We start from the raw sequence: 61,658 nt of genomic DNA on the forward strand, positions 1-61,658 counted from the left end.
AGATGGCAGATTGGTTGTCCATGTACAGCACAGAGGGAGAAGAGAGTGGAGAAGCAATTTCAGAGAGTAAATTTCAAAGCCATTTGATCTCCCTGCCTGCCTGGACAGCTGCTATGTATTCTGCCTCAGTGGTAGATAGAGCAACGATGTTTTGAAGCTTGGAACACCAGAAGATTGCACCAGTACCCATCTTGACAACATATTGTTGAGATAACCACAAACTGAGGCCACTTGTGCCCAGTGTAAGAGACTGTTATTCAAGGGAATGCTACATAAGATATACCTTGTGCCCAGTGTAAGAGACTGAAGAAAATTTCACTGGGCACACAACAGTAAGTGCGCAAAAATGATAAACAAAGGTAAACAATAAACAAAAGCAAACCAAGGACACTTAGAGCGAAGCTAAGTGTCCACTACATGTCTGTAGGGTTAGATAGAAATGACACAGAGGATAAATGCAGTCCTGAGGTGCACAGGCACCTAATATGAACACATATCCACCTGTAGAGCGACCAGTATCCTTGCAGCCACCATGATCTGCATCAGAGAAGGTGGTGAAGGGCTCAGAGGTTGAAGGATCAGGAGAATAGGTCAGGGAATAGTCCAGAGTACCCTTGATATAGCGCATTAGGTGCTTCACAGCCTGCCAATGAGCCCAGCCAGGATTGGAGTTGAATCTGGCCAGAACTCCAACAGTATAGGCAATGTCTGGGCAGGTAGTGGTGGCAAGGTACATCAGAGCACCTACAGCAGAGAGATAGGGTACTTGGCACATTTGCTCGATTTCTGAGGCATCCTGGGGAGACTGGGAGTGAGAGAGGTGAAGATTTGGCTCCATGGGTGTTGATAGGTCGCATTTATTGCAACAGGTTATGAGCCCCGGGCGCTTGTGGGACTGTCCTGATAAGTCCTTTCTGCTTAAGGCAATGGATTCCCATGGCTGGGATTTCCCCATTAAGACCTACTTGTGCCTCAGTAATACATTTACCAGAGGCAACATGTGTAAGCCCTACCAATTAAGGCAATGGCCCCTGAGCCATCTAAGACCTTTGCAGGAGGCAGCATGCTGTAAGACCTACCACTTAAGGCAGTTGCCACTTTAGGCAGTGATTTCCCATGCTTTGCGCCTTGTTGCTGTGCACTGGATGAGGGGAGGCTGTTGCAAGTGTAATACTCCAGCACTCAGCAACACTAGTCCCTACTAGCACTTGGTGGTTAAACCACACCAAGTAAGCCAAGATACCTTGACCAAATAGCTCAGTGGTTAGAGCAGCCAGTCAAAACCTGGGAGGTCCAGGGTTCAATCCCCTGTCTGGTTGCATTTATTGCAACATTTGGCGCATTTTCTCCATTTCTGAGGCATCCTGGGGAGACTGGGAGTGAGAGAGGTGAAGATTTGGCTCCATGGGTGTAGGATAGTGGCTTGCAGTCAGCCATGCCAAACCTTTCCAGTAAATCCAGGCAGTATTGGCGCTGGGAGAGCGAAATTGAGCGATTGGGGCGATCTCTGTTGATTTTGATGCCCAAGAGTTGGGTAGTAGGTCCTAGATGTCGCAGTTTGAAGTGCTAGCTGAGTTGGGAGATGAAGGAGTCTATTGCAGCCTCAGAAGACGAAGCAAGCATCATATCATCCACAAAAACAGGCAAGATGATGGAGACACCATCCTTGGAGTAAATATAGATGCTGGCATCAGAATAGGTTTGTTTAAAGTGCAGGGACTCCGATACAAAGCACATTTTCTTGTTCCAGCAATTGCCACCTTGTTTGCTGCCATAGATGGCTTTCTGCAGCAGGCAGACATGAGATTTCGAGTTTCCTTCCACAAATCCTTCAGGTCATGCCATATAGACTTCACAGTCCATTTCCCCATTCAGGTAGGCATGGGAGATGTCCACAGAGCACAGATGGAGGTCCTGGAGAGCTGCAAGAACTAGAACCACTCTGACAGAGGCAAGGCACACTGTAGGAGCAAAGACCTCGAGGTAATCAAAGCCAGGGCACTGATTATAGCCTTTTGCAACAAGTCTGGCCTTGTAGCGATCTATGGAGCCATCAGCATTCCTCTTGACCTTGAATACCCACTTGGAGCCAATGACGTTGCATTCAGGGGGTCTAGGGACAAGTTGTTGATATTAGGTGCCTGTGCACCTCAGACTGCATTTTCCTTTTGTTTTATCTCTGTCTAACCCTACAGACATGTAGTGGACACTTGGCTTCGCTCTAAGTGTCCTTGGTGTGCTTTTATTTACTATTTACATTTGTTTGTCATTTTTGCGCACTTACTGCTCTGTGCCCAGTGAAACTTTCTTCAGTCTCTTACACTGGGCACCAGGTACAGTCCTGTATTACTTTACTCAATATTAGTCTCTTACACTGGGCACCAGTGACCTCAGTGTGTGGTTATCTCAACAGGTTATGAGCCCCGCACTCTAGGATTCTCAGCACTCGTTGGTCGCCATGTAATCCACCTCTGCGCACAACCTCGACCCAAAGGAACCACACACTTGCTCGCTACAGCTCAATCTTCGAGCTCCCAGCTTCCAGACTCACCCCATCCACCCCATCCTTCTCCTGTTGACTCAAAATTTGCCACCATGGCTGAGGACCATGCCAACTCGTCGCCCTCTGTCACTAAACTCACTGCCTCCAACTACTCGACCTGGAAAGGCAAAATGAAGGCTTTCCTGCGCACAAAAGGGCTCTGGACCATTGTTAGTGGTCTGGAAAAGCGCCCTGATGACTCCAAAGTCGAAGCTCAGGCCAAGTGGGACCTTAGAGCGGACAGGGCAGCTGGAGAGCTCTACCTGGCGCTTTCTAGTGAGCAGAGGACCATGTAGATGCTGTACAGGATGATCCTGTAAAGATCTGGAACATCCTAGCTTCCATCCACCTCCAACAGCGCCCTGGAGCTTGGTTTAATGCCTGGGATGACTTCTTTTCGATCAGGAAGGCCCCAGATGAGTCCCTGTCCTCCCTAATCGCTAGAATCGAAGATTCCATGTCCAAAATCCAGGAATTGCGCCCTAGGGATCCCTCTACCCCCTACTCCATCAAGGACTTGGACAATGAGCTGGTCTGCATGGCTATGATTCGCTCTCTAGGTGATGAATATGCTCATTTTGCGTCCTCCTTACTCCTATTCCACTCCCTGGACAAAGAGAAACTGAAGGAAGCATTCCTGGCTGAAGAATCGCAGCGCAGGCGTCGCCCTGATGCCAGTACATCAGCGACTGCGCTGTTAACCTCCTCTGGCGATTGCAAGTGCCTAGCTTCGTCGGTTTGCTCGTTCTGCAAATATTCAGGCCACTGCATCCACAAATGCCCCAACATTGCAAAATCTAAAGCCTACTATCGCTCTCAGAAGAACAGGAAGGAAAAGAAGACTCCAAAAACCGCAAATCAAGCATCTGCTTCATCACCTTCTGTTGCTATTAGTGCCTGTGCACCTCAGACTAATTGCCAGGTTCCCCACCTTCCATATTAATGATGTGTGCACTTATTTTCATCAGTTGTTCTTTGTTTGCTCAGTGTTCACATTTTTACTGTGCACAGAGTATCTTGTTCTTTAGTTACTGACTCTGTGCACATAGGTGTGTAAAACTACATAGACAACAATTTAGTTACTGACTCTGTGCACATAGAGTGCTGAGTATTGGGATATCTTAACACCTTCGCCCCAGACCTCTGGCTCATTGCCCTCTACCTCCATGCAAAACCAGAGCGCTTCCCAAGCTGTGGAATTCGCAGGAAATGCAAGTCTTCGCTTCCCTGACCCCTCTTCCCTCCTCTGTCCTCTGCAGCTCGATGCTGACATCCTTTGGATCGCAGACTCGGGGGCCACTGCTCATATGACACCCCATCGCCATTGGCTGCGAAATTACAGCCAAAAATGCGTTCCTATCAAGCTGGCAGACAATAAGTTGATCTACTCAGCTGGGGTTGGGTCTGTAGTGTTTGAGCCTGTGGTGGGAGGTAGAAAGCGTCGCCCTGTGGAGTTTAGCAAGGTCCTGCATGTGCCAGACCTTCGAAATAATCTGTTATCTGTGTTATATCTCTGTCACAACAAGGGCTTTACTGTGACCATCAATTCTTCGCAGATGGCATTTAGGCTGCGCTTGCAACATTCCCTCTTCATTGCACGAATTTCAGACAACGACTCGGCCTTCCTTGAGGGGGAGACTGTTCCCCTCACTGAGTATGCCTCTGCAGCAAGCACTCTGCCTCTGGATTTCGACCTATGGCACAGGAGACTTGCTCACCACAACCTGATTGGTGTCAAATCGCTGCTGGAGCGAAATCTGGTCACTGGGATGACCCTAGACTCCAAATCCTCCCCTGACCCCATCTGTGAACCATGCCTGGCTGGAAAGATGCATGCAAACCCCTTCCCCACTGCTTCCTGGCGCTTCTAGGCCTCTGGAACTCGTCCACAGCGATGTACACCATGTAGGGCATGCCTCCTTCTCAGGCTACAAGTATTGGGTCACATTCATCGATGATTTCACTCGCTATCACTTTGTTTTGCCTCTGAAAGCGAAATCTGAGGTCTTTGAGGCTTTCAAGACCTTCAAGGCCTTTGCTGAGAACCAGAGCGAACGAAAAATCAAGATTTTGCAGGATGACAAGGGAGGGGAGTATATGAGCAATGCCTTCATCAATTTTACCACCCAATGCGGAATTCTGCGCCAGCACACAGTCAGAAATCGACCACAGCAAAATGGAGTGGCAGAGCGAGCCAATAGACTACTCTCTGAGCGGCTTACTGCGATGCTGGACGAGTCTGGCCTTTCTAAGGCCTTCTGGAGCGAGTGCCTAGCCTCCTTGGTCCATGTTTGGAACAGATGCCCCACTGAAGCAGTCCAAAATGCGACCCCCTATGAACTATGGCATGGGAGAAAGCCAGATGTCTCCCACCTTCGAGTTTGGGGGTGTACTGCCTATGTGCACATCCAGAAGGACAAAAGGCGACCTCTGGAGTCCCACATGGAGAAATGTGTGTTTATAGGGTACCCTGAAGGCTACAAAGGCTGGAAATTCTACAATCCCACCACAAAGCGCACAATCATCTCAGAAAGGGCTGATTTTGATGAGAGGTACTTCCCTTTGTCCACTCGCCCTTCCACACCTTCCCTACCTGTGCCTCTCCCTCCAAAACCTACCCAAAATGCGCCAGTAGCTCCTATGCCCTCCATTCCACCCCCTACAGCGCAATACTACCATCCAAGCACAGATCTGGAGACAGATAGTGACACTGATGATGATCTGGATCAAGGTGTTGTTGTTAGTGCCTGTGCACCTCAGACTAATTCCCAGGTTCCCCACCTTCCATGTTAATGATGTGTGCACTTATTTTCTTCAGTTGTTCTTTGTTTGTTCAGTGTTCGCATTTTTACTGTGCACAGAGTATCTTGTTCTTTAGTTACTGACTCTGTGCACATAGGTGTGTAAAACTACATAGACAACAATTCAGTTACTGACTCTGTGCACATAGTGCTGAGCATTGGGATATCTTAACACAAGGGGGAGTGATTTGTTGCAAGTGTAGTACTCCAGCACTCAGCAATGCTAGTCCCTACTAGCACTGTTCATATCAGGTGCCTGTGCACCTCAGACTGCATTTTCCCTTTATTTTATCTCTGTCTAACCCTACAGACATGTAGTGGACACTTAGCTTCGCTCTAAGTGTCCTTGGTTTGCTTTTATTTACTATTTACATTTGTTTATCATTTTTGCGCACTTACTGCTCTGTGCCCAGTGATATTTTCTTCAGTCTCTTACACTGGGCACCAGGTACAGTCCTGTATTACTTTACTCAATAACAGTCTCTTACACTGGGCACCAGTGGCCTCAGTTTGTGGTTATCTCAACACTATGTGCACAGAGTCAGTAACTAAAGAACAAGAGACTCTGTGCACAGTAAAAATGCGAACACTGAACAAACAAAGAACAACTGAGTAAAATATGTGAACACATTATTAATATGGAAGGTGGGGAACCTGGGACTTAGTTTGAGGTGCACAGGCACTAATAGCAACAATACTTGTAGCCAGAGAAGGAGGGGTGGCCTACATGGTGTACATCGCTGTGGACAAGTTCCAGTGGCCGTGAGGCGTGCCAGGATGAGGTAGGAAAGGGATTTGAGTGCATCTTGCCAGTCAAGCAAGGTTCACAGATGGGGTCAGGCATAGCTTTGGAGTCTGGGGTCATCCCTGTCACTAGGTTTCACTCCAGAAGGGACTTCACACCAGTCAGATGATGGTGAGCACATCTCCTGTGCCATAGGTCGAAGTCCAGGGGTAGAGTCACAGCTGCAGATGCATACTCAGTGAGGGGAACTGTTTCACCCTCCAGCAAGGCCGAGTTGTTGTCTGAAATTCGCACAATGAAGAGGGGGTGTCGCAAGCGAAGCAAAAGGCCATCTGAGAAGAGTTGATGCTGACAGTGAAGCCCTTGGAGCGACAGAGAAATAACACAGATAATAGATCATTGCAAAGAGCAGGAACATGAAGAACATTGCTAAACTTGATAGGATGACGCTTTTGACCTCCCACCACAGGCTCAAAGTGTTGAGATAACCACAAACTGAGGCCACTTGTGCCCAGTGTAAGAGACTAATATTCAAGGGAATACTACATAAGACATACCTTGTGCCCAGTGTAAGGAGACTGAAGAAAATTTCACTGGGCACACAACAGTAAGTGCGCACAAATGATAAACAAATGTAAACAATAAACAAATGCCAACCAAGGACACTTAGAGCAAAGCTAAGTGTCCACTACATGTCTGTAGGGTTAGATAGAAATAACACAGAGGAGAAATGCAGTCCTGAGGTGCACAGGCACCTAATATGAACACAAAGAGCACAGACCCAATCCCAGCTGAATAGACAATTTTATTGTCTGCTAGCTTGATAGGAACACATTTTGGGCTGTAATTTCACAGCCAATGGCAATGGGGCATCATATGAGCAGTGGCAGCCAAGTCTGCGATCCAATGGATGTCAGCATCGACTTGTAGGGGGCAGAGAAGGGAGGAGGGATCAGGGAAGCAAAGACTTGCATTTCCAGCAAATCCTACCGCCTGTGCAGCGCTCTGGTTCGATGAGGGAGTTGTTGGCACTGTACCAATTGCAGGGCAGGAAGTAGATGATGTAGAGGCTTGATTTGCGGTGGTAGCAGTCTTCTTGTCCTTCTTATTCTTCCTAGAGCGATAGAAAGCCTTTGATCTCTCCATATTTACACACTTATGGGATGATGTGTCGTATGACGGGTCTGGGAATTTCTAGAGCGTGGGGCTCATAAACCTGTTAAAATATCCCACAAAGTAGGCCTTGTGCCCAGTGTCAGAGACTGAAGAGAAAATACACTGGGCACACACAACTGCTAAGTGCGCAAAAATGGTAATCAAGGGAAAACAAACAGTCACAACATACCACAACACTGTATAGTGTAGGAATGTGAACTTAGAGCATATTAGCAAAGCATATAACAGTAGAATAAATGAAAATGCAAACAGAGGTGCAGAGGCACCACTGTAACAATAAGACCATTCTAGTCTCTCTAATTCAAACTTTCATTGACACAGATGGTCTCAGATATGCTTCTTGATTGCCAATACATGCATATGCAGCTGAATGCTTTGAATTCAATCAACTTATAAATCTAGAAGACAAAGAACCACCAGCCTGAAGAAAGGAGCTATTCTGGAGCCTGGAAAGCTCTGCAAACCCATCTATTCCAAGGCTTGCCCTCTGTCTTTGTGAGGCTTGTTTGAAATGCATAATCTTTTTCTGACACTTGGCTATCTGTATATTTAAATTTGTCATATCAGCTCCCCCTTGGAGAAGACCCTTCTCCAGTTCATCTAGTCTGGCATCATATGTTTCCAGTGATTTCTGAGTTGCCATCTGTTCATATTAGGTGCCTGTGCACCTCAGGACTGCATTTATCCTCTGTGTTATTTCTATCTAACCCTACAGACATGTAGTGGACACTTAGCTTCGCTCTAAGTGTCCTTGGTTTGCTTTTGTTTATTGTTTACCTTTGTTTATCATTTTTGCGCACTTACTGTTGTGTGCCCAGTGAAATTTTCTTCAGTCTCTTACACTGGGCACAAGGTATGTCTTATGTAGTATTCCCTTGAATATCAGTCTCTTCTTACACTGGGCACAAGTGGCCTCAGTCTGTGGTTATCTCAACACCATCATGTGCATTATAAGATTTTCTGTGGCTTTTGCAGAGTACCCTTAATTTACTGTCAGCTCACAGCAAGAGGAATCACTTATACAGGAAGCTTACAAGATGCTGGCTTGGTTTGTACTGAACCCTGAGCCTCCCATTCAGCTTGAAGTGTCTGAATATTGATTCCAGATCTTCTTAGACCCTTTTTTGCAGAAGCCTTTTTTGCTTGACAGTGATTCCAGCACCGCAAAAGCCACTGGCCAAGACCAGTAAGACTCTTCATGTCAAGATAGTGCACCTGGGAGTCAATGACAAAGAGGCATTGATGATACTGAATAAAATATTAGCCTGCATTTTGTAACACAACTAACTGCATACCCCAGAAACTCACAGAGATGGTATTAGTGGCTTAATTGAACTCCAAAATTGCTCACAACCCTCTCCATCAGACAGTCCAAACCCTTCTCGTTTCCAAGGGTGATAGATGAGCTGGCAAGCCCATTGATGACCAAAGGCATGAAAGACTGATATAGCAAAAGAAATTCAGGGCAGAAATGGCCCAAGGTAGCCCCACTTTCTGCAGCTCTGTTCAAGCTGACAGCCTATGTCATATAACTGTTTATATCAGGTGCCTGTGCACCTCAGATCATGTTTTTCCTTTCTCCTATTTCTATCTCACCCTACAGGCATGTAGTGGACACTTAGCTTTGCTCTAAGTGTCCTTGGTTTGCATTTGTTTATTGTTTACCTTTGTTTATCATTTTTGTGCACTTACTGCTGTGTGCCCAGTGAAATTTTCTTCAGTCTCTTACACTGGGCACCAGGTACAGTCCTGTATTATTTTACTCAATGTTAGTCTCTTACACTGGGCACCAGTGGCCTCAGATTGTGGTTATATTAACAATAACAGCCCACTGTGAAAATCATCAGGGAGGTGACTGAATAATGATTTGATAAGGGCAAGTGCAAATGTTGCTTCTCCCCTGCTGAAGTCATGTTGGCAAGGTGAATAACACAATCATGACGACAGAGTAGGGCCATAACTCCAGTATCTGAAAAGAATTGGGTACTTGCCTATACCACCATCAGAATATTGCAGACAGGTTAAATGATTAAGCTCACTTTCTGACATCTTTCATCAGCTGCAGTGAAGGATTCATTACAACTCTTGAGGGCTGATGGTGGTATCCTCGTACTCTGCTCAAATCTATCCTCATCTCCACAACTCTTCTTAGAAGACTGACCACTCCTCTTTTGCATTGATGCCTTTGTCCTTCTCAAACTTTCAACCTCACATTCCATAGTATCAATGTCTTCTTGTGACAGAAAAACTGAACCTGTAGGGTTTACTGGATCATCCTGTTGACTTCTTCTACATTTCTGGGAAAAGCAAGCATTGATGCAAACAATTGCATCAGGATTAGAGGAGCTAGGACCCAAGACTACTTAGTAAGATTATGTATGTGCACCAAGAAACATACCTATTATTATTTTTCCAGTTGTGACTACCAAAGCACAATGGGCAATGCTTTCATAGGTATTCCGAAGGCCCTGTCCTTGAACTTGAGACATCTGGAGGGTGGTGAGAGGATGATGGAACTGCAGGGAGGATGTCAGCTGGTGGGGTTGCAGCACTTTCCAGGTGTTGTTGAACATATTCATCAACTGAGATTTCCAGGATGCAATACCAGTGGTATGCATTACTAAACCTTCGACATATACCTTCATGTAAGTATCATTAGCAAACATCATTAATAGATATGGATGGAAATAGTTAAAAGCATGCATTGACTTGATAAACACAGCACAAGATCAGATCTGCAGACATGTGCACATTCATACAGCCACAGTGCAATCATTCATTAGACACAAACAACAAAGTCCCAATAGGTTAGACATACACAAAACTGTAGTCTCATAATCACAACATAAATGAAAACAGTGGATACAGATAATATAATCATTGGGACAGAATTCAGACACAAACCTTTGTGTCTACCTTGTAGCCCATGCTAGCAAGATATGCTTCAAGGGACTCACACCATGCAGAAATGTTTGGGGGCATGCACATAAAGACCTGCCTGACCAGACTCAGAAGCTGTAAACTGACAGCAAGGGTTGGCCCCAGTGGCTGTTGCAATAAATGCGACCAGACAGGGGATTGAACCCTGGACCTCCCAGGTTTCGACCGGGTGCTCTAACCACTGAGCTATTTGGTCAAGGTATCTAGGCTTACTTGGTGTGGTTTAACCACCAAGTGCTAGTAGGGACTAGCATTGCTGAGTGCTGGAGTACTACACTTGCAACAGCCTCCCCTAATCCAGTGCACAGCAACAAGGCACAAGCATGGGAAATCACTGCCTAAAGTGGCAACTGCCTTAAGTGGTAGGTCTTACTATTTATTATTTACAGTTGTTTATCATTTTTGCGCACTTACTGTGCTGTGCCCAGTGAAATTTTCTTCAGTCTCTTACACTGGGCACCAGTGGCCTCAGTTTGTGGATATCTTAACAGAGCCCTGATCACATCCATGATGAGTATGATGCACATCTTGCCTTCTTATTGCAAGATACAGCAGAAGATGCCCCCCCTTTGTCCTCTCTTCCAATGGAGCCTCATTCATGAAGTTTTTATTTGCTTCACTAAGAGGGCAGTTAGGGGGGAAAAGTTGTGATCCCCTGTGCTCCTGTCACCCCACAGACACCCAAAGTTTGACCCCTGTTGACACCTGACTCACGCTGTCTGCTATTGGATGTACTATATTGGCATCAGATCAGCACTGCCTCTGTCATCCCACTTTGGCCTAGAAGCAATCTCTTCAAGATCATGCACAGCCTCCCCCTAATGCAATTCCAGTGCACTTTCCCAGTTTCTGATATTGCTTGACTCATACTTTGACATTCTGACTGTCCTTGATTCACCTATTGCCAATACTTACCAATCTTTTGACTTTGCTTACTGATTCTTCACTTTTTGTTGCAATAAATGCGACCAGACAGGGGATTGAACCCTGGACCTCCCAGGTTTCGACCGGGTGCTCTAACCACTGAGCTATTTGGTCAAGGTATCTAGGCTTACTTGGTGTGGTTTAACCACCAAGTGCTAGTAGGGACTAGCATTGCTGAGTGCTGGAGTACTACACTTGCAACACTTTTTGGCTTACTTATCCTTACCAATGCTCACCAATGCTTTCTAAGATGATTACCCACCACTTACATTCCTTACTTATCACTTACCAATCACTTACCAAGTATTTGCACCTTGTTTTCCATAGGCAACACCCCTGCACTGTATATAAATCACTGTACTTAGATAGCTGAATAGGACAAAGATGTCAGAGAGCCCCTCTTGCTTGCATTTCATCATCACTCAGTAATTCATTCATCAGCTTCAATAGTTGAGACTTTATTAAGAGTCTAACTATTGTCTACTTCGCTTATCATTGTCTATCATTGATATACTTTGCTCCAAGTGCTCCCTGAGCTCAATGCAGCTTAGGACATTGAATTAAGTTGTCATTCATCCTTCTGTAGGCTGACATCAGTCTACCCCTGTTGGAGTGAAATGACCCCTGTCCTTACTTGGACTTAGGTACATGATTGTGTCACTTACATAAGCTGTTAGAGCACACCCATACACTAGTAAAATTTACCTAGTCCCTCAGTAGCTTGACAGACTACTGAGGGTGAGCACACTTCTACATAGATAGATGATCCTTACTAACTTGTATAGTTCCCTACAGGTACTATACTCAATACAGTAGCTTGACAGACTACTGAGGTTCCCTACAGATTCCTTTCTGGGTTTCCCCTCTGCAACCCCACAAACTTCTTCAACCCCATCACAATCTCTCATATTCTTGCTCCCTCTTTGTCAGGAGCACTCCCAACCCTCAGCACTTGTCTTTGAGTGTTGCAGCTTGCAAAAACCCACCCAAATCAAAGGTTCTACCATCTAGGTACTGCACAGGCACACCACCACTCACTTTTGTTGTCTTTTGTGTTGGTTTTGGTTGGTTTCCACCACTGAACCACACTTTGACTCACACTGGGTGAGTCCTTTTCTCATTCCCTGTGTATTTGTGTCTAAGACACCTCTTAGCTGCACTCACTGTACCTGGGTGAAAGTTGTCTGTGAGTTCCTTGTGGATGGCAACAAGAAACAGGTTACCTGTGCCCAGTGCAACCAATTGAAGGGCAAGTGCCAGTGGCCCAGGGACAGGAAGGACACTGAGGCCAGTCCTAAGGCCACTTCCAAGGTCAACAAAGGGAAGAAGCAGAAAGCTGATGACAAGATTCATAAAATCACCCAGTCTTAAGGCCTTGTGCCCAGTGTAAGAGACTAATATTTAAGTAAATACTACAGGAAACATACCTTGTGCCCAGTGTAAGAGACTGAAGAAAATATCACTGGGCACAGAGCAGTAAGTGCGCAAAAATGATAAACAGATGTAACTAATAAACAAATGTAAACCAAGGACACTTAGAGCGAAGCTAAGTGCCCACTGCAAGTCTGTAGAGTGAGAACAGAACATAATAAAGGACAAACTGCGAAATGAGGTGCACAGGCACCACATATGAACACTTCCCCCTGATTGTGCAACTCTGAAGTCAAGTACTTCCCCCTGATGCACCAAGTCCTAGCATCTTGCAGAATTCAATGACCTTGGGACGAGGCAATGCTTTGGTGAGGAGATCTGCAGCCTGGGAGGTGGTAGGAATGAAAACAGGTGAGATAAGACTCTCCTGCACCGCATCTCTTAGCCAGTAGTGGCAGAGATCAAGTTGCTTCATCCTTCCATGGTGTTCAGGGTTCTTTGCAACAGAGATCGCAGATTGGTTGTCCATGAGGAGAACAGAAGGCTCAGGGAGTGAAAAACCAATTTCCTGGAGTAGGTTTCGCATCCACTTGATCTCCTTGCCAGCTTGGACAGCTGCCATGTACTCTGCCTCAGTGGTTGATAAGGCGACGACTCCCTGCAGCTTGGATGACCAGGAAACAGCTCCAGTACCCATCTTGACCACATAACCACCTGTGGAGCGACCAGAATCCCTGCACCCACCATGATCTGCATCAGAGAAGGTGGTAAATGGCTCAGCAGTCGAAGAATCTGGGGAATAAGTGATGGCATAATCCAGAGTACCCTTCAGATAGCGCAATAAGTGTTTAACAGCAAGCCAGTGAGCCCAGCCAGGGTTAGAATTGAACCTGGCTAGAACTCCAACAGTATATGCAATATCTGGGCGAGTTGTGGTTGCCAGATACATCAGGGCACCCACAGCAGAAAGATATGGGACTTTGCGCATGGTTTGAGCTTCCTCAGGGCTCTGGGGTGATTGCTGGCGAGATAGGCGAAGATTGGGCTCCATTGGAGTGGAGATGGGCTTACAGTTAGCCATTCCAAATCGCTCCAAGACATCGAGGCAGTACTGGCGCTGGGAGAGGGAAATCGAGCGATTGGGGCGGTCTCTGTCAATTTTAATGCCCAACAGCTGAGTGGTAGGTCCCAAATTGCGAATTTTGAAGTGTTGGCTCAGTTTTGAGACAAAGGAGTCAATGGCCTCTGCAGAGCGCAAGGCAAGGGTCATATCTTCGACAAAGACAGGTAAAATGATGGTGACATCATCTTGGGAGTAGATGTAGATGCTGGCATCAGAATAGGTCTGTCTGAAGCCAAGGGCCTCCAGTACAGAGCGCATCTTCTTGTTCCACCGGTTTCCACCCTGCTTGCTGCCATAAATCGCTTTTTGGAGAAGACACACCTCAGATCTGGCATCTCCCTCCACAAATCCCTCTGGTTGTGCCATATAAACTTCACAGTCCATCTCCCCATTCAGATATGCATGGGAGACATCAACAGAGCGAAGATGAAGATCCTGGAGGGCTGCAATGGCCAGGATAACTCTGATGGATGCAAGGCGAGCTGTAGGCGCAAATACTTCGAGATAGTCGAAACCAGGGCGCTGATTATAGCCCTTGGCAACCAATCGAGCCTTGTAGCGCTCTATGGATCCATCAGCATTGCGCTTCACCTTGAAGAATACCCACTTGGAGCCAATAATTTTGCTCCCAGGAGGCCTAGGGACAAGTTTCCATGTCCCATTGCTTTGGTGCGCAGCCAATTCCTCCAGAGCTGCTTCTCGCCATTTTTCAGCATCGGGACGTCGCATTGCCTCTGCAAATGTGAGTGGCTCATCAGGAAGGGATGCAGACATAGCCAGTTCATCATCACTGTCTTCCATGTCCTCCACATCATCCAATTGCGCAGGAGAGAGCTTCCACCACTCTCTAGGCTTCTGTCTGTGCCTCCTGGGAAGTCTGGCACCTATTCCAACAGGGCTAGGCACACGAGGGGGTGGTACAGGCGATGGAGTGCGAAGAGGAGGTGCAGGAGGTTCAGGGGGAGGAAGCTGAGGCTGAATGGGATTTGGATCAGCTCCTATTGGCTCAATATCACCCCCTTGATCCAGTGTGTCATCAGACTCGCTTTCAGAGTCCAGATCTGGAATGGAGTGGTAGTGGGTGCAATTTGGAGCTGGTGAGGCGGCTTGGGGCACCTTGGGTGGTTCTGGGGTGTCCAGGGATGGTGTAGAGGGGCGAGTGGATAGAGGGAAGTTCCTCTCATCGAAATCAGCCCTCTCAGAGATCAGGGTGCGCTTTGTGGTAGGGTTATAGAATTTCCACCCCTTGTAGCCCTCAGGATAACCAATAAACACGCATTTTTCCATGTGGGGATCTAGGGGTTGCCTCTTGTCCTTCTGGATGTGCACATAGGCTGTACAGCCCCAAACTCGAAGATGGGAGACATCTGGCTTCCTCCCATGCCATAGCTGATATGGGGTTGCATTCTGAACCGCTTCAGTAGGACACCTGTTCCACACATGCACCAGGGAGGCAAGGCACTCGCCCCAGAAGGCCTTGGGCAGCCCAGACTCGTCCAACATGGCTGTAATTCGCTCAGAAAGCAGTCTGTTGGCTCGCTCTGCAACTCCATTCTGCTGGGGTCGATTTCTGACTGTGTGCTGGCGCAGGATACCGCATTGGGTGGTAAAATCAGCAAAGGCCTTGCTCATATACTCCCCTCCTTTGTCATCGCGCAAAATCTTGATTTTTCGCTCTGTCTGGTTCTCAGCAAAGGCTTTGAAGGTTTTGAAGGCCTCAAAGACATCAGACTTCGCTTTTAGAGGCAAAACAAAGCGAAATCAAGAGAAATCATCGATGAAAGTGACCCAATACTTGTAGCCAGAGAAGGTTTGGTGGCCCACATGGTGTACATCGCTGTGGACAAGTTCTAGAGGCCGTGAAGCGCGCCAGGACGAGGTAGGGAAGGGATTGGCATGCATCTTGCCAGCCAGGCAAGGTTCACAGACAGGGTCAGGTGTAGACTTTGAGTCTATGGCCATTCCAGTCACCAGTTTTCGCTGTAGGAGCGATTTAACACCTGCTAGATGGTGGTGGGCAAGTCTCCTGTGCCATAGGTCAAGGTCCAGAGGTAGGGTAGTTGCTGCTGAGGCATACTGAGTGAGGGGAACAGTGTCACCCTCCAGGAGTGCAGAGTTGTTGTCCGAAATTCGCGCAATGAAGAGAGGATGTCGAGTGCGCAGCCTAAAGGCCATCTGTGAAGAGTTGATGCTCACAGTGAAGCCCCTGGTGCGGCAGAGAAATAAAACAGATAATAGATTATTGCGAAGAGCAGGGACATGCAGAACATTGCTAAACTCGACAGCACGACGCTTTTGACCTCCCACCACAGGCTCCAATAGCACAGACCCAATCCCAGCTGAATAGACGATTTTATTGTCTGCTAGCTTGATAGGAACGCATTTTGGGCTGTAATTTCGCAGCCAATGGCAATGGGGCGTCATATGAGCAGTGGCGCCCGAGTCTGCGATCCAATGGTTGTCAGCATCGAGTTGCAGAGGGCAGAGAAGGGAGGAGGGGTCAGGGAAGCGAAGACTTGCATTTCTGGCGAATTATACCGCTTGGGACGCGCTCTGCTTCAGTGAGGGAGTTGTTGGCGCTGTCCCAGTTGCCTGGGAAGAAGCAGAAGGTGAGGAAGCTTGATTTGCGGTGTTGGCAGGTTTCTTGTCCTTCTTATTCTTCCTAGAGCGGTAGAAAGCCTTAGATCTTTCCATCCTTTCGCACTTATGGATGCAGTGCCCTTGATAATCACAGAACGAGCAAGGGGATGAATTTGGGCACTTGCAATTTGCGGAGTAGGTGAATAACGCGTGGTCTGATCCCCCTGCATCAGGGCGCCGCTTCCTCTGCGATTCTTCGGCCAGAAAAGCTTCCTTTAGCTTATCCTTGTCCAGGGAGTGGAAGAGCAGTAGTGATGACGCAAAATGGGCATATTCCTCACCCAGAGAGCGCACCATAGCCATACACACAAGCTCATTATCCAGATCCTTGATGGAATAGGGATTAGAGCTGTCCCTAGGGCGAAGTTCTTGGATCCTGGACATAGAATCATCGATTCTAGCGATGAGGGAGCTCAGGGACTCTTCTGGCTGCTTCCTGATCGAAAAGAAGTCGTCCCAAGCATTAAAACGAGCTCCAGGACGTTGTTGAAGGTGGATGGAAGCTAGGGTGGACCAGATTTGTACAGGATCATCCTGTACAGTGTCTACATGGGTCCTTTGTTCACTAGAAAGCGCCAGATAGAGTTCTCCAGCTGCCTTGTCAGCTCTGAGGTCCCATTTGATCTGAGCTTCGAGTTTGGAGTCATCAGGGCGCTTCTCAGTGCCACTGACAATGGTCCAGAGGCCCTTGGTGCGAAGGAAAGCTTTCATCTCGCCCTTCCAGGTGTTATAGTTGGTGGAGGTGAGTTTTGACACAGTGGTCGATGGGTGGGAGTGTTCTGCGGCCATTAGGGCGAGTTTCGAGCAGACAGGGGGAGCAGGGAATGGATGGGATGAGTCTCGAAGTTTGGGTGCGAGGAAAATGCGGTAGAGGCCGAGGGAGTGGGTGTAGCGGGTCGAAATTTCGCGCAGAGACTGATGACGTGTCGTATGACGTGTCCAGAAAGTCCTAGAGCGCGGGGCTCATAACCTGATAAAATCACCCAGTCTTAAGGCCTTGTGCCCAGTGTAAGAGACTAATATTTAAGTAAATACTACAGGAAACATACCTTGTGCCCAGTGTAAGAGACTGAAGAAAATATCACTGGGCACAGAGCAGTAAGTGCGCAAAATGTTCATATTAGGTGCCTGTGCACCTCAGGACTGCATTTATCCTCTGTGTTATTTCTACCTAACCCTACAGACATGTAGTGGACACTTAGCTTCGCTCTAAGTGTCCTTGGTTTGCTTTTGTTTATTGTTTACCTTTGTTTATCATTTTTGCGCACTTACTGTTGTGTGCCCAGTGAAATTTTCTTCAGTCTCTTACACTGGGCACAAGGTATGTCTTATGTAGTATTCCCTTGAATATCAGTCTCTTACACTGGGCACAAGTGGCCTCAGTTTGTGGTTATCTCAACAGGTTATGAGCCCCGCGCTCTAGGATTCTCAGCACTCGTTGGTTGCCACGTAATCCACCTCTGCGCAAACCCTCGACCCAAAGGAACCACACACTCACTCGCTACAGCTCAATCTTCGAGCTCCCAGCTTCCAGACTCACCCCATCCACCCTATCCTTCTCCTCTCGACTCGAAATTCGCCACCATGGCTGAGGACCATGCCAACTCGTCGCCCTCCATCACTAAACTCACTGCCTCCAACTACTCGACTTGGAAAGGTGAAATGAAGGCTTTCCTGCGCACAAAAGGGCTCTGGACCATTGTTAGTGGTCTGGAAAAGCGCCCTGATGACTCCAAAGTCGAAGCTCAGGCGAAATGGGACCTCAGAGCGGACAGGGCAGCTGGAGAACTCTATCTGGCGCTTTCTAGTGAGCAGAGGACCCATGTAGATGCTGTGCAGGATGATCCTGTACAGATCTGGAACACCCTGGCCTCCATCCACCTCCAGCAGCTCCCTGGAGCTCGTTTTAATGCCTGGGATGACTTCTTTTCGATCAGGAAGGCCCCAGATGAGTCCCTGTCCTCCCTAATTGCTAGAATTGAAGATTCCATGTCCAAAATCCAGGAATTGCGCCCTAGGGATCCCTCTACCCCCTACTCCATCAAGGACTTGGACAATGAACTTGTCTGCATGGCTATGGTTCGCTCTCTAGGCGAAGAATATGCGCATTTTGCGTCCTCCTTACTCCTATTCCACTCTCTGGACAAAGAGAAACTAAAAGAGGCATTCTTGGCTGAAGAATCGCAGCGCAGGCGTCGCCCTGATGCCAGTACATCAGAGACCGCGCTTTTAACCTCCTCTGGCGATTGCAAGTGCCTAGCTTCGTCGGTTTGCTCGTTCTGCGAATATTCAGGGCACTGCATCCACAAATGCCCTAACATTGCGAGATCTAAAGCCTACTATCGCTCTCAGAAGAACAGGAAGGAAAAGAAGACTCCAAAATCCGCAAATCAAGCATCTGCTTCATCCCCTTCGCCCCAGGCCTCTGGCTCCTCGCCCTCTACCTCCTGGCAAAATCAGAGCGCTTCCCAAGCTGTGGAATTTGCAGGAAATGCAAGTCTTCGCTTCCCTGACCCCTCTTCCCTCCTCTGCCCTCTGCAGCTTGATGCTGACGTCCTTTGGATCGCAGACTCGGGGGCCACTGCTCATATGACGCCCCATCGCCATTGGCTGCGAAATTACAGCCAAAAATGCGTTCCTATCAAGCTGGCAGACAATACGTTGATCTACTCAGCTGGGGTTGGGTCTGTAGTGTTTGAGCCTGTGGTGGGAGGTAGAAAGCGTCGCCCTGTGGAGTTTAGCAAGGTCCTGCATGTGCCAGACCTTCGAAATAATCTGTTATCTGTGTTATATCTCTGTCACAACAAGGGCTTTACTGTGACCATCAATTCTTCGCAGATGGCATTTAGGCTGCGCTTGCAACATTCCCTCTTCATTGCACGAATTTCAGACAACGACTCGGCCTTCCTTGAGGGGGAGACTGTTCCCCTCACTGAGTATGCCTCTGCAGCAAGCACTCTGCCTCTGGATTTCGACCTATGGCACAGGAGACTTGCTCACCACAACCTGATTGGTGTGAAATCGCTGCTGGAGCGAAATCTGGTCACTGGGATGACCCTAGACTCCAAATCCTCCCCTGACCCCATCTGTGAACCATGCCTGGCTGGAAAGATGCATGCAAACCCCTTCCCCACTGCTTCCTGGCGCACTTCTAGGCCTCTGGAACTTGTCCACAGCGATGTACACCATGTAGGCCATGCCACCTTCTCAGGCTACAAGTATTGGGTCACATTCATCGATGATTTCACTCACTATCGCTTTGTTTTGCCTCTGAAAGCGAAATCTGAGGTCTTTGAGGCCTTCAAGACCTTCAAGGCCTTTGCTGAGAACCAGAGCGAACGAAAAATCAAGATTTTGCGAGATGACAAGGGAGGGGAGTATATGAGCAACTCCTTCATCGATTTTACCACCAAATGCGGAATCCTGCGCCAGCACACAGTCAGAAATCGACCCCAGCAAAATGGAGTGGCAGAGCGAGCCAATAGACTGCTCTCTGAGCAACTCACTGCAATGCTAGATGAGTCTGGCCTTCCTAAGGCCTTCTGGGGAGAGTGTCTAGCCTCCTTGGTCCATGTTTGGAACAGATGCCCCACTGAAGCAGTCCAAAATGCGACCCCCTATGAACTATGGCATGGGAGAAAGCCAGATGTCTCCCACCTTCGAGTTTGGGGGTGTACTGCCTATGTGCACATCCAGAAGGACAAGAGGCGACCCCTGGCGTCCCACATGGAGAAATGTGTCTTTATATGGTACCCTGAAGGCTACAAAGGCTGGAAATTCTACAATCCCACCACAAAGCACACAATCATCTCAGAGAGGGCTGATTTTGATGAGAGGTACTTCCCTCTGTCCACTCGCCCTTCCTCACCTTCCCTACCTGCGCCTCTTGCTTCCAAACCTACCCAAAATGCGCCAGTAGCTCCTATACCCTCCATTCCACCCCCTACAGCGCAATACTACCATCCAAGCACAGATCTGGACACAGATAGTGACACTGATGATGATCTGGATCAAGGGGGAGTGAATGAGCCTGTGGCAGCTGATCCAGACCCCATACAGCCTCCTGTCGCAATTCCAGAGGTCATACCTCCTCCCCCTCGCACTCCCTCGCCTCCACCACCTCCTAGACCTGCCAGTCCCATTGGAATTGGTGCCAGACTGCCTGCTAGGCGCAGACAGAAGCCCAGAGACTGGTGGAAGCTGTCTCCTGCGCAATTAGAGGATGTGGATGACCTTGATGACAGTGATGATGAACTGGCCATGTCTGCATCCATCCCTGATGAGCCACTCACATTTGCAGAGGCAATGCGTTGCCCTGATGCAGATAAGTGGAGAGAGGCAGCCCTGGAGGAGTTGGCTGCTCACCAGAGCAATGGGACTTGGAAACTCGTCCCTAGACCTGCTGCGAGCAAGGTGATAGGCTCCAAATGGGTATTCAAGGTGAAGAGGAATGCAGATGGCTCTATAGATCGCTACAAAGCGAGATTGGTGGCCAAAGGGTATAACCAGCGCCCTGGATTTGATTATCTCGAGGTTTTCGCTCCAACAGCTTGCCTTTCATCAATTAGAGTCATCCTGGCTCTTGCAGCTCTCCAGGACCTTCATCTTCGCTCTGTGGATGTCTCTCATGCCTATCTCAATGGGGAGATGGACTGTGAGGTCTACATGACCCAACCAGAAGGATTTGTGCAGGGAGACCCAAAATCTCAGGTGTGCCTGCTCCAGAAAGCAATCTATGGCAGCAAACAGGGCGGAAATCGCTGGAACAAGAAGATGCGCTCTGTACTCGAGTCCCTTGGCTTCAGACAGACCTACTCTGATGCTAGCATCTATATCTACTCCAAGGATGGAGTAACCATCATTCTGCCTGTCTTTGTGGATGATATGACTCTAGCTTCGAAATCTGAGACTGCCATCGACTCCTTTGTCTCACAACTGAGCCAGCACTTCAAAATCCGCGATCTGGGCCCTACAACTCAACTCCTGGGCATCAAAATCGACAGAGACCGCCCCAATCGCTCCATATCCATCTCCCAGCGACAATACTGCCTGGATGTCTTGACCAGATTTGGAATGGCAGACTGTAAACCCATTTCCACACCTATGGAACCCAATCTTCGCCTATCTCGCCAGCAATCGCCTCAGAACCCTCAGGAAGTCGAACAAATGCGCCAGGTGCCCTATCTCTCTGCTGTGGGTGCTCTGATGTACTTGGCCACCACAACTCGACCAGATATAGCCTATACTGTCGGAGTACTGGCCAGATTCAACTCTAACCCTGGCTGGGCTCACTGGCAAGCTGTAAAACACCTGATGCGCTACCTGAAGGGCACTCTGGACCATTCCATCACCTATGCTCCTGATCCTTCGACCTCTGAGCTATTTACAACCTTTTCTGATGCTGATCATGGTGGTTGCAAGGATTCTGGTCGCTCCACTGGTGGATATGTGGCCAAGATGGGTACTGGTGCAGTTTCCTGGTCCTCCAAGCTACAGGGAGTGGTCGCTTTGTCCACCACTGAAGCAGAGTATATTGCTGCAGTCCAAGCAGGCAAGGAGATCAAGTGGATGCGAAATCTGTTGCAGGAAATTGGCCTCCCTCTCCCAGATGCTTCTACCCTTCGCATTGACAACCAATCTGCGATTTCTGTGGCCAAGAACCCAGAACATCATGGGAGGATGAAACAACTTGACCTCTGCTACTACTGGCTAAGAGATGCAGTTCAGCAGAACCTGATTTCGCCTATGTTTGTCCCTACAGTCGACCAGGCTGCAGATCTTCTCACCAAACCGCTACATCGCACCAAGGTCATCGGTTTCTGCAAGATGCTAGGACTTGGTGCATCAGGGGGGAGCACTTGAGTGCAGAGGTGCACATTCAGGGGGGAGTGTTCATATTAGGTGCCTGTGCACCTCAGGACTGCATTTATCCTCTGTGTTATTTCTACCTAACCCTACAGACATGTAGTGGACACTTAGCTTCGCTCTAAGTGTCCTTGGTTTGCTTTTGTTTATTGTTTACCTTTGTTTATCATTTTTGCGCACTTACTGTTGTGTGCCCAGTGAAATTTTCTTCAGTCTCTTACACTGGGCACAAGGTATGTCTTATGTAGTATTCCCTTGAATATCAGTCTCTTACACTGGGCACAAGTGGCCTCAGTTTGTGGTTATCTCAACACAAAAATGATAAACAGATGTAAATAATAAACAAATGTAAACCAAGGACACTTAGAGCGAAGCTAAGTGCCCACTGCAAGTCTGTAGAGTGAGAACAGAACATAATAAAGGACAAACTGCGAAATGAGGTGCACAGGCACCACATATGAACAAAGATGCCTGAGTCTGGGCCAAGCCAGAAGAAGCAGGCAAAGTTGAAGCCAATTGAGGTACTGGAAATCAATGAGCCCAAGGCCAGTGGGAGCAGGGTGAGGAAGGCCAGTGCAGGGGGGTTCTTGGGCTTAGAGGACAAGCTTGAGTGGCTTATCAACATCATGGGGCTCATTTCCAACAACCTGGCAGGCCTCTTTGAGCTTCATGAGACTGTGGTTGAAAACTCAGGCCACATTGCCAATGCACTTGGTCAATACTCAACAAGTCCTATGGCTTTGGGGTGGCAGTCACCCCCTTGGACTTGGGCTTATCTGAGCTCAACTTAGATGAGTTGTGCAAGGAGGCTGACTGGCTGCAGGCCAAGGCTGAGGGTGATGAGGAAGAGGAAGAGGAGGCCAAAGGGGAGGATGAAGCCATGGCTGAGGCTGAGTAGTAACTTAGCATAGGGGCTTGTTACTTTTTCCTTTTGCCAATGTCTGGTCTGGTGTCTGATTTTTGGTCTCATGTAGTAAAGTAAGAGAAACAAGAAAAAGGAAAACAAGGTAGGTAAGAGATCAAGGGAAACTAGATACCAGTAGGGAAACAGAAAAGAAAGCTGAAGCTGGCTGAAGCCAGTCCTCATTGGTATGGGCTGGGTTTACCAGGATAGCAGGAGTGGAACTCTTGTGCAAGTTCAGACACATTGTCCAGCTCTGTAGCTAGTACCCAAGTAGTTTCTTCATCAGTCCCCTCATAGCTGGTCCACCAGACTAAGTATTGAAGCCAACATTGGCAATGCTGGTTGACCTTGGAGTTGAGGATTTCAGCCACCTCAAACTCTAGTTCACCATCAACTTCAACTGGTGGGGGTGGTGGCTGAATCCAGTTTGGGATGGTATTAGGAATGGCTGGCTGAGTTGGGAAACATGGAAGACTGGGTGTACTGCATGCATTGAGTCCAGTAGGTGCAGAGTGAATGAGTGGGTACTGGCTTGGGCTATGACCAGATATGGCCCAAGGTTTTTCTCCAAGAGCTTCTTGGAAGGCCAGGTTGACCAGAAGTACTTGGCTTTGACATACACCTGGTCACCAACCTTGAAGTCTGGAGCCAGCATGTGTTTAACATCAGCCAGGCCTTGGTAGTGTTGTTGGGTGAGGGTCATCTCCTCATGTAGGTATTGGTGCAGTGAGTCTAAGTCAACTGCATAATCATGAGCCCAAGCAGAGGTGAGGTCACACTCTGGGTATACCAAGATGTTAGGGTGGTAGCCCTTATTAGTGAAGAAAGGAGAGAGACTGGTAGTGGCACTAGGGGCATTGATGTATGTGAACTTGGCCAGAGGTAGTAGGTTGGCCCAGTTATCCTGTTGGTAGTTACAATAGACTCAGAGGTACTGTTCAAGAGCTTGGTTGGTCTTCTCAGTCTGGCCATCACCTTCAGGGTGGTAGCCTGAGGTGAAGTGTAGGTGCATATCCAAGGCCTTGCCAAGTGACCAGAAGAAGTGTGACACAAACTCCAAGCCTTGGTCTGAGGTTACATGGGCTGGCACTCCATGCTTGGTGAAGACATGGAGTAGGAACAGTTTGGCAAGTTCTGGGGCCATGATGGTGCCATGGGTGGGAATGAAGATGGCCTGCTTGGAAAGCTGGTCAACTACTATGAGGATGGCCATGAAGCTGGATGAGGCTGGAAGCTGCTTGATGAATCCATTGATATGGAATTCCATGGCTTCTCCAGCACTGGAAGTTGTTGAGGAGGCCATAAAGCTGGTGGTGGGGAACCTTAGCCCAAGCACAGGCTGTGCAAGACTGGACATAGTCCTTGACAAAGGTCCTGAGGCTGGGCCAGGTATACTCACACCATATGAGTTCTAAAGTACAGTTTTGGCCAAAGTGGCCAGACAGGGGGTGGTCATGCTTAAGCTGCAAGACCCTAAGGCAGAGATCATTTGAGTCTGCCACATAGATCCTTCCATCAAGCTGAAGGAAACTGGTGTCATCTACTGACCACCAGGGATCAGACATGTTGGACAGGCAGATTTGTGAGACCAGTTGTCTGGCAGTGTGGTCAGGATATCACTGTGTAGCTTCTCAACATCCATTAGGGCAACTGCACATAAGACCAGGTACTCAAGGTAAGTGGCATGAAGGGAGACTGCTAGCTGCTCCTGGGTGAAGACTGGTCTCAGCTTTTGTGGGTACACTCAGGCATAGCCACTATCCCCCTCTTTGGGGTAGACATCCCATTGTCTAGTTAGGGCATCAGGCTTAGCCCCAAGCTTACTGGGCCTGAAAAAGATGATCATATTGAACTGGGATAGGAATTCTGACCAGCAAGCTTGGTGGCAGTGACAGCATCAACTGGTGAGGCTGAGCCCTCTAGGTAGTGGCACCAGGTCTAGAATGGTTTGAAAATAGCAAGCAACTCCTTATCATGAGTATCATAACTCAACTCTGGGGGAGTCAGTGTTGCAATAAATGCGACCAGACAGGGGATTGAACCCTGGACCTCCCAGGTTTCGACCAGGTGCTCTAACCACTGAGCTATTTGGTCAAGGTATCTAGGCTTACTTGGTGTGGTTTAACCACCAAGTGCTAGTAGGGACTAGCGTTGCTGAGTGCTGGAGTACTACACCTGCAACAGTCAGAGTCCAGGAGTAGAAGGCTACCAGATGTATCTGGCCATCATTGCAGGTGATAGAGAGGATGCTGGTGATAGCATAGTCTGATGTATCAGTTTTGATGGTGATGGGAACCCTGGGGATGAAATGGGTTAAGACTGGTGTGGTAGTGAAGGTGGCCTTGAGGTTGTTGAATGACCAGCAGCACTCCTCAGAGAAGTTCCAAGGGGCACCTTTGTGAGTAAGCCAGGTTAATAGTACAACAATGTCCAAGTAGTTAAAGATGAACCTGCAGTAAAAATTAGTGAAGCTGAGGAAAGATTGTATGTCCTTGAACTTGTGAGGCTCAGGCCAATCACAGATGGTCTGGACCTTTTCCTTCAACATTGTGAGGCCAGCAGGGGAAAGATGGAAGCTGAGATATTCAACTGAGTCTGAGTGGAACTCACATTTCTCTGACTTTGGATAAAGGCCATGAAGTCAAAGCCAGCAGAGCACTTCTCAGACATGCTGCTTGTGGGACTCCTTATCTCCAGAGTAGATTAGGATGTCATCTAGGTAGATGACCACACATACATCCAACATATCAACAAAGATCATGTTGATGAAGTGTTGGAAGGCAGCTGGGGCATTGGTGAGGCTGAAGGGCATTACTAACCACTTGTAAGACCCATACCAAGTCTGAAATGTGGTCTTCCATTCATCACCTGGGGCAATGCAGATGAGATGGTAGGCATGCTGGAGATCAATCTTTGTATGGATCTTGGCTCAGCTTGGTGAGTCCAAGAGGTCAGAGATGAGCAGTAGTGGTCCTTCTTAGTTATTTTGTTCAAGCCCCAGAAGTCAACACAAAGCCAGAGGGAGCCATCCTTCTTCTTGATGAAGAGGACCAGTGCAGCATAGGGGGAAGAGGTTGGTTGAATGAATCTGGTGGTGAGGTTTTCATTGATGAAGGTCCAGAGAGCTTGTAGCTTGACTGGGGACAGCAAGTAGATGGTGCTGAGAGGTGGGTTGTTCCTTCTTCAAGCACTATCTTCAGGTCATACTCCTGGTGTGGCAGGAGTGTCAAGGCCTTGGCCTTGCTGAAAACATCAGTGAAGTCCTGGTACTCTTCTGAGACATTTGGTAAGGCCAGAAGAGGGGAAGCCAAGGCTGATCAGGCTTGAGCTGAGTCTGAAGGGTGGAGTTGAAGTTAAAACTGGACAGACCCTTCAAGCCTGCAGGTGCATACAAAGGTGGCTGCATTGATAAGGGAGACATGAGGGGCCTTCAGGGGGTGTGAGTTGGGGAGTCAGTGACTGGTACATATGGTGCAGGGCCAGGTTGATCACTAGGACTGGGGTCAGGGAGACCAGTAGAGACTGGGCTTACAGGGGGTGTTGACAGGGTTAACATTCCTTGTGTATGAGTCCAGAAAGTAATACTGCACAATACCCAGCCAATCAACAGATTGTATTGGGTGAGCCAGTTATGCCCAAGAACTACTTTACACTCAGAATCCAATGGGGCAAGATACAGGGTTACTGGTGTGACATTGCCAGATGTGAAGCAGTGTCACACACCAAAGGTGTTGTGGACATGCTTACAGCTGACTCTGCCTAACTCATCAATGAGTTGCACACAATGTCCACATCATGCAGATGAAGACTAAAGCCCTCATGCATAGAAAGACCACTGGACATTAGCAGTCATCCTTCACACAAGAATGAGTCATCAGTGCTAAAGAGAAAAGAGGAAGTGAGTTAAGTGCACATTAAAGGTTTTTAGTGCCCATGTATGGCATTCCAGTTTTTGTCGTATCTCCACCATTTCCAAAGATATCCACTTTGTTCTCACACTCACTTAAAGTGCTCAGCCACATGATTCTGCCTTCCAAATCTGGAGAGGATCCTCACACCCTACACATTTCTACAGCACTCCATCCATCAGATGCTCATTTCATCAAGTCCATCAGAAATGGCTGCCTCTTCATCAATCATCTTGCTTGTCTCATTTGCCAGAGACAGTGGCCACATATATCTGCCAGGCATTCCCACCAGCTTCCATCCTGAAGCCCCCTGGTTCATCCTGTTGTTGTCAGCCCCATCTCATCCCATGCAGTTTGGTCAGCATGTTCTCCTTGTCAGTATGACTTCCAGAAGGACATTCTTTGGTTGCCTCAGGTCTGTCACTTGGTTAGGAAGGTCATATGTGGTCATTTCAGTCTCCCTAGTTGATGAAGCATATGGATTGTTCCTCCCTGCTCCATGCACCATCATTATTCCAATCTCATGCATCACTCTCCCCACATCGTGACAGCTGCAGCATAATCTGCTGTTCTCTGCCCTCCCCAATTGCATTCATGATGAGTATGACATGCATCTTGCCTTTTTACTGCAAGATCCAGCAGAAGACATCCCCCCTTCTCCTCCTCCTCCATCAGAGCCCCATTCATGAAGTTTTTTGTTAACTTTGCTGAGAGGATGAATGGGTGGGAGATGTGATCACTTATGCTCCCATTGCCCCACAGACCCCCAATGCCCTAGCCCCTTTGACACCTGACTCATGTCCTTCAATTCTGGAATTAATACTTCCCTATCTGGAAACACCATCCATCTGTCATGCCATCTTTGGATCTAGTGATGTCTCCACCAAGTTCTGACTTGCATTGCCACCCCCTAATGTGATATCAGTGTGCTTACTCAGTTTCTGACATTATTTGACTCATTCTGTGATATTTTGACTGTCCTTGACTCATTCATTGCCAATACTTACCAATCCTCTTTGCTTGCTTACTTTTCATTTCTTGCTTACTCATCATGATTACTCAGTCCTTACTCATTACTTACCAAGCATTTGTGCCTTGTTTGTCATAGGCTGTGCTCCCCCCAAAGTATATAAACCCCCATGTACTTAGCTACAGAAAGAAGCAATCCAGTCAGTCAGTTCAGCTCTCTCAGCCATAACTTGTTGTCAACAGTTGAGGCTCATTCAGAAGAGTCTATCTGTCACCATTCATCATACTTGGTAGTTGAGGCTCCATGAAGGGGTCTATCTGCCTTCATCAGTATCATCAGTGCTTAGTCAGCAAGTCTTGCTTAGTCATCCTTTCACTCCTGCATAACTTGTCAACAACTTGTGCAAGGAGTCCTTTCAGCTGCATACCTTCACTCTATTCAGCATCCCCCATCAAGTCTTTATTCATTCATTCATTCATCTACTCCTGTGTAACTCATCAACAACTTGTGCTGTGAGTCAAAGTGTGGTTCAGTGGTGAAAACCAACCAAAACCAACACAAAAGACAATAAGAGTGAGTGGTGGTGTGCCTACACAGCACCTAGATTGTAGAACCATTGATTTGGGAGGGTTTTTGCAAGCTACAACACTCAAAGATGAGTGCTGAGGGTTGGGGGTGCTCCTGACAAAGAGGAAGCAAGAATGCAAGAGATTGTGATGGGGTAGCTGCTGTCAACCTACAGAAGGATGAATAAAGACTTAATTTGATGCTCTGAGCTGCACTGAGCTCAGGGAGGACTTGGAGTGAAGGATATTGATAATAGATGATGATAAGTGAAGTAGATGATAGTTAGACTCTTAATAAAGTCTTAACTATCAAAGCTGATGAATGGTTTACTGAGAGATGATAAAATGTGAGCAAGAGGGGCTCTCTGACATCTTCTCCCAAGTGTTTGCACCTTGTTTTCCATAGGCAATGCCCCTGTACTGTATATACAGTGGCTCAAAGAACTGTCCACATGTTTGCATGTTTTACACTAGTTATGACTAAATGCAATAACCCCTAACCCTAACCCTATACCATGAGTGTATGAAATAAAGTACTTACTCTTGGCTTTCTATGGGTCCAAGAATTAAGTGATTTGGATAGAATAGTAACCATTTGAATATGACATGTCATGCAGACAGTTTTTTGGCTTTATAAAAATCCTATCTAGTACTTGGTATGAGCTCCTTTGGCCTTGATAACTGCTTCAACCCTTCTAGGCATGCTTTCTATCCATTTTTGACACTCTTCCACAGAAATCTTCCCCCACTCCACTACCACCCTTTCCCATAATTGATGAACTCCTGTAGGAGCACTCTCATAACCTGAGAGAGATCTTTTGAGGTGATTCCAAGTGTGTTCAATTGGGTTGAGGTCTGGAGATTGTGCAGGCCAGTATAGAAGCTTGATATCCTGCTCTTCAAACCATTTCTGCACTCTTCTAGAGGTATGCTTGGGGTCATTATCTTGTTGAAAGATAATGTCATCTTCTGTAATTCCAGATTCCTCCATGTTTTGAAGCAACCCTTCCTGCAAAATGGTCACATACTGTTCAGCATCCATCCTTCCCTCAACCTCACTCAAGACCCCCACACCATTCCACCCTATACATCCCCAAACCATGAGTGAACCTCCTCCAAACTTGACTGTACCTTTGACCTCTCTGGAAATAAGCCCTTCACCCTTCTTTTTCCACACATACTCTTGTCCATCTGACCCAATCCTGTTGATTTTGGTCTCATCTGACCATATAACTCTCTGTCAGTTCTCCACAGTCCAATGCTGATACTTAAGAGCAAAGGCTAACCTGTTCTTCTTATGACCAGTAGAAAGCAATGGCTTTTTCTTCCTCACCACAGCCTTCAATGAGGCATCTTTGAGGGTATTTCTCACTGCCTGAGAAGAAACAGGACTATCAACAATAGAGTTGATGAAATGAGTGGCTTGAACAGCATTTTTGGCCTTGCCAGTAAGGATTTGCTGAACAGTAGCTCTCTTGTTGGTAGAGGAAAGCTTGGAAGGGTGACCACCATGAAGCCTAGACCTCTCTGGTTGGATTTCCTGAAGAACCTGGGATACTGTAGACTTCCCTAGACCAGTCTGTGAGGCAATCTTCCTAGTGGACAGGCCAAGAGAGGCAAGAGAGATGATGTTTTGTCTTTGAGAGGTGGAAATGGACTTCATGGTGATGATGAGAAAATGAGCAGAGGGTGGTGGGGTTTATATATGTTGGATCATACTCATTACATAAAGGTAACATAATAGAACCCTTGATGGATGTATGTAACAATATAACTGCATGCCAGGGTCAATATATATAATCAAAACTTTAAGTCACAAAACTGTCTGCATGACATGTCATTTTCAAATGGCTGCTATTCTATCCATTCCTATCCAAATCACTTGATTCATGGACCAATAGAAAGCCAAGAGTAAGTACCTTATTTCATACACTCATGGTTTTGGGCTAGGTTAGGGGTTATTGCATTTAGTCATAACTAATGTGAAACATACAAACATGCTGACAGTTTTTTGCACCACTGTAAATCACTGTACTTAGATAGCTGAATAAGAAGAAGATGTCAGAGAGCCCCCTTGCTCGCATTTCATCATCACTCAGTAAATCATTCATCAGTTTCAATAATTGAGACTTTATTAAGGGTCTAATTATCATCTACTTCACTTATCATTGCCTATCATCAATCAAGCTTCACTCCAAGTCCTCCCTGAACTCAATGCAGCTTAGGACACTGAATTAAGTCATCAGTCATCCTTCTGTAGGCTGACAGCAGTCTACCCCATCACATTCTATTGCATTCTTGCTCCCTCTTCATCAGGAGCACCCCCAACCCTCAGCACTCATCTTTGAGTGTTGTAGCTTGAAAAACCCCACCCTAATAGAAGGTTCCACCATCTAGGTACCACATAGGCACACCACCACTCACTCTTATTGTCTTTTTTGTTGGTTTTGGTTGGTTTTCACCACTGAACCACACTTTGACTCACATTGGGTGAGTGTGGACAAGCAAAACCAAGGCCAGGCAGGCTCGTAACAGACAGACTGGAGGCCAAAAAGGGGGTCCAGGGCTCCAAGGCCAGTGTAGCAAAGGCCAAGGGTGCTGTACAAACCTGTGTCTGACTCCAGTTATGCCAGTCACCCAGACTTTGGCTATTAGCCTTGGCATAGCCACTGTGGCTATCCTCACTTTGCTAATCATCTCACTAATAGCTTATTAACAAGTCTGGCTTTATGTTCATTACTCTGGACTGGCCTTGTGTATTTAACCCCTGTACATACTTCATAGCACCTCAGTCAGAATATCAACTTAGTATTACCCTCAAGTCTGTAATACCCCTCAAGTCTACCCTATAGCTAAGGCCAAGCCTTAAGCTATCCCTGGCTCCTGTCCCAGACCTCTCCCTGCATTGCCTAAGGGTACAGCACATAAGCTGAGACCAAGGGAGGTAGATCCAACCCCAGACCAGCTTCCCCCTGTGCACACTCCAAGACTGGCTGGTTTCCCATGGTCCTGGTTTATTCCCATGGTCCCAGTCTTAAGTCCAGTCCTCTGGACTTAACCCCTGACCTCTGACCTTAACTCCAGTCCAACTGGACTTGACCCCTGTCTCCCAGCCTTGACTTTGGTCACCCAGACTTAGCCCCTGTCACCCAGTCTTGAAGCCTGGTCACCTGAGGGTAAACCTGTACTTAACAGTATATTCTGACTCACACTTGTGCAAGTCATTTCATCATGTCTAGGTCCTGCTCTAAAGCCCCTACCCATGACCTTGCCCCTCAGCACTCTGCACACCCCTGGCCCTATGTTCCTAGTGGTTGAAACTTAATGCATCCATTCCCTCACTCCTGACCCCTGTCTTCCACTCATTTTTGCCTGACTCTGGACTGGCCATGTCAAGCCCTGAGTTGGACTCACCATCCAGACTCACCACCAACCTGGGTTCATGCCTGAGCCCACTTCCAAGTCGGAATTACCCTCTGGACTTGCCCCTGAGCTGGCCTCAACAACCAGACTCACTTCTGTTAGTTCCCCTGAGCTACCTCTGACCCCTGGCTGGTCACCCTGGTCTTCACCTTGGTCTTTACCTCAGTCATCCCAGCACTCCAGCCCATGGACACTGGGATCACATCACTCATTTGACCTCCTGGCCCCCTGATATTGGTCTCTGGACCTCTGCACACCTTTGGTGCAGCCCTCAGGCCTGGACTTGGCCAGTCCCAGCCCTCAACACCTTCCCTGTTCCCCATCAGCACTCAGCTTCAGCAGTTTTTGGTCCAGTCTCCACCCTCAGCCTTTGCTTCACTGGCCTTGGCATCCTGGACCCCCAGCCTCCAGTCTGTCTGCTACCAGCCTTCCTGGCATTGGTTTGGCTTGTCCACACTCACCTGGACTTGTCTAAAGCCAGTCTGCCACTTCTTTCAGCCTTCTGCCCCTCACTACTGGCCATTCTGGCCTTGGTCAGATTTGGCCACCTCACCCAGACCTGTCTAGACTGGTTACTGGCTCTTAGACCAGTCCTGGCTTTCCTTGAACCCTCCTATTTCTCACAGACCCCTCCTGGGTCCCCAGTCCCTTGTCACATGTCATAGCCATGCCTTGACCCTGGCCAGACTTGGCCTCACACTTGTTCAGTCCAGCCTTGGCCTTGCCAAACTCTACCTCCAGTTGGTCTAGCACAGTTAGCACTGCTTTTTAGTGCTGTTACTAAGTGTCATCTCAGTTGAGCCTGCCTCAGCCTTGTTCCCAGCCCACCTTTTCTCTGTCCTGGTCTCCTGTCACCTTTGTCATGTCTTACTAATACTTTTCTTACCAATTGTCTTAGCAGTCCTTGTGAGACTGGCATTACCAGTCTCTGTACTGTAGCTTGTCATCTGAAATCAAATAAGTCCTCTCTGAATTCTCTGCCTCTGCCTCAGACTCAGACTGCAACCCATGCAAGGGAATAGCACTGCTTCCTCAGTTGCTAAGTCCAATCAGTCCACCCCCTGTACTTCTGCTCCCCTCCTGCTCCCAACCCTTTGGCCTTGCATACCTGCATCAGTCTCTGGTCTGGTCTTGAACCTGGACTTCACAGACTTGACATCCCAGCCTTGGGAAGAGCAGTTGTCCATCAGACTTGCTCCTGGCCCTTGGTTTGGGTGGTCCCAGCTTGTGTATGACACCTCCATTTCAGTCTAAGACTGGTCTGCTGGCCCTCTGGCCCTTAGCCTGGTCCCTGACCTCTTTTCTGGCCTCTCTTCTCACTTGGAGGTGCCCCTGGGCATACCAGCCCTTCTCCTTTCCTGTACCTGCCTCTCCAGCCTCAGCATGGTGCTAGTCCTTTGGACTTGCTCCTGGCCCCTGATTGTCAGTCTAGGACTGGTCTGCCAGTCCTCCAGCCCCTATCCCTGTCCCTGACCTCATGTCTGGACCCTTCCCTGTCCTCTGTCTACCCTGGGATCCTAACTGGGTTAACAAGTTTGTAACTCTGCACTCCAGAAGCCAAAACCAGTGGTCTCAGTTGAGACAAAACAATTAGAGTCAACCCCAGGATCCTAACTGGGTCAACAAGTTGGTACTCTGTTACACCAGAAGCCAAACTGGTGGTCTTGGTAGAGATGAATCAATTAGTGCAACACTCTGGTTTCCTTAGCAGTCCTCCTGGCTTGTCCTGCCAGACCCCAGCATTCCCTCAGCCTCAACCTGGTTTGTAGCCCTGGACTGGACTTGCCAACTCCAGTCCTCCTCCTGTTTGTGTCCAGTTTTGTCACCTCTGGACTCCCTTATGACTGGTCTTCCCTCCCTCACTAGGCCTTGTCAGCCTTTGTCTGGCCTGTCACCTCTGGCATGTCACCTCCAGACTCCCCACTTCCAGTCTTTCCTCCCTTGTCTGGCCTGTCATTTCCAGACTCCCTCATAGCCCCTGACCAGTCTTGCTCACTCTGGACTTCCTTCTTTTGGCCAGCCTCCCATCTCCAGCCTCCTTCAGTCTCTGATACCCTTTTGATAGCTCTGTGCTACTCCCTTGTCACTCCCTCAGCCTTTGGGCTTGTCACTCATCCTGGAACTACCCCTGTCCTCTACCCTGGTGCTATGGCCTTGACCTAGCATCTCTTTCTGGTCCTTGGCGGACCCAGCCTTGGTTCTCTCTCGGTCTCCAACCCCCTGTGTAACTGGTCTTGTCAACCCATTAGGAACTGAAGTACCTAGGTTGTAGAGAAGTGACTAGCCCACTCAATAGGCACCTGTTGGTGGCTGAGTGTAGTGCAGTCACCTATCCCTGCCTAATGCTAAAGTTTGCTAACCCCCCTGATGTCAACCCCACCTTGGAGCATGAATTTGCTTGCAAAGCACCCCAGGCTTTGGCCCATCTGACAAACCCCTGACTCTGCTGGTCTGCTTCCCAGCTCACCCACTCACCCCAGAACTTGTATGTTTGTGAGGCCCCTTCAGGTGCTAGCTAACCCCTCACCTTCCCCCTAACCATCACCACTGTCACCCCACCATTAACTCTGGAACTCTGGTCCTACCCATTCTCCTGACTCTGGTCTTACTGGTTGTCTTTGACCTGCCAGCCTTCACTTGCCTTCTTGTTTCCTCTTGGGCTCTGGTTCCAGCCTTCATACCCTTATTTTCAACTCCAACACTCCTTACTATCCCTGTACCAGTCTGGCCTGCTCTGCCAGTCTTGTATTTCCAGTTTTAAAGCTTTTCCTGGCCTTGAAAAAACTTCCTGAAACTGGTCTTGACACCTGTTAAGCCAGTCTCAGCATTCTCAGTACTCAGACTTACAACTCTGGTGGTAGTACTCCTACTACCCACCTGGTACTCCTCTTGATGGTCCTGGCCCACACCTTGTACCCCTGTAGACTTGGGAAGTCTACCCTAAGAGGGGGATAAGGGACCTCACTAGTATCCTACTCTTTCCCAAACCCCTGTCCATTACCTCTCCAGTACCCTCAGCACAACCCCACTCAGTCCCTGCACACCAGTCCCCAGTTTCCTTGGCCTGGTCCTTGCGTACTGAAACACTCCTGAACCACCCACCCCTGGGTTGCTCCCAGCCCTTGACATTAGTATTGGTACTCTGGTCTCACTACCTCAGTAGTCCTCAGCATCCTGTTGTCAGCCCTTTGGCTGGATAACCCCTAGGCCTCACCTGGTCCCCAGACCCCCTGAACCAGTCCTCCAGTGACTCTTGGCCCTTGAGCTTCCTTCCACTGGACAACCCATCTCTGACCAACTTCAGACACCCCTAAACTGGACTCAACACCCAGACTCACCTTTGGCTGACACTCCTAGGCTTCATTGCACTGGTCTCATGACCTGCCAGTCCCCAGTTCATGCCTAGCTGTGTCAAGTCCTCCAATCCTTGTCCAAACCAAACTCTAGCTGTCCTAGACAGTCCCCAATCCCTTGCTAGAAGCTTGTCTGGCCCTTTCCATGGTGCTTGGCACTCAGCCTTTCTGCTCCCAACCTTGGGTTCACACCTTGTTACCCCTGGTTACCCCAGTCTCAGTGTTAGCCTGCCAGCCTACACTGTTTTGGCCTCTGGTTATCAGCCGTGATGGTGTCATGGGTAGGAGTAAAGATGGCCTGCTTGGAAAGCTGGTCAACTACTACAAGGATGGCCATGAAGCCCAATGAGGCCAGAAGCTGCTCAATGAAATCCATAGATATGGAATTCCACAGTTTCTCTGGCCCCAGAAGTTGTTTGAGGAGGCCATAAGGCTGGTGGCAGGGAACCTTAGCCTGAGCACAGGCTGTGCAACACCAGATGTAGTCCTTGATGAAGGTCCTGAGGCCAGGCCAGGTATACTCACACCAGATGAGTTCTAAAGTGCAGTTTTGGCCAAAGTGGCCAGACAGGGGGTGGTCATGCTTAAGCCACAAGACTCTAAGGTGGAGATCATTTGAGTCTGGCACATAGATCCTTCCATCAGGCCAAAGGAAACCAGTGTCATCTACTGACCACCAGGGATCAGACATGTCAGACAGGTGTCAAGTCTGGGCCTACTCTGACCAACTCTGACACTAAACAAGGTCTGGGGAGAGGTTCAGAAACAAGTCTAACACAGAAGAACAGAACTCCAACTGGCAAAGTGTCAGCAGGGACAAAGTCTGCCAAGACAGAGGTAGAGTGGATTGAGGGCATCAGGTTTAGCTTGTGCACTACCCCCTTGCATAATCTCAGCCCTTGTATTTCAGAGGTAGAGACCAGATGGATAGTTGGAGGTAACTCTGACAGACAGAAGACAGAGAGGGAGTAGGAACTAAGTCAATATTCATACTGGAGAACAGCAGAGTACAATACATGCTTTTAAACTACTATGGAGGTACAGTAATCAGAATTGAAACTGACATACAGAGACTTGTAAAATTTCAAGTAAAAACTTCCTAGACAACAAATGAAGGGCAGACAGAAAACATATGACAGGTAACATAGAACAAACAAAAAAGGCAACAGTCCAGATGCTGGACCATGCAGTGCATGTGCTGTGGAGTACCTGACTGCATGCTGTCAGGGAGAAGTCCAAAGGAAGGTCACATGACTGCTCAGAGAATGGTCTGCTTGGTCCAATGGTAGACCAGCACAAGTCTGACAGCAGTTGGAGCAGAGAAGGTTTGTAACTGACAGAGGGCAGGCAGAGTTGATGTGGAATGAGTGAATGACTGGTAGGGAGGGGTGCAGAGTGAGTGAGGACTTAGGATAAACACATGGTTGTGACAACAGATGGATTTGTGAGACTGGGTCATCTGGCAGTGCAGTTGGGATATCACTGTGTAGCTTCTTGACATCCATTAGTGCAACTGTGTGTAAGACCAGGTACTCAAGGTAAGTGGCATGAAGGGGGACCACTAGCTGCTCCTGGGTGAAGACCAGTCTCAGGCTTTGTGGGTTCACTCAGGCATAGCCACTATCCCCCTCTTTGGGGTAGATGTCCCATCATCTAGTTAGGGTGTCAGGCTTAGCCCTGAGCTTACCAGGCCTGAAATGGATGATCATATTGAACTGGGATAGGAATTCTGACCAGTGAGCTTGGTGGCAGGTGAGTACTTTAGAGGTAGAAAAGTACTCCAGGTTCTTGTGATTGGTGAGGCCAAGCCCTCTGGGTAATGGTGCCAGGTCTGGAATGCTTTGAAAATAGCAAGCAATTCCTTATCATGAGTATCATAATTCAACTCCAGGGCAATCAGAGTCCAGGAGTAGAAGGCTACCTGATGTATCTGGCCACCATTGCAGGTGATAGAGAGGATACCAGCAATGGCATAGTCTGATGCATTGGTCTTGACAGTGATGGGAACCCCAGTGATGAAATGGGTTAAGACCAGCACAGTAGTGAAGGTGGCCTTGAGGTTAATTGAATGACTGGCAGCACTCCTCAGAGAAGTTCCAAGGGGCACCTTTGTGAGTACATCAGTAAATCACTTTGAGCTGTGGAGCTCTCCACAGTGCTCCATAATACACAGAGTCCCCTAGCTAGGTCCAGGCTGGACAGATGCACCCAACAACACTTTTTGCTATGGCTAGTTGCCTGTTACTATGGAATGGTCACATTGTCATGGAACTTTGTCCAGTATCTTACTTACTATGGATTGCTATGGAACTTTCATGCTTAGATATCACTGTACAAAACTGGCCAGACTGTATTCTCCTTGGGGTGTTGTCCAGTACTCCCCATCTCAATGTTTACTTTGCAAACATGTGATCACTCCACAACTAGGAGCAGTTCACAGCAGGTATGACAGGAACAGGAGCATTGGCATCAATTGTGTACTACATGTAATGACAGGTATGACAGGACTAGGTATTATGAAATCAATCAAGGACTGCCTGAATGTGCTGGTACCTCTCTACATTTGAATCAACCTCTTGCAGTGCAGCCCTGATATGAGGATTCAGCACAAGCACATCGGCTGCCCCAGTACTTACCATCCTTCCTTCACCCACTGAGAAAGCTGATCACACAACCTTGCACCATGATAGGGATTATGAGGGATGTCATTCAGCACCTTCATCATGCCATGGAAAATGGAATTGTAAGCCTTGCCAGAGAATTGAGGCATTGTCTTTCCTGTGCCATTCTTTGCAAATCCATCCAATACACAATGATACTGCAAGAAAAGTTTGAGTTGCAGCAACTCAGGGTGTAAAATAACTCACCATGGCTGCGATGAGAGCCAGACAGGAAAGGGGAACTGAATTGTTGAAGGACTCAGGATGCTTATCTGCAATTCAATAGGTCCCAGTATAGTAGAATTGTATGACAGCTTCCTTGAGGGTGGGGTGAGCAAAATTCCTGGTTTTCCCCTGATAAACCAATCTGTTAGTAGTGCAGACAACAAACTGTGTGAACATACATTCTCATTGAAACTGTCTCGCAGGAAAAAATGTCCCTCCAAAATGGGTCACTAACTCCACTGAGGCAAAAGTGCTGTGCTTCGCAAAAGAAAACTGGGATGTTTGTAGGGTGGACCTTCAATTTCACTGCTGCAAGCTGAGCCAAAGTGGTGGATGCAGTTCATGTCTCATGTTGGAATGGGTCTCTGAACTGTTTGTACATTGCCATGGTGATCAGGGAAGTCTTTCCCCCAACAGCTGCAAGCATGGCAGCCTCAGGAGTGTCAGCAATATAACCCACAATTGGCATGAAACAGTACTGCATGTGCCCCAGAGAATCCAGTAACATAATGCTGAGTTTGGAAGCTTGCTTGATGGGTTCAAGTACAATATCCAGGCATTCATGAATGAGCCTATCTTCGAGGAGGCCATGCATATGCTTGTTCTTGTGCATGAACTTGGGGACAGGGAGGAGAGTGGTGAGCATAAATGAGTTGGATGACAATTTTAGGCATGTGGACATCTTGATATTTGCTAGGCTGACAAGAAGTGGATGAGCGACTCTGCCACCACATAAAGTAGTAATATTTGTCTTGTCTGAAGAAAGTATCATTCCAAGAAGAGTTGCTCCACTCAGAAGCTGTGACTGGGATACACCAATTGAATAAAAGGATCTATAACTTGCAGTGGAAACATACCTGCATACACCAAGCATCATCAGCAGTCATCCACTCTGTATACACCCTACAAAGCTTCTTGGGCATTTTGTATACATGCCTCAGAATGAAATCAAGCTGGTCAGAGAACAAAGGGTGGTTGAGGAGCCATGCAATGCATTCCAGGGGATCACACCAGTACAAGTGCACGGGGTGTTTGGTTGGCTGCAAAGGAGTAATCTCCATCAAGCGCCAGTGTGGCCTGCCAGGGAGTAACTCAGCCAGCCCACAAAGTGCTCTGGCTGTATGAAAGGAAATATTTAGTAGCTGTATCTGGCACACATCAATAATGATCTTTGGAGAGAATAGGGACAGGCTTACAATTGACAATGACAAGAAAGAGTCTATAGCTCTCATGCTCAGGCCTGAACGAAGTAACCATGATGCCAGCTCCCATTCATTGTGGGAGTTGAAGGGGTAGTACAGATTTGATGCCTGTAGGTTGCTGAACTGGTTGCCATTAAATTTGTCCATAAATGTTGGGCCAAGTCCAAACATTTTAGCTGCACCCTCGAAGTCATCTGTGGTTGGCCCCCACATGTCAAATGCCATATGAACAAAATCCGGGTAATTGTGAGTTGCATAGTCATCAGGGTTGGTGCTCATCAGGACATCTTCTAAGTGTGTTGGGTGTTGAGAGTTACAAATGTTCAAGCTCAAAGGTTGGAGAGACTTGTGAAGGTGGACTAAGTTATTGACCCAGGTATTGCACCCAAGGATGGCTGGCTCATGTGCATTGCAACAGTGCTGTGACTCTGGAAGCCACCTTTACTGCAACTTGGACAGCAGGGCATACTCTAGATGGTCAGGCAGGCCAATTCCATGTTACATGATTATCACTTCAGTGTAAATCAGGACATTGTTCGGATCACTATGGAGTGTATTTCTCATATACTACCCAATCACATCCCATTCACAAACATAGTCACTCATGTCTGTTTATAACCTCAATCACACACACCTTCATGCTGGATCGACCATGCCCATGGTCAAGCATCACCCAGGTGGCAAAGGACTGCCCCATAAGCCTCATGATGGCAGGTTCTCTTCCTGCAACAGTCCCTCTAGCAGTGCCAAGGTCAAAGCAGAGACAGCTGGTGTCTTAGCTGAGATGTATGGAATATTGGAGTCATCCACTCACACAGTAAGTTCTTTTTTTCCTTCCTAATAACTGCTCATTGATAGGTTTTCAATCTGCAGCATGAATCAAAGAGTCAGCTGAATCATGAGGCACTTCTCCTTCTCAATGTAGCACACACACAACATGAAGTCTTTCGTGTGGAACAAGCTCTGGCTGCATGCATCACCCACAAATATGAATCAATGGCCAAGTTGTACAAGTACAAGGCAGGCAGCAGTGAGGTGAGAGTCCACAAAAAAGATATGGAGGTCAGCTCATTATGTGTAGCAATGAAAAAATGCAGACTGGGGGAGCCTATTTTTGATGTTAGTGTTCTGGCTGGTGAGCTGCAGCCATCTCTCAAGTCTGATGGTATGCTATGCTTGCTCTTTTCTTTTGGGCCACTATTTTACTTATGCCAGGTCTTGATAGGCACAGTTATTGAGCATGCTGGTAGTCAAATACTCACCATTCATCTAGACTAGTACTATCCATTACTTTCCTGTACTTATTGAAAAATGCTGTATGTTATGTCTGTGTGTTGTTGCCTTCATGCATAGGAACAAAGTTAGATCTACCAAGTTCTCTACTACAGTGGGAATCTAGGTTGCTGTATTAGCTAGGTGTGTCTGTTCCCTTGTATGCTAGGTAGCTATTGGTCTTTGGATTGCTGGTATCACTGGTGTGGCTTACTCAGGTGCTATGAGTTGCTTGGATGCTGGCCACTACTTTGGGCAAGTCTGGTGTAGTCTACTCTGGCACTATGAGTTGCTAGGATGCTTGACATTGCTTTGGACTAATATGGAATTGTGCAAATACTATGGGCAGCTATGAGTTACTAACACATTTTTGTGTTTTGGTGATGTAAGCCAGGTTAATGGTATGACAATGTCTGAGTAGTTAAAGATGAACTGGCAGTAAAAATTAGCAAAGCCAAGGAAAGATTGTATGTCCTTGACCTTGCAAGGCTTGGGCCAATCACAGATGGTCTGGACCTTTTCCTTCAACATCCTGAGGCCAGCAGGGGAAAGATGGAAGCCAAGATATTCAACTGAGTCCAAGTGGAACTCACATTTCTCTGGCTTTGCATAAAGGCCATGAAGCTGAAGCCAGTGGAGCACTTCTCAGACATGCTGCTTGTGGGACTCCTTATCTCTGGAGTAGATTAGGATGTCATCTAGGTAGATGACCATGCATACATCCAACATATCAGCAAAGATCATGTTGACAAAGCATTGGAAGGTGGCCAGGGCATTGGTGAGGCTGAAAGACATTACTAACCACTCATAAGACCCATACCAAGTCTGAAATGTGGTCTTCCATTCATGGCCCAGGGCAATCTGGATGAGATGGTAGGCATGCTGGAGATCGATCTTTGTATAGACCTTGGCTTGGCTTGGTGAGTCCAAGAGGCCAGAGATGAGCAGTAGTGGGTAGTGGTCCTTCTTAGTTATTTTGTTCAAGCCCCAGAAGTCAACACAAAGCTGGAGGGAGCTGTCCTTCTTCTTGATGAAGAGGACCAGTGCAGCATAGGGGGAAGAGGTTGGGCAAATGAAACCAGTGGTGAGATTCTCATCAATGAAAGTCTGGAGAGCTTGCAGTTTGACCAGGGACAGCAAATAGATGGTGCCTAATGGCAGGGCTGTTCCTTCTTCAAGCTCTATTTTCAGGTCATACTCCCAGTGAGGTGGGAGTGCTGAGGCTTGGCTTTGCTGAAGACATCAGCAAAATCATGATACTCCCCTGGGACATTGGGTAAGGCTGGGGGAGGTGAGGCCAAGGCTGATTGGGCTTGGGCTGAGTCTGAGGGGCAGAGCTGAAGTTGGAATTGGACAGACCCTTCAAGTTTGCAGGCATGCATGAAGGTGGCTGCATTGATTAGGGAAACATGAGGGGCCTCCAGGGAGTGTGATCTGGGGAGTTGGAGACTGGCACAGATGGTGCAAGGCTGGGTTGGCTGCTAGGACTGGGGTCAGGAAGACTGGTGGAAACTGGGCTTACAGGGGGTGTTGATGGGGTTGGCATTCCTTGTGCAGGAGTCCAGAATATTAGACTGCTCAGTACCCAATCAATCAATGGATTGTAGTGGGTGAGCCAGTCATGTCTGAGGACTATCTTACACTCAGAATCCAATGGGGCTAAAAACAGGGTTACCAGTGTGACATCTCCAGATGTGAAGCAGATTGAGACATCTATTGCTTGGGTAATGGTGAATGCAGACATTCCATTGAAGAGCCAGAGTCAGATTGGTGAGACCAAGTAAGGGGTAAATGAATGTTGATTAGCAAAGTGATTATCTATGAAACAATGAGTGGAACTAGAGTCCACTAGAGTATGAAGCCAATCATGACTTTCTATAGTGATGTATGGAGTTAATGAATTCAGGCTGGAAAGAACAGATGCATTGAGTTGAGCCTCCAAGTTTGCACAACCAGAGTCAACACAGCTCCCAGATTGTGTGGAGTCCTGGGGGCTGCTACCTATTTTTTTGTCTTGGGGGTAGAACCTGAGCCCAAGGCTGGTGTGGCCTCAGTGGCAGCCACAGTGCAAGCCTTGGCCTTACCAGCTTTCTTGGGGAATTTGTCAGCAAAATGACCAGACCCTCCACAGAACATGCAGAGGTTTCCATCTATGTGATGCTTGTGTTCTTCCAGGGTGAGCTTCCCATCCTTGCTGAGCTTGCTAGGCTCAGGCTTGGACAAGTTACTGTTGTTGTTGCCCAGCTTGGGCTGGGTAGAGCTGGTGTTGTTAGTGCCAGTCTTGGGCTTGTCTTGAGTGGGCTTGGGCTGACTGCTGTTATTACTGGAGCCAGACTTGTTGTTGGGCAAGGATAAGCCCTGGTGCTTGCTGGCTTGCTGGATCTCTTCCTTGCACTCCCAATACCACACATCTATCTCCTGCACTAAGTGTCAGAGTTCATGGAGAGTCCAGGGTTTTCCAACCCAGCAGACCTTGTCCTTGATTCAGTCTGGGAGTCTGGCATAGAAGTGGTGGCACAGCACACCATCACCATATCCCTGGACTTGCAAAGCAAGTCAGTTGAAGTCATCAACATACCTGTTAATGCACTGGTTGTCTTTCATGTGCAGATGGTTGAGCTGACTTTCAGCATCAGCAACTGGGTCATGAGGACCAAAGGTGGTTTGTAATTCTAGGATGAACTCCCTCCAGGAGTCCATCCAGAGAGGCCAGTCATCAGGGCCCTCTGCCCCAAGTAAGTCTGGCTCAAACCATCCAAGAGCCATGCCCTTGAGGCAAGACTGCATGAAGATGATTTAGCATGGTCAGTCCTGAAGGCCTGAGGCTGGTCTTGGAAGTTAAGCTCATACTGAATTAGGAATGCATGAAGCTGCTTGGGGTCAGTACCATTGAAGGTCTCTGGCTTGCACTGCTTAGTCCTGCTTGAGGACTCAGGACTGGTGTGGGTGTTGCAGGCCAACAACTTAATGGCTTCTGCAAGGTTGTCAAGGACCATAATCATGGGCTCAACATCCAGATCTGGGAAGTCCAGTTTGTCCTCCAGATCATCCTCATCCAGATTGTCATCACCAGGCCCATCATCACTGGGGCCATTGCCAGGGTCATCATCATCATGGTTGTTGTTATCATTGTTGTCCAGCCCTTCATCCCTGGGATCATCATCAGGGATGGGGGCAGCAGGGTGATGTTTGGTGGGAGTATTGGAAGTTCAGGCTGAAAAGCCCCTGAAAGGACTAACAGGGTTGGGAGAGCACCTAGTAGTACCCAAGGCAGCTAGTGCTGCCTCACAGCAAGTACCATTGGCTGAGGCAGATTCAGGGTTGGTGGCAGAGTGGCCATGGGAAGGTTGGAAGCAAGTCTTTGTTGCCATGATATGTTACTGGACCCACACAAGTGGTGAGTCTGAAATGCTGTCAAGTCTGTGAAGTCCAGGTTCAAGACTGGACTGGAGACTGAAGGGGGGCACAAGGCTAAAGGGTTGGAAACAGGTGGAGAGCAGAGGTACAGAGGTGGACTGGTTGGACTTAGCAACTGGAGATGCAGCACTATTCCCTTGCATGGGTTGCAGTCTGAGTCCAAGGCCAAGGTGGGGATATCAGATGAGACTTATTTGATTTCCAACTGGAGACTACAGGCTGAGTAACTATGGGGTTATATACCAGAGACAGAACTATAGTACAGAGGCTGGTAATACCAGTCTCGCAAGGATTGCTAAGGTGATTGGTAAGAATGGTATTAGTAATGTATGACTAAGGTGATGGAGACCAGGCAAGGCTCAACCAAAATGACATGCACTGCAAAGCAATGCCTACCATGCTAGACCTACTGTGGTTAAGGGATTGGTGAGGCTGAGGCTGGACTGGATGAGTGCAAGGCCAAGTCCAGTCAGGGTTAAGGCACAGTCATGACAGGTATCAACAGCTGGGTTTTGGATAAGGGGTCTTGCTTGTAGAACCTCCTCTCCTTTTCTCAATGGTACAGGTGGTTTGAACAAGGAGGCTGCTGATGGAGGCCTCCAACTCTCTTCTCCTTGGCATGAAGACATGTTGACAGAGGGAGAGTTAGTGTGTTGAGTTGAGGGCTAGCTTACCAATGGTTATCACTGGTATTTCCTGATGTAGTGACAGGAGGTACTCATTTGGAAGGCTATTTTGCCTGTCAAGGTTTCTAGAGTGCAGTTAACTGTAATAAGGAGTCTGGACTTTGATGTGTCCAGGTGATTCAAAATCTTCTGTTATGCCAACAACTTGTAACATGCCATGAATCAAGCACATGGCTGTGTGACAAGGGGTGCATAATTTAACTTCACTAGTGATGGGATGCTTAGTCTTGGCCACCCAAGTCGTACAGGGAAGTCCTCTGAGGTACAACTGAAAAGACAAGGGAGGTTGCAAAGTAGATTTTGAATGGAGAGTCTGTACAATACATCATGGATAAGTATACTGTATCATTCTACTCTAGGGCATACACTAAAAAGGATTAAATTGAGCCACAATGGGCAATGCAAAAACACCTTGCCTGTGGCTGGTAACATTCTTCTGCCCACACTTGATCTTAGCTTCATCTGTGGGGCTTCAGCTAGTAGATCAGATAGGGATAGTTGTAGTGACTTACATAACTTCTGTGAGATCATCAGAGGTAAGATATGCCAATTTTGATCACATCTGACTTGCTGGGATTGTAATGCAAGAGCATGGTCATATGACTTTTGCAATAACAGGGCAAAGTTGGGTAGTGGGATGGAAGCAGCAGAGTCAAGGATTTTATATCTAGAGTAAACTGTCAGTGTAAACCTGACCCACAATGATTGTACTCACTTGATAATTGTAGAGAGAAAATCCAATAATTTTGCAACATCTGTCTGCCTCTTGCTTGCAAGTTGCATGCAGAGTGAAGAGCCAGCAAAGACACCTTGAGCTTGGTGTGCAGCTTTGACATTTCCACTATAAATGACACATCTGAAAACATGGATGCCCTCCACATTACTCCATGTTTGTGCCTGCACAAAGATATAATTATGCCATGAATCAGAAAAAAAAAACAGGGGGAGGGAAGGGGAACATCACAAACTGATTGTGTGAAGGAATCCCTGCACATCATTACCCAGCTGACCATTGCCTTCAAACTCATGTCCTTGGTACTGTTGATACTCTCATTCCAGAACTTCTGAATTTTCACCCACAGCTCAGGATGTTCTCCCTCATCTTTATGACTCTCATAATGTTTCATCTGGTGGCTGCAGTAATTATTCATGGATTCTATGACCAAGTCAGGATTGAGGAGGGAAATGAACACAAAGGTACTCACCATTGGACAATTTAGGGTTGGTACTTGCATACCAAGCCTGATGTATGTTCCAAACTGATTCAGCCCAGGTAGCCTTAGTAGTGAGCCCAGCAGTGGCCATAATCAACACAAGTGTTTTTCCATATTCATTGGCAATGGCTTGGGCTTCTTGAGTGGTGCACACACTGAGTGCCTGTGCCTTCTGTAAGGCATTGATGGGGAGCCTACCATGCCTTAAAGTCAGGGGCCCATTCTCTGCAGCAAGCCCATCCTTGTTGGATTCAGAGCATCTACCAACCTTGGGCAGAATACAAGTAGATTTCCCTTTGCATTTTCTAAGTTCACCAGTATCTTCAGTGTCTGCAGTATCTTCAGAAGAAGGAAAGTCAGGAGGAGGGGTGGATAGATGAGTGTTGAGGTCATAATTCCCAGCTCAAATTTCTCTTGCCATCTGCTGATATTTAAGGTTGTACCTCACAGTAGTGGACCAGTCACTGTCACTATGTTCATCATCACTGTTGTCTGTTTGGAGTATAAGCACTATGTAAATAAAAGTAGTGCCATTAAATACAATACCTGAGGGTTGGTGGTTGACATTGCTTGCATGGTAAACTTCTCTGAAGTCAGCAGGGTCTTCACTATGCATAACAACTGCCACCACTTGCTCATCTTCTTCACTCTCTGTGGACTGGTCATAAACCTTCTACAATCTAAACCTAAGCAGTCAGGTAAAAACCCTCACTGCAGGTACAAACCCAAAGGAGGGATGGACAGGGGAACATGAACATGTGTGAGTATGTGAAATAGACTTTCTGGTGATCCAGAAAGGTCATGTGGCAGCACAGATCAAGGTCCACCAGCAATCATGGGAAGAAAGGCATCTGGGCATTAAGTCCAGCTATAGTACAGCATGTGAGTAAAGAAAGCCAGATGGGAAACATACTGAGCATGAGTTGAATCACAACAGGAGTACAGGTGGGGACAACATGTCAAGCATCAAGGACAGCAACAGTATAGCATACAAAGCAAAGCCTATAAAAGGGAACAAATGTGAGCACAGCATAACAGTCATATGCCTTCATGTTGCTGTAGTTACTGTGGGACTGTCCCAAAAGAAGGGTTTTGCTGATTCAGCAAGACAGCAGATCAACTCCCAAGTACAGTAGCTGTTCTCATAATGCATGATCTCACCATGCATATTTCTAATGTTGCATCAGATTTGGCCAGGTCCCAAGTTGGGCAGCCTGGGGGTTCACATTTTGCATAATGCATCAAGATATGCCCCCAATGATGCATTATTAGATTGACACTTGGGGGACATGTTCACTGGTTACCCAAGCAATGCAAGTGAAAAAAAAATCAGAAGATGCTGCTGCTTCTTAGAAGTTTCCCCCAGTGGACTCAATGTGTTCACTCTCAGGATTTTCAGCTGCCATCTTGCTCAGCCAACATTGGGGAGATGGTTTAGCAGTAGTGTAGTGGAATGTGACTAGTCACTGTCACATAGTTACTTGATGTCACACCATGTCACACATATCCATGCCTGCATATTTCTAATGATGCATCCAGGCATGACCTGTCCCAACATTATGCATTATGAGAACATCTACTGTAGGTCCCCCTTTGTTGGCCTTCAGCAGTGCCTCCCTAGTTGGCTCTGCCTTCTGGCAGTCAGCCAAGCCCCTAAACCATTGGCCTGCATCAGACAGCCTTGGTGCAGCCCCTATCTCATCAGCCTGCATCAGCCACCCTTCAGTAGTGACCCCTATATGCCAGCCAACTCTCACAGCCTTCACTATACATCAGTTGTCCCCCCTTACAACCCTTTGACCCCTGAGTAAGACCAAGGAGAACAAGTCTTGACAAGGACCAGGAGCACCAAGGTGGCATTTGGTACATATATGACACATACTCATCTTCTGTTATCACCAACTACAATGCTTCACACCATGATTACCTTAAGAGCCTCTAAGTGATCAATAGATGGGTCATCACTCCATACCACCTGCCAAACCTGCTGCTGCTGCCTCTCCACCAAGTCCAACAGCAACAGCTTCACCAATGCGAAGCTCACCACTAGCAGCATGCTCAGCCAGTGCGCGCTGAGTTCGTTCGACTTCTTCCTGTACACGCTCAATTGATTTGAAGTATTTCACAGTTTTGACATGGAGCTCTGTACATTTTGCCGATGTCAGCACGCCAAGAAATTGGTCAAACGGCGACGGGAGCAGGTAGGCAACCTGTCCAGTGGGCGTAAGGGGAAAGAAAAGGGGTAGCGTACCTGCAGTGGCATCTTCATCAACGACGATCAGTGCCCAGGGGTGTAGTTGGAGCGCAGAAAGTGTCCACTAGTGTAGCAAGTCATCAACAAATGCACAAGTGTATCCTCAATTTTTCCAGAATATTCCACTCACCAAATGGTTCACTCCGCCTTCAATAGCTTGACTGAGCGCTAGTGACTTGCGGAGGCCAGTGACAACAACTACGACCTCGCGAGCCTCAAGAACGGTGGCGACACCGACAGTGAGAGCCATACGAGGCACGGCGGAGACGTCACCATTGAAAAAGCGAGCATTTGCGAGGATAGTATCATAGGCGAGGGTCTTGATACGCGTACGAGAGGCGAGAGAGGAGCCTACGATGAATCCCAGACATGTAAAAAATCAATAAAACAAAGAGGTCAAGACAGAATGAGAAGTACCTGGTTCATTGAAGGCGATGTGCCCATCTTCCCCAATACCTGCCAGGAAAAGTTCGATACCCCCATATTGTTTTATGCGCGACTCGTACGCATTGCACTCTCCGATCAGGTCAGGTGCATTGCCGTCGAGGATGTTAACCTGTGATGGAGGAATGTCGACTATTCGACGAGAGTCAAGGTCTGGCATTGATAGAGCAGGTCCCAGACGTACTATGGGAGAAAAATTCTCTGAACATAAAGGTGTGATAGGATTCAGGATGTTCGCTAGGCAAACCAACATATTCATCCATGTTGAATGTAACGACATGCTTAAAGCTGTGATGTACACGTAAATCCACTGGAACGAGTGTGAGAAGTGAATAGCTACGCACGACACCTTGCCCTCTTTGTATAGCTTGATAAGCCTCTGGTAAGTGGGTATGGGAGATGAGCCTGTTGGGAGGCCAAGTACGAACGGTTTCTCTGCTGTCGGAGCAAAGTCGTTTATTCTGAAAAAAGGTTCAACGATGAGCGCCAGCCCCGATAAGAGGGGTTGCTACAAACCGCTTGGCGATGTAGTTGGCGATGTAGTCGCCAACCGCCGCAGGGTCGTCGCGAATAATGAGACCTGTTGTTAGAGTGAGCGTGAATGGAGGAAGCTTCCGAGACTACTGACGCATGTTTATCGTACAGTGGAGAGAGACGGAGCCTTGCCGAGGAGACTATGTAGGAGATCGGAATAGGGGGGCGGGATCACGTGCACGCCCCACGCGCGCGCAGTGATTGGACGCGGCCTGAAACAGCGGCAAAACTGCGACTGAACTTTTCTAAATTAAATACATACCTTCGCAAGAAGCATCAGCCTGTCTGAATGTGGACTTCAAGCCGTACACGGTGACTTTTATGATAGGCATTATTGGGCAATGGCATAATACATCGAAGCAGATACATCTGATAAACCCAATAAATGTATCAGTATCTCACGCCTTGAGTTGTGCTCGGAGGTTCGCTTCCAAAGGTCCCCTCGGGCGGATGAATTGTACATAAGCACCATCCCTTCGGTCGTACATCAGCGTCCGAGGTATAAGTAGTGAAAAAGGATACTTACTGCAACACCCTCTTCTCTTCCTTGAGTCTCATATACTCCTCACGAGCCACATTTGTAAATCCCCACTTCTTCGAGACAATGATCTTCTGACGACCAGGGAACTTGTAACGTGCACGACGGAGAGCTTCTTGGATGACGTGTGCATTGGAATCTTTGCACCGGATAGACAGGATGATCTGTCCGATATTCACACGTGCGACAGTGCCGTAAGGCTTTCCCCAAGCACCACGCATGCCAGTCTGCAACCTGGAATGAAGGTCATTACCAATCACGTATGGTTCGATTACCAATCCAACATATGGGCGCCCACCCATAGACGGGAGAATGCGAGGCAAATCAAGTGAAGTGACGAACCTATCGGCTCCAGCACATGACAACATCTTGTTGATACGGAGGACATGGAAGGGGTGCACACGGACACGGAGGTGGAACGAGTCCTTGCCAGAGGTCTTTGTGACATACTTGTTGGCGCAGATCCGGGCAGCCTCCAGAGCTTCGGATGAAAGCTGCTCGTACTCATCCGAGACTAGGTGGCAGCAGAAAGGAAACTCGTCTACGGAGGCACGCTTCCGGCCGAGATCGAAAATACGAATCTGCCGGATAGACGGATACAGGGAAAGGGGAAAAGACATGGCAGTCAGGGATGTCTCAGCTAATTGTGAACAAAAAAAAAGACCTGCCTTCGAGTCTGGGACACCGCGGTTGTAGCGGGATTTGGGATATGGCTTGTTCTTGCAATAGCGGTAGCAGCGAGCGGGACGACGACCCATTTTGACAGAGATGAGTGAAGCGTACGAAGTTTCGGAAATCGTGTAATCACTCACACCACAGCGTTCTGCCGGCAAATGCCGCAAAACTGTACAGCAGTTGCTCAGTCAGCCAAGGGCGACCTGCGGCCACGTGGTGGCGGGTCGCGACAGAGGGCACGTGATCTCACTGCACCGACATGTACCATCTCCTCAAGGGCTTACACGAATATCTTACAAGGTAAAGACGCCAGGTGTTCAGTTTCACAGGCTGCTGAGTTACACAGAAAGGAGGAATTTTCAATAATTATCATTGGCCTTGATGGTGCTGGGAAGACGGCATGTACCACAACCTCTCAAGTGTTTGGTAGGACTGAATTTCATGCTTCGCAGACATTTTTGGAAAAAATCAAGACTCTGTACAATGACACTCCAGGACTTGAACCCTCTCAGATTGGACCTACCGTCGGGCAAAATAGTGTGTTGCAACCTTTCAGTGGAGCTGGCAAATGATATCCATGTCCCACCGTCTATCAGTTGGAAAGGTTTCTCTGCCATCTACAATCCTCAACTTCTTCGACCTCGGTGGTCAACGCAGCATGCGTTCGATATGGCATCGTTATTACGATGATTGCCATGCTGTCGTCTTCGTGATCGATGCTCAGGACCGTGAGCGACTGGGCGAGGGGTGGGAAGTCTTCGGTCAGCTTATTTCTATATTTTCAGTGCGTTCACGATGGTATACATTTCCGAACTAGATTCAGTTCTATCTGCTCCTCAAATCCTCAATGTCCCGCTTCTCCTACTTGCAAACAAGCAAGATTCACCCCACAGTTTATCGGCCACAGAGATCAGACACGACTACGAAACTTGGGATCGACACAGACGAGAATACGCAAGGAGGCGATTTGGGGAGGACGAAGAAGCAGAGCTGGAACGGAGGCGTCAACGTATCGCTAGCTTAGACGTCATGGGTATATCGGCACTCGATGGGTGAGTTGGGATGTGCTCCGTCATGTACCTTCTACCCAGGGTCTTAATTTCGAGCCATGCAGACAAGGCATACGTGAAGCCGTGGACTGGTTGTTTTTGCGAGTCCAGAACAGTAGAAGGTAAGAGTCCAGTACTTTGTGGTCTGTCACTGCAGCCGGTGTTCACCAGCTCATTATCTATGACAGAAACGTTGATGACAAATCTTCGAAAGGTGGCTGGTGAATTACATGAGCATCTGCGAACGTTTTGGTATCGCTTGAAGGTGTTGTTTCTAACCGACCAACTGTATGTACATCGTAGGCACTGGCAACAGAATCACTGCATGATTATCGTGAGGTTTAGGTAGCTCTTAATGTGCGACCTCCATCAGTGCTTTAGTAGCAGTGAAGCTGCACAGCCACTTCCAATTCTTAGACTGACTCTTCCAAAAAACTTAGTCCACTTCATCCATCAGTCATGTCTTCTGATCCTCGTTTTTTGCATCTGAGACACGATCCACGTTTCCGCCGACCGAAGAAACGTAAATCTCAGATTGTGCAAGACAAACGTTTCCAAGTCAATTCCCGAACGCATGAGGAGGAAGCAAAGGCCACAGAAGGGCCGACCGTGTCGATAGCTGACTATGCTCGCGGAATCATACTTATGGAATCATCCGACGAGGAGGGAGAAGAGCGCGACCATGTGTCTGTCGATGTTCATGAAAGCGAGGTCAACGAGGAAGAGGTCGAACCATTTCATTCAGAAACAGACAGAGGAGAAGCTCAGGAAGAAGTCCAGAAGACGCGCAGGCTAGCTGTTGTTAACATGGACTGGGATCACATCCGTGCAGTACACCTCTTCAAGATTTTTTCGTCGCTGGTCTCTTCCACTGCCCCACCCTCGTCTCAGTCATCGACGGTGAACATTGCTCGCGGAAGTATTCTCAGTGTGCGTGTATATCCCAGCGAATTCGGCAAGAAACGCATAGAAAAAGAAGAGCAAGAAGGGCCTCCCAAAGAAGTATTTAAAAAGCTACACGAAGACGAAGACGAAGTTAGCGAGAGAACGGTCTACGAGCCAGGGTCCGGGGAGGATTATGACGAGGACGCATTGCGTGTGTATCAGCTGGAACGACTGCGGTATGTCACCTTGTTTATTTGAGCTGCTGGTGACTACGTGGTCTCAAACGGCTGCAAGCCAGTTATTATTATGCCATAGTTGAATGCGATTCCGCGGAAACTGCTACCCATATATTTAATGAACTGGACGGCACCGAACTTGAGCGTTCCGCGAATGTTTTCGATCTCAGTTTTGTACCCGATGACATGACCTTCGAAGAGGACCCTAGGTACATCCTCTCTTCATGCTGCTGCGTAGCCATAGTCATCACGGACATCCATAGGGATGAGGCCACCGAGCTTCCCAATGTACCATATCGCGCCATCGAGTTTGCAACCGATGTACATTTCCTCTTTCGGCTTATTATCTATCGTATGACTGACTTTCCTAGGCACTCCGCCACTCTAAGGTCAAACTTACGTGGGACGAGGAAGATCCTGAACGGTCTCGTCTAACTCGGTGCGCTTTGACCAGGAAGGACATTGATGCCGTAGATTTCAAAGCTTACATTGCATCATCCTCGGAGTCAGAGGATAATTGTGAGGATAGTAATAGCAAGATACCAAGGAAGGGCGAAAGGGAGCGATTACGTGCACTGCTACTTGGGGGAAGCCACGACGGCGTACCGGAGGGTTGGGAGGACGCCCAGGAAGCAGAGAAAGTTGGGGAAGCAGGGAGTGACGTAGACATGGAAATCACGTTTGCACCTGGATTAAGCACGGCGAAGGATTGTAAAGACCAAACTACGCTGGAAAGGTACGAACAGAAGGTGCGAGAGAAACGCCGGCGGAGGAAGGAAGTGCGCAAGGCGGCTGCCTCTGAAGATACAGCCAAAGTCGATCCTCACACCGAGGTTGTGAAACCGAGGACGAAGAAAAAGAAGCGTAGTGACGACAATATACATGATGATGGCTCGGAAGCCGAAGCGGACTTCTTAATCGATGTGAAAGACGACCGGTTCAAGGCGCTGCACGAAGATCATCAATTCGCAATTGATCCTAGTAATCCACAGTAAGCAATTTCCATCCTTGCATATCTTGGAGGGCGTTACTAACAGTATGTTTTCAATTCAGATTTAAAAGACTAAGGGTATGTTAGCTCTTCTAGAAGAACGCTCGAAACGCCGCAGGGATGATTACCTCGAGAAAGGCGATGTATCGGCCAAGAACCTTGACACGAACGATGGACGGAGCCTCCACAACCTAGCAGAACGTGTCAAAAGGAAAACCAATCTTGCACGGGACAGCAGTGTCGGGAAGCGGCGAAAGCTGTAAGCACAATACCTCAGTGGCAACTTGGTTCTCCTGTCATATATCCGTAGGTTTGGTGGCGTACATTTTGTTCATGTCTACGTACTTGAGTCAAGTGAGTCGTAAGCCCCTTAAAAACAGTTTGAGACCCCTCGCTTTTGCTTGGAAAACTCACTGTCGTTTGAATGCACGGGAAGCATCAAGTCTCGTCTCAGGTCTCACAGCGCTCAGCCTGTCTCGTACTACCCCCATTTTTGTTCCTAGGGCCATGCTTTGCAGCGTCATCAGAGTCATTTCTCACAAAGAACGCCATCACTCACGTTTTAAGTGTTGGCGCTCGTCTTTTCACGCAGGTGGACGGTGTAGCTTACCGGAGTCTCCCTATCAATGACAACGGCTCGTCCTCCCTTTGCAACATCGCGGGCACGGCTTGCAATGTTATCGATGGAACCGTAGCGCCGAATAGGGACAACAGAAGGATCCTAGTGCACTGCGTCGCAAGCATATCGAGATCGCCTACGGTCGTCGCAATATACTTGAAGAAGCGGAAGGGGATAACGTTGAAAGATGCACTCGGACACATCATTCATGTCCGGCCAAAAATCCCGCCGAGCCCATCTTTACGAGACAATTGAAAGACATGGAGATGGAGCTGTATGGAAGTGTGTCCTTAGCGGTTGACGAACTGCCCAAGCGAAAGGAAGACCGGTCAACTCACAGCGACGATTACAACATGGCGTGGACTGGGACAACGATGAGATGCGGGTAAGCACTCATATCTGCTAGACACCGCAGTGGTGTCTGTGGTAGCCGTGCGACGATAACATTTACTAAGATTGCCACTACGACAGGCGATTATGGCGACAGTGGTGCAACGATAACGATGGCCTCGGTGGCCATGCTGTGGAACGCCAGCCAGCGATGTGATGGTTCCAGCCGGGTATCAACCTTGCCTGTTGTTGGGACGTACTATTCACCATCATAAATTACTCTCTCAATGAGTTGGTTTTTCTAACTGACTCTGGCGCCCCTGTCTCTGTTGACACTAACTATGCCAGATGATCAGATTATGAAGATTTGTTGTTGCCGGATACACGGCTATTCACCAACATAAACTCGGCCATGAATCCAATCACAAAATGAACTATGAAGTCGTTCACATTAAATGATGACAGTTAGAAAGATGCGGTTGCTGTTAGGCAATATTGGCCATCCAGGTTTGGACCAGGTGGTCGTTTTCTCTGTTCGTGATTGTGGTTGCACTTGGTTGCCCACATCACCTGGTCATCTATCAAGTGGTTGTCGTGGCATTCATTGCAGCCCGCCATCGGTCACTGCAGCAGAACTGGCCGCCTACATTGTCACCATCAGTCACTGCAACGGTAGGGTAGTTGTCATCGCGTGTCCATCCGCCACAGGTAGCCGTCTTCATTAGTAGCCACTGTAGCAGAAACAGCATTGTCATCGTACCGCTGGCGCCATAATCGTCTGTCATTGTGGCTGGCTATGTCATCGTTGGGCTGCCGCCACCGTCACCACTGAGGTATCCATGGCGCATATCCAAGCAAAACCTGTGCGTCCGCACCACAAGGCAGTTGATACAGCGCGCAGGGAAGTTGTTGTCACTTGGGAAGTGACCGGCCTGTGTCAAGACGTGCAAATATGAGCATAGTGAAGAATACCAGTTATTATTGCGGTAAACACTTCTCTGCCCTCTGGCACCAAATAACGTCCCTACCGGTTTGAACTTCAGCTTGAGAAAGGTGTTCTTTCGCGAGCGAACGCGATCACACGATCCGGGAGGGTGTAATTTTTGAGCATGAGGACGGAGCGGTGAATGGTGTCCTGCAGTCGAATCCGTAGAGGCCAAACCTGAAGGAATTAAGACGCTAGCTGCTCTGGCCACGAGATATATGAGTGAAACTCATCTAAGCACAACCACCACGTCGGTGCACCCTCACTCCATGATACCAATCACTACTAAGCACTCTCGCGCCTACAGTACCCCCTAAATCACGAAACCAGAGTGGGTTCTGTTATTCGAGGGGTACTGCTAAGCGCTTTACTCTCACCGTCACTGATTCATCACCCACTATGTTCATTGACACCAAACGTGCCACCAACGACACGGCAATGACTCCGCATCTCCCACCAACCTTAAAGTTCTCGATAGTAATTATTTTTCCGTCTTCCAGGTATTGTATTTACTTTATATGCATTCATAGTTCCTGGTGCACTGAAGTAGACTGAAGCCATCTTCAGCATTCTAACTCCGGCGATGCCCAAGTCGACGGAATCCCGAGTTTTGGAACGTATCTCGTTACGGGGCTACCAGGAGCTACCCGTACACAGGCATTTAATGGCTATTGCAGGGATATCCTACCAGGACTCTTCCTTTTTCTTCTCCATGCCGTTGTGGGGGGGGGGGGCGGTCCGCGGCGTTCCCATCGGTAGGTTGTCTTGTCCCCTACCTGCAGAAACCACGCGGTACGTCTGTCAACATTTCTAAGTATCTGTATTGCTGACTGAACACTGGAATTTACATTGCCCTATGAAGCCCCCCCTTGACGTGTGCAATCCGTTGCTATTATTACACGCTCCATCGCCCGGGTGACAAGCATCGCGAGGACACGGAGTACTAGCTCCTCATCAGAAGTATACTTTGTCGGAAATGGCGCACCACGATTCCCCCGGACCGTGTATAAGAAGAATAGTGTAGGGGCGCCTTCCAGGATTCAATATCAATTCGACCCCTCGCTTCTCATACATTCAAATATGTCAACCTTGATTTTGGCAGCCTTACTCACTCTCGTACCTGGCGCACTTGCGCGTACTATGACAGTGTACAATCACTGCCCCTTCACTATGTGGTGAGTTACTCCTCCGACCCTTCACGGCCACTGTTGACAACTCGTACACAGGCCTGCGGTACCTTGGCATTATACCATGTGCTTGTCCCTACTGATTAATCGAGATAGATGTTCACAGGGACTGGAACACGTCCATCCTATTCGACAGGGTCCGTAATACTCTTTTACCGACTTCTACTGATGTCTGATCCATGTTTTGCTAGATGGGAAGCTCCCCTTATACATTTGTGACCTTTTCTGTGAATACAGGTTTATCGCCGCTTTCCTTCATTTCTTGACCCACCTTTTGCAGGTCCCTGACAACTGGCAAGCGGGCAGGATTTGGGTTCGTGCACAATTATCGCACCCCATTAGAGACTGCAGCCTGATCTACCTCCAGGGGCGTCGTGACTGCAACTTTAGCACTAACCCGGGCCCTAGCTCGTGCCTCGACGGTGGGTGCAACGGGCGGCTTGGAATGTGACCCAAATACCGGTACCGTGAGGAGCCATCACTGCATATCCCTTCTATGATGACCCTTCCTTACATCACCTCGTTAGGGCGTACCACCTGCTACTCTCGCGGAATTTAGCCTTAACCAGAGTGGCGGCTTAGACTACTATGACGGTCTGTATTTCGTCGTCTCATGCACACGATCCAGTGAACAACCATCGTTGCCATTCCTTGTTTCAGTGTCCCTTGTGGATGGCTATAATCTGCCAATGAGCATTACCAACAACGTTGGTTGTCCAGTCGCAAACTGCCCGGTTGATCTCGGACCGAACTGTTCGTAAACGCGTTAATGCTTTTTTGTAAATGCAGGGCTAAAAATAATTTACTGTAGGCCCTGCACCTCTCAAAGGTCCGTTCGATTCTACAGGTTTCCCTGTTGGCTGTAAAAGCGCTTGCAAGGCAAACCTTGATGGAAACCCGTGTAAGTAATGCTAGAGCGCTTCCGTTTACCGTTCCACCTGAGCCAATCAACTCCATGATGCAGCCAACTCGCCCAACTGTTGTACGGGGAGTACGACACCCCACAAACCTGTCCCTCTTCTGGTGTGGCCTATTACATTATTTCAGTACAGTGATTAGTTGTTTTTACATTCTATGGTGGTGAACTGACTTCTATGTAGAGTCGAATTGTCCAAATGCATATTGTTATGCCTTGATGATAGCACTGCTTTGTTTACATGCCCTGCAAGCAAGAATGCAGTATATACGGTCACTTTTTGCCCTTGAATACTTCGGAGTAGATCACCGCAATGGTGGTTTGTAAATGTATGTCTCCGATGGATTGTTTGTAACAAAGATGGATAATCGTCCGTACTTTCACGAGTCTTTGAAATACTGAGATGTGTCTTGCTTCATCCGGAGAACTGTTCCGCCGGACTACTATGAGTACCACCACTACCAACTTTCACTGGACTGCCGTGGCGAAATACAGTCGAAATTGTGCATGAATAGACAAGGGGGAAACCAGATCACCATAGAATCCTTCCCCGCTGTATATAAAGCATTACACACTCCAGACTTTGGAGTGTGTAGTGCATTCTGTCAGCGCAACAGTGTCCAATTATATTCATGCCAGCTGTCACCTACCCGAAGAAGCACTGCCAAGATGAAAACAGGAGCAAGATGATTTCTTCCGCAGGTTGATTCTTTCGAGTGACTTTGAACTATTAGTCCTATCTGGAGATGATCGATGATCAATGAACTCGGACGGAGATTCTTTCGTCATATGGCATTACATCATACAACACAAAGCCGCCACAAAACAAGGTATCGTTTTGTCCAGGTTAATCTTGGTCCTTTGTGAGTAAGGTTAACGACCCAGTGCGTTAATGAACCTAGAGATCGTTCATTCACTCCCTCAGCTCCACAGTCTGTCTGCTTCTTGGTTACCTCTAGTGCCTCCATGACGTTTAATCCGTTTAAAGCGGGTTGCAGCCCCTCTTCGCAGGTTTGTTTGTGCCCGTCCAAAAACCTAGGTGATCCAGCGCAAAGTGGCTTAATCACGGCTGAAGTCACAGAAATTATCGACTTTTCCAGATGCACACTTCACTTGCAATGCTGTCCAACTCTTACGTTTCTGGTATCTACGAGTCTACGATGTTCCGAGCTTTACCTGTACTCAGTAGACAATGACCTACGTTACAGACTGAAATAGATGCACCTCAGACCGGAGACCATATACATGAGTCTACTCGATAGCTTGCACACCGCCGTATGCCTTAAGGCGCGTGCATGCATCTTCCCAAGTGAGCGCTCCATGGACCAATCCCATTATTACGGAAATGACGTCATCGATAGAACCTATGAGTTGGTCGGTAGTGTCGCGTTCACTGCCATCGTACAGGAGTAGAGTGTTAGCACTGTGCGTCCCGTTCTTTGTAACGGAGAAAATCCATGTATGACTTACCGGAGTGTCATCGTCCGATTTTGAAGCGCTAAATGTATTACTATTAGATAGGTGTGCGTTCATTTAGTGAAGGCCACGCACAAGCAAAATCGAGCGTGACACCATACGGCGTGCCAAGCTCATCATTACGAGCATACCGTTTGCCGATCGACGTATTCGAATCGTCGACGCGGGAGAATATACCACATCTGCGGAGTTTCATAGCTAATTACATTGTGAACGCAAGTTCGAAATCGAAGTTAAAAAAGTACGCACAGACTTCCTCGATAAGCGGGTCAAATTCTTCTTTTGCACTCAGAGGTACTATGAGGACTTTTGTTGGCGCAACGAGCGGGGGCAGCGAGAGGACCTGCATATACGTTGTACATCGCGGAGAGAACAAAGTGTGAGCACTCACACTACGCTCGACATCCTGCTCCCTGCACCAAAAAGAATGTTCCAGCAGCGAATATAAAATCCGCCCAAAACCGAACGAGGGTTCGATCACATTTGGAACGAATTCACGGACTTGAACAGTTCGTTGAGATCTGTCGGGAGAAAGACGAGATAAAACTCACTAGATTGCTTGAATGTCTTTCGTTCTATGGTAAGTAGCTCAGGCGTGAGAGCGATTTGTTTCTCGTCTGCAGATATTGTCGCGGACCTGTCCACGGACGAAAAAGAATGGCATATCAAATTACGAGAAATGCGGTTCACCGGTGGTACTTACCCTTGGGATAACTCTCCTTTTAACCTGACGAGTTCTTCTTGACTCATCTCCCCAACAACACGCTGCACCAGGCCAGCATCCCGACCCAGCGTCTTTCCAAGAACCTTTTTGTTGAACTCGGGTACCTCTCGTTCAGTGACTATTGGCTCTTTGAGGGCCTGGCGGACGACTAGTGGATGCCCAGTGCGTGCCGAGTGGACTGAAAGATCGTAAGCAGCACGGTCGGCACAGCCGACACACTCCGTCCAGCCGGATGAATTCTGGATTTCGGCATCCCAGCAATCCGTTGCATAGTGCGCCATTTCGTTCGCCATGTGTTGCCTGAATCTCAGTCTCCGTGGATCTACTCCAATCTTGAGCAGGAAGAGGTGGATACGGGCAAGGAAGTAGCCTAGAGTTTCGTTAGCCACGATGCCCCTGTCGACTGCTGCACCGATGGACATTTTGGTTACTTGCGTGGACCCGGACTCTTGTACGAAGCGGTTGAGAAGAGGGAGTACGATGTGGCGGACTTCAGCGAATCGAGCATGGCTTTTGTTTTCAGGATCGACGTAATGCTCGATCTCGCCCATAGTGAATTCGCGCACGCGAAGGAGACCGGCACGCGGAGAGATTTCATTCCTGAATGATTTCCCAATCTGGGCGGATGCAAAAGGAATCCGGCCATTGTTGAACTCAAGCAAGCGCGAAAAGTTGAGGAAGTGGCCCTGTGCAGTTTCCGGGCGGAGGAAGCTGAGGCAGAGCCGTTAACGACGAAGTGAAAGGAGGAAGTCGCAAGACCTTACCCAGGGTGTTGACCGGTGGGACCGATGCTACTCGCGAACATAAGATTAAACTGTTGGGGTTCTCCGACCTGGTTTCCGGTGTCCGGATTGCGGATATCGTGACTCCTGCACAACTGACCTAGCTCCGGTCCAGAATAGTTGTCTAACTAAATACCCCACGACATAGTGAACGCGTCAAACATGACAAGTCATCACAGTGATGACGAGAACGCACCTGAGCGAGGATGCTCTTGTACTCCTTCACGACTTCATCAGGCAACTGCACGGCAGTTGTCTTGATCTTCTTCTTCTTTTTCTTCTCGTCTTCCATGACCTTATCTGCTGCAAAGCCCCTCGCCTCCAGGTCTCCTGCGAGTCTCGCTTGGAGAACGTTTTTTACGAGATGATCGGCGCGAAGGACATCTCCAGTTTTTTCGTCCTTCACCATCCAATCAGCAAAGCGCGCAACGTGACCGGAAGTCTCGAAAACCGGCGCGGGCGTCATAATCGTCGTGTCGAGCTCAAGCATGTGATCTTCTACGATGAAATGTCGACGCCATTCAGCGATGATGTTGGCTTGAAGGGAGGACCCAGGGGGACCGTAATCATATAACCCAGCTACGCCTGGAATTGTTGTTGGTTAGTTGGGCAAAGGAAAGGGAGATGGGAACACACCTCCGTAGATTTCGAATGCAGGGGCGTAGAAAAATCGGCGATTGAGGAGAGCTTCTAAGCGGCTCTTGTCAAATGGATGGGCAGTCCTGTTTACGCTGGCCATGGCCGCAGTATGGGCGAGGCGTGCACCGATGTTGAGATGGGCAAGTGATATGGCAAGTCTGACTCGCCACATCCACCACCGAGTCAATCTTGGACGAAAAGGAATAGTATTACTGACGTAATACACCACACACTAACATTACTAGGTATGACCCTGCGCGACCTGCTCCTCCTCCAATCTTCGCCGTTTCCTCTCCAGGTACCGCGACCTCGCATCCTGGACATCGTCCTCTGTATTCCTCTTCTGTGTCACCCTCTGCGTGGCTTCCTCTTCCGCCTTGGTTTTCTCCTTCAATAACCGCTCCCGCTCCTCTTCCATCTGTCGAAGAACCTCCCGTGCCCGTCGCTCATTGACCTCTCTTCTGCTA

At 48.1% G+C, this 61,658-nt stretch overlaps 1 protein-coding gene and 4 non-coding genes across 5 annotated transcripts; 1 reads left to right on the forward strand and 4 right to left on the reverse strand.

The window, feature by feature from the left end:
* Nucleotides 1–1,246: 1,246 nt before the first annotated feature.
* On the forward strand, nucleotides 1,247–1,319 carry F5J12DRAFT_t218. The gene has a single exon. It is a non-coding gene; the product is annotated as a tRNA-Phe (tRNA).
* A 7,759-nt stretch (nucleotides 1,320–9,078) lies between these two features.
* F5J12DRAFT_729407 (uncharacterized protein) lies at nucleotides 9,079–9,709 on the reverse strand (the record flags this gene model as incomplete). The annotated part of the gene is made up of 3 exons (XM_051741947.1): nucleotides 9,079–9,255; nucleotides 9,304–9,610; nucleotides 9,663–9,709. Coding segments are annotated over 3 exons (531 nt in total), but the record flags the coding sequence as incomplete, so codon positions are not given.
* Nucleotides 9,710–10,327: 618 nt separating this feature from the next.
* F5J12DRAFT_t221 lies at nucleotides 10,328–10,400 on the reverse strand. Its single transcript has one exon. It is a non-coding gene; the product is annotated as a tRNA-Phe (tRNA).
* A 769-nt stretch (nucleotides 10,401–11,169) lies between these two features.
* On the reverse strand, nucleotides 11,170–11,242 carry F5J12DRAFT_t220. The gene has a single exon. It is a non-coding gene; the product is annotated as a tRNA-Phe (tRNA).
* A 13,810-nt stretch (nucleotides 11,243–25,052) lies between these two features.
* Nucleotides 25,053–25,125, reverse strand: F5J12DRAFT_t219. Its single transcript has one exon. It is a non-coding gene; the product is annotated as a tRNA-Phe (tRNA).
* Nucleotides 25,126–61,658: the final 36,533 nt, after the last annotated feature.

The sequence above is a fragment of the Pisolithus orientalis genome (assembly GCF_024613125.1).
Source record: "Pisolithus orientalis strain OTSU chromosome Unknown F5J12scaffold_129, whole genome shotgun sequence".
Taxonomy (NCBI): domain Eukaryota; kingdom Fungi; phylum Basidiomycota; class Agaricomycetes; order Boletales; family Pisolithaceae; genus Pisolithus; species Pisolithus orientalis.